The 70,326-nt window shown below is 43.6% G+C and overlaps 5 protein-coding genes and 1 long non-coding RNA gene across 7 annotated transcripts; 3 read left to right on the top strand and 3 right to left on the bottom strand.

Moving 5' to 3' along the window:
* Window positions 1-9,426: 9,426 nt before the first annotated feature.
* LOC149389935 (uncharacterized) lies at window positions 9,427-20,066 on the bottom strand. Its single transcript, XM_089622767.1, has 3 exons — window positions 19,144-20,066; window positions 9,735-10,008; window positions 9,427-9,447 (listed from the first exon to the last, which is right to left on the bottom strand). The coding sequence occupies exons 1-3, from the start codon at window positions 20,064-20,066 to the stop codon at window positions 9,427-9,429; spliced, it is 1,218 nt and encodes a 405-aa protein (XP_089478893.1).
* A 14,399-nt stretch (window positions 20,067-34,465) lies between these two features.
* On the top strand, window positions 34,466-39,181 carry ASY3 (asynaptic protein). Of its 2 annotated transcripts, XM_089621968.1 has the most exons (11): window positions 34,466-34,623; window positions 35,064-35,116; window positions 35,431-36,837; window positions 36,919-37,042; window positions 37,442-37,525; window positions 37,627-37,690; window positions 37,778-37,927; window positions 37,999-38,057; window positions 38,530-38,664; window positions 38,791-38,882; window positions 38,961-39,181. In XM_089621968.1, exons 2-11 carry the CDS (start codon window positions 35,087-35,089, stop codon window positions 39,030-39,032), a joined length of 2,217 nt encoding a protein of 738 aa, XP_089478094.1. In that variant the 5' UTR covers window positions 34,466-34,623; window positions 35,064-35,086; the 3' UTR covers window positions 39,033-39,181. The 2 variants fall into 2 exon arrangements, with proteins under 2 accessions (XP_089478094.1, XP_089478095.1); XM_089621969.1 differs by lacking the exon at window positions 37,442-37,525.
* A 207-nt stretch (window positions 39,182-39,388) lies between these two features.
* On the top strand, window positions 39,389-41,702 carry LOC149389937 (uncharacterized). Its single transcript, XM_089621971.1, has 6 exons — window positions 39,389-39,968; window positions 40,055-40,466; window positions 40,541-40,627; window positions 40,712-40,846; window positions 40,940-41,159; window positions 41,326-41,702. The coding sequence occupies exons 1-5, from the start codon at window positions 39,907-39,909 to the stop codon at window positions 41,090-41,092; spliced, it is 849 nt and encodes a 282-aa protein (XP_089478097.1). The 5' UTR covers window positions 39,389-39,906; the 3' UTR covers window positions 41,093-41,159; window positions 41,326-41,702.
* On the bottom strand, window positions 40,615-43,184 carry LOC149389938 (SNF7 family protein). Its single transcript, XM_089621970.1, has 7 exons — window positions 42,830-43,184; window positions 42,696-42,755; window positions 42,269-42,610; window positions 42,074-42,204; window positions 41,846-42,014; window positions 41,602-41,731; window positions 40,615-41,526 (listed from the first exon to the last, which is right to left on the bottom strand). The coding sequence occupies exons 1-7, from the start codon at window positions 43,013-43,015 to the stop codon at window positions 41,285-41,287; spliced, it is 1,260 nt and encodes a 419-aa protein (XP_089478096.1). The 5' UTR covers window positions 43,016-43,184; the 3' UTR covers window positions 40,615-41,284.
* Window positions 43,185-45,909: 2,725 nt separating this feature from the next.
* Window positions 45,910-46,734, top strand: LOC149389939 (uncharacterized). The gene is made up of 2 exons (XR_016300898.1): window positions 45,910-46,230; window positions 46,505-46,734. It is a non-coding gene; the product is annotated as an uncharacterized LOC149389939 (long non-coding RNA).
* Window positions 46,735-50,154: 3,420 nt separating this feature from the next.
* On the bottom strand, window positions 50,155-51,390 carry LOC149389940 (uncharacterized). Its single transcript, XM_089622768.1, has one exon. It carries the CDS (start codon window positions 51,388-51,390, stop codon window positions 50,155-50,157), a length of 1,236 nt encoding a protein of 411 aa, XP_089478894.1.
* Window positions 51,391-70,326: the final 18,936 nt, after the last annotated feature.

Here is a 70,326-nt window from a genome sequence, read left to right on the forward strand (position 1 = left end):
TAGCTCATATTAGTTTTTAATTACATGTACTTGCTCCTTGTCTAGGTTAGTAAAAACTGTTTTACTTGTAAAAGAAAATTTTTAAAATTCCGCCGCTTATCGAAGCGTTAATTATTTTCTCAAACCCTAGATCGATTCCAACAAATGGTATCAGAGCTATGGTCAAAGATTAGCATGTACATGTTTTTAAAATTATGAGCTTGAAAATCGTTTTCGAAAGTTTACTAATTTTGTGACAGGTTAGAATTGTAATCTTAGATTTTTTTTTTTAATTTAATGCTCTTGTCTTTAAATTAAAAAGCATGTTGATTTTCTATGAGTTTGGGATGTTTTTAAAAACACATTAGAATCAGTTCTAAAAGTTTTTAATTTTTTATATTGAAAAACGTGTTTTAAAGGTTTGAGAAATTTCGAGTAAAATTTTGTGACTAGTTATATTGTCTTGCTAGTTTCTTATTTTTACTTGAATCGTTTTATGCTTGTTGTTATTTCTTTTATTCTATGTTATTACCCTGCTAATAAAACACAAATAAAAGCTTTAAACAACATCTTAAAACGTTCCGTTACACTTGATTCTTTTTCGCACCTAAATAGGACCAAGCTTTAATTTATTTCTTTTTCTTCGAGCTGGAGTAAACCCGCATTAAAAGTGTCATAACTCTCTGCTCCGAAATCGAAATTTAATGATTCTTGAATCAAATTAAAGCTCTGTCTGTCCTCTGTCCAATGCCACCGGTTTTGGCTGAAAGGGACATCGGAGCCGCCAGATATGGCAATTTTACTCCGAGGTGCGCGGCTGTCTGAAACTCCAGTTTTTTAGAAATCCGGATTTTCAAACCCCACTAACCATGAGTTATAGAACTGTAATGAGAAAATTTTCTTGAGAAAAAATGTTTTTCATATGATTATAAACATGATGTGTAAGATTAAAATGTTTTGATTTTTGAAAGTTTAATTGAAATTGAATTTTTACAAAACTAGTTTGAATTTTGAAAAACCGTTTTCACTTTCAAACTTGAAAATATTTTGTCATCCAAATCAAATAAATTTTCAAAATGTTTTCAAAACTATATCTATATCACATATGTTCAAAATCTATATGCTCTTGAAAATTTTAGTGGGAGGTCTCCTTGTAGACAAGCCGAAAAATAAAAAGATGTGTAATCTCAAACTTTCAAGTGTTCGAGTGAGTTGAAGTTCACACTTCCCTCACGCACTTTCCCGAAATAGAAAATAGGAAAAGATCGAGTATGTACCTTGTGCCTTTATGCACTAATACTGCTCTGAACATGTCGATCTAGGATTCTCTTCTAGTTGTCCGCTCTGTCGCTCTCTAACTAGGAAATTTGTTTCCGAACTTATAAGAGTCGATGAACCAACTCCAAAAACTAAGTGGGAGGGTTATACTTGTTGTTTGTAACCCACGATCCCCAACACTAATGAAAAGTGCAAGTGTCGCCGGACTAAGAGTCACCCTCGTGGCCCTCTCTTAAATGAGAGTACTCAAGGGCGCTTTGCTCTGATCATTGCTCAATGAGCTACGTCCGAGAGTGAGACGATGATGACAAGACCTCCCCTCGGCGGATTGTTTTTCAAAGTCAATCTTTTGGACTAAGTTGTTGGTTACACACTTAGACTCAATCCCTAGTAATCCTCCCTCGAGGCCCTGCGAAAGGATGTGAGTGATCAAACCAATTTACAAGGTGGCTAGTCAAAATTGATGTATTGACATCTTGGCTATGCATTAATGATTAGTCATTTACTTATGAAAGGAGACTCGTTGCGGCCTTCCCTCGAAGGAGTAAAGTGTCATTTCGTTCATAACACCTTTGGATTTTATAAAGTCTTAAACAAATTTAAATCCTAAACCAAAGACTAATCATAAACTTGTTTCAACTTTTCTAGGCAATATGTATCCCAACTCTCTCTCTTTCATTCTTTCCTCGAACAAACTCGAAAACGAAAACTACATAGACTCGAAACGTAACCTCGACATAATACCTACCGTTAACAAGCACAAATGGGTACTCACCACCCCATGTCCTCCTCTGACGAATGATGATTCAACTCAAGAGGATAATGACGCCTTAGCGGCCTGGCTTCGATCCGATGAGATTGTGAGGTGCTATATCTTGGCATCTATGAACAATATGCTGAAAGAGCAACATCGTGACTTCGAGACTGCCGCTGACATGCTCTACAATCTCCTTGAGATGTTTGGAGGGCAAAGGCATCAAACAAGGCTACAAGCAGTCCGACAGTTTATGAACTGTCATATGCAGGCTAGGACTCCTGTTGGAGACTTTATGATATTGATCATTAGTCATCTGAGTAAAATGGAAATCCTAGGATCTGAGATTGATGGGAAGAATGTCATAGATGTGATCTTAGAAACTCTCCCCGCATCTCTTGATACCTTCAAGATGAACTACTCGATTAACAAGCTAGAGTACACTGTTACCAAGCTTATGGAGGAACTTTACACTGCTGTAGGTTTCACTAAGAGAAAGAGGAATCAAGGAGAGGCACATGCTAATGAGCAAAAAGCCTCCGCCTCTGGAACTGTGAAGAGACCTTACAAGGCCGATAAAAAGAACTGTCCCGCCTATCTCAAAGCAAAGGAACATAGTATTGTACTAGTTACCGAAGCATGCTTAGTAGCTGATAATGTATCATCGTGGATTATTGACTCCGCTGCTACTAACCATATTTGTTGTTCCTTGAATGGTTTCAAGAAAACCAAAAGCTTAGAGGAAGGCGAGTTCTGTTTCAAATGGGGGTGATGGGAGCCTGGTGTCTGCAAAGGCTGTGGGATCCGTGACGCTGTCTTTTGAAGACCGCACTTTAAACTTGAATAATGTTTATTTTGTTCCTACCTTTGGGAAGAACTTAATATCCGTTGCTCGTCTTCGTGAGCAAGATTATTGTTTAAAGTTCATTAAGAATGGAATTCGTATTTCGTTTCCTGATAATTCTTTTGTCACTGATGCATGTATGAAGAATGCTCTTTTCTAGATCTATCCTACTCAACCTTCTCTTTTAGACACCGAAATAGATAATGATCTAATTAGGGAGCCAAAGAGGATCAAACTTTCTGAATCCTCCGATCTAACAAAATCAACACACCTATGGCACTTAAGACTTGGTCATATCAGTCTAGAAAGGATTAAGAGACTTGTGAGGGATGGTCCACTCCAAGCCTCTGCAATAGGTTCACTACCTACTTGTGAATCATGCATAGAAGGACAAAAGGCTAAGCGACCTTTCTCTGATAAAGGTCGACGAGCCACTGAGTTGCTGGAACTAATACATTCTGATGTATGTGGTCCGCTCAGCCAACAGGCACGTGGAGGATACGAATAATTCGTTACCTTCACTGATGATTACTCACGATATGGGTTTGTCTATTTGCTCAAACACAAATCCGAGACCTTTAACGTATTTAAGGTCTTTAGTGCTTTAGTGGAAAAGCAAACTGGCAAAGTGATCAAAACCCTTCGATCTGATCGAGGTGGTGAGTATATGTCTGGAGAGTTCGATGACTTTCTTAAAGAAGAAGGTATCGCTTCTCAGCTTACCGCACCTGGCACACCTCAACAAAACAGAGTGTCAGAGAGAAGAAACCGAACTCTTATGGAAATGGTTAGATCAATGATGAGTTACTCATCACTCCCGCTTTCCTTTTGGGGATATGCCCTCGAAACAGCCGCCTACATTCTGAACCAAGTTCCGTCCAAAACGGTTCCTGGTACTCCTTATGAACGATGGACTGGCCGTAAAGTGAATCTTGGCCGCATCCGAATTTGGGGTTGCCCTGCACACGTGCTGAGGCAAAAGACTAGCAAGTTGGCTAGTAGGTCAGAATTGTGCCTGTTTGTAGGATATCCGAAGGAAACCAAAGGGTTTTACTTTCTATAGTCCCGAGGATGATAAGACTTTCGTTAGCACGAATGCTCGTTTCCTTGAGGAGGACTTCATGAAGGATGCGAAACCTAGAAGCAAAATTGTGCTTGAAGAAAAGTTGGGTGAGGAAGCTTCTACCTCATCTGTAAGAACTGTTCTTACCCCAACTGAAACACAACCTAACTCATCAGAATCTCGTCAAGTAGTACTTCGACGTAGTGGGAGGGCTACTCAAAAGCCTGACAGGTACATGTCTTATGGAGACTCTCTTGTAGCCGTCTCCGACATGGATGACCCTGTTTCCTATAGCCAAGCGATGGCTTGTTCTGAATCAAACCTTTGGCTTGACGCCATGAAAGTTGAAATGCACTCGATGTATGTCAACAATGTCTGGAAACTTGTAGACCTTCCTGAAGGGATTAAACCCGTAGGGTGTAAGTGGATATACAAGAAGAAAAGGGGTCCTGATGGGAACGTTGAGACGTTCAAAGCACGACTTGTGGCGAAGGGTTATACCCAACAAGAAGGGATTGACTATGAAGAAACCTTCTCGCCAGTCGCAATGCTTAAATCCATCCGCATACTCCTATCCATAGCTGCAGCTCTCGACTATGAGATCTGGCAAATGGATGTCAAGACAGCCTTTCTGAATGGCAATCTTGACGAGCGCATTTACATGGCTCAACCAGACGGTTTCGTGGATAAAGGTCAAGAGACCAAGGTTTGTGAGTTGCTTAAATACATTTATGGACTAAAGCAAGCATCTAGGTCATGGAATATTAGATTCGATGAAACTGTAAAAAGCTTTGGCTTTGAACAGTCGATAGATGAGCCTTGTGTTTACAAGTTAATACACGAAGGTAAAGTTGTGTTTCTGGTACTATATGTCGATGATATACTACTCATTGGTAATGACGTGGGTAAGTTATCTAAGGTTAAGGTCTGGCTGGCAAAGCAATTCGATATGAAGGATCTAGGAGAAGCCGCATACATTCTGGGAATCCAAATCTTTCGAGATAGGAAAAACCGGACCCTGTCGCTCTCTCAAGCATCTTATATTGATAAGGTGATGGATCGCTTCTCGATGGAAGACTGCTAGAGGGGTCTAGGCATGGAGTTTCACTCTCTAAGGACCAGTCTCCCAAGACTGCACAAGAGATTGAAGACATGAGGAAGATTCCTTACGCCTCTGCCGTAGGAAGCCTCATGTATGCCATGCTTTGCACTAAACCTGACATCTGTTTCGCCGTAGGCGTAGTTAGTCGTTTCCAATCCAACCCTGGACCCGAGCACTGGATTGCTGTTAAGCATGTTCTTAAGTATCTTCGAAGAACTAGGAACTTGATGCTTACATACTCAGGTACTGACCTGACTATGACGGGATATACCGACTCCGATTTTCAAGCGGATAAGGATTCCAGGAAATCCACTTCTGGATCTGTGTTCATCCTTAATGGTGGAGCTGTTGTGTGGAGAAGTATAAAGCAATCTTGCATTGCTGACTCCACAATAATAGCAGAATATGTGGCTGCTTGTGAAGCATCCAAAGAGGCTATATGGCTTAGAAAATTCCTTAAGTATTTGGAAGTTGTTTCAAACGTCGACGAGCCCATGACCCTTTATTGTGATAATAGTGGGGCTGTCGCTAACTCAAAGGAACCTAGAAGCCATAAGCGCTCTAAAAATATTGAGAGGAAATACCATTTGATTCGAGAGATCGCGCAGCGCGGAGACGTGGAGGTGAAGTAGATCTCTAGCAGATCCATTCACCAAGGCCCTAGCGAACATGGTCTTCGACCAACTTCGAGAGGGATTAGGCATGTAGGACTACTCACATCTTCTTTGAGTCAAGTGGGAGTTTGTTGTCAATGGTGCCCACAAGAAGAGTAGTAGTGTCTATTTATGTACATTTGATGTCATATAGTCTTACGAAGACTCTTGCTTGTAATTGCTTATTCATTTAATAATAAAGTTGAAACGTTCATTCATTCTTTCTTTGTTTGAAGCTTTATGATAAAACCTTAGTCTTTTAGTCCATAAACAAACTTAACAACTTACGAAGAGACAAATGTAGATTTGCATGAACAAACTCTTCGTAGTTTGCTTAAAACGATATATTCGCAATCTTAGGGTCAAAGGACTATTGACCTCAGTACGATTGTTAGAAGAATCTATGATGTCTGGTTATGAGGCATTGAGAGTTGGGGACTCTATAGTTCTTCTAGGTATCTTCCGAAGGTACTGAATTGACCAGTGCACTTCTAGAGACAATATAAGAACAAACCATTTAACCTCTTATGTCTCGAAGTCACTATGTATGAATTGCATCATGCTTACCTTAATCCTGAAATGAGACATGCCATTTCACACCTTAGTATTCTCATTTGAGAAAGTCAAAGTTCGGACTCACTATGTGATTCCGAACAAGGCCTATTGGTGAAGTACTAAGTTGTGAGTCTGTCATGAGTAACTTTGTGAAGTTCTCATAGATATGGAATTCATGTACAAGATTGCTGAAATGCAATGTATGTCACCTCATGCTTTGTTCCTTGGAGTGTGAATAAATGAACTGGCCAGTGTCCAAATTGAGTCCTGACTCTTTTGGATGAAACAATGTGACTTGTTAGCTCCTCGTCAATACATTGTTTCCAACTTATTCACAAGCGACAAAGGAGTTGAGGAAATAACAGCTAGAAGGGTAAAATGGTAATTTAGTAAATCCCAACTAGCTGATGACATTCATGAAAAGGGTAAACATAGATAATATTCAGTGGATCCGCTCATCATAATTTGGTTGAATTCTTGAGTAGAAAATAAATTCATTTGAACCGAGAGATTTTCAGTGTCAACTCTTTAGTGGAGTCAGTTGGCATTAAGCTAAACTTGGAAAAGGTTTGTGAACTTTTGAGTCCAAGTGTTTAGCTCAAGCTTTGTTCATTTGGATCCATGAGGTCACTGTCACGAATCACATCGATTAGGAATAGTTAAACTAGAAGCTAAGTCAAAACAAAAACGAGACAAGTTTTACGAAAATTGTCAAAAGGGTATTTTAGTCTTTTTGGACATAGGACAAAATGAATGTCAATAAATTATTTTTGACATTGTCATATGATGACAAATGAAATAAATATTACTCAGCCATATTAGTGTAATTGGGCCTTGAGGATTAATTTCATTTCATAGAATTTTACTTGAAAATTCTTAATGGGCTTTTCTTATGTTGTCATGAACAATTGAAGAAACATCTAGAAGCTCCTTCTAGAAGCTCAAATTTCGTCCAACCCAAGGAAAATAAGGCTGAATTTCGTTCATGCCATAGTGGGAAAGAGAGTTTATTTTGTGCATTGATGTATGAAGATACTTGCCAAAAGAAAAAGAGGAAACAAATTTCCTTTAGAAGGAAAGTGCATTTTCGGCCAACTAAGAGAGAACAAATGAGGAAACAAATCCAAGGACTTGCATGACATGTCATGAACGTCCAACATGGGTAGAAAAGAGGAAATAAGATTTGCTCATGCCTCCCCTATAAATAGAGGCCTCATTCCTCTCATTCTAGTCATCCCACATAAGTTAGAGATTGAGAGCTTCTCTCTCTAGACCTTGTGGCCGATCCTCTCTCTCTCCCTCTAGTTATTTTCGGTTTTTGTTTTGGCACCTAGGTCCTCATTTGACCTAGTGGTTTTAGCTCTTCGACTCTGAGACTTGTTCTCGAGTCGTCGTGTTTAAAAGTGCCCACTCACTAATTCCTTTATTTCGAGTGATTTAGTGATAGAAACTTTCGTGGTTGCTTGAGGTGCCGATGAAAGGAAGAGAGACGTGCTGAGAGGGAGACGAGCGTTGCAACTTTCCAAAAGCTTCTCAAAATTCAAGCTTCAAGAAAGGTTAGTAAACTTCTTAGCTCATATTAGTTTTTAATTACATGTACTTGCTCCTTGTCTAGGTTAGTAAAAACTGTTTTACTTGTAAAAGAAAATTTTTAAAATTCCGCCGCTTATCGAAGCGTTAATTATTTTCTCAAACCCTAGATCGATTCCAACAAAACTGGAAGCTAAGTCAAAACAAGAACGAAAATAGTTAAAAGGGTATTTTTGTCTTTTGAGACAAAGGATGAAATGAATGTCAATAAATTTTTTGACAAGTTCATTTGATGACTTAATGTCACTCGGACAAATTCTTAATGGGCTTTTCTCATGTTGTCATGAACAAATGAAGAAGCTTCTAGAAGCTCCTTCTAGATGAGAGATGGGCGCCCAAAATACCCAAGAGAAAGAGAATATTTTGTGCATAAATGTATCAAGATACTTGCCAAAAGAAAAAGAGGAAACAAATTTCCTCTATGAGGAAACAAGGAGAATCGGCCAAGGCAACCAAGAAGGGAAACAAAAGAGGAAACTAATCCCTTGTGGAATGTATGAGATGGGCGCCTATTTTGATAGGTATGGGTAATAAAAGATTGCTCATAAAGGCTTGGAAAATAAGAGGAAACTACTTCTTTCCAAGGCCAACCCCTCTCCTATAAATAGGACCCTCATTCCCTTCATTTCATTCATTTAACATAAGTTAGAGATTGAGAGACTCTCTCTCTAGACATTGTTGGCCGAAAATCCTCTCTCTCTCTCTCTCGTTTATTTTCGATTTTTTCTTGTCTTGGCACCTAGGTCCTCACACGACCTAGTGTTTAGCTCTGCGACTTCGAGACTCGTTCTTAAGTCGTAGCGTTTAAAAGTGCCCACTCACTGATTCCTTCTTTTCGAGTGATTTAGTGATAGAAACTTTCGTGGTTGCTCGAGGTGCCGAGGAAAGAAAGAGAGACGTGCTGCGAGGGGAGACGAGCGTTGCAAACTTTCCGAAAGCTTCTTCAAAGTTCAAGCTTCAAGAAAGGTTAGTAAATTCTTAGCTCATATTGGTTTTTAATTACATGTACTTGCACTTGTCTAGGTTAGTAAAAACTGTTTTTACTTGTAAAAGAAAATTTTTAAAATTCCGCCGCTTACCGAAGCGTTAATTATTTTCTTAAACCCTAGATCGATTCCAACAGCGCCATGTAGGCGTCTTAGGTGCGTCTCAAGGGACGACTTAGTTACGCCATGTAGGCGTCTTAGGTGCGCCATGTAGGCGTCTTAGGTGCGTCTCGAGGGACGACTTGGTTGCACTATGTAGGCATCTTAGTTGCGCCATGTAGGCGTCTTAGTGCGTCTCAAGGGACGACTTGGTTGCGCCATGTAGGCGTCTTACGTGCGCCATATAGGCGTCTTAGTTGCGCCATGTGGGCGTCTTAGGTGCGCCATGTAGGCATCTTAGGTGCGCTATGTAGGCGTCTTAGTATCCTCGTTCCCGTTTGTGTTCGGGCTGAGACTTAAAATTTTTGGTGGAGCATGTTTTCTTGAGGGTTTCCTTACTGTTACTAGCCCCCCGAGTTTTTGGGTTATAAACTTTGCTTTTGATAACCGGAAAACTTGTGTATAAATGGATCTTGGAAAGGAAATTTTGAACTTTATTATGCTTGCGAAAAAAGTTGAAATCTTAAAACATTGGCTCGTAGGCCTTATTGAAATAAAATAAAAATAAAAGTAAAACGGGGAGGTTGCTAGCTACTGGTAGTACTGCCTCAAGTGTTCCGCATTCCACGGGTGGCGGATCGGAGTTCCGTCCGTGTGTTCGATATAGTATGTCCCGTCGTGAATGACTTTGCTGACTCTATAGGGGCCTTGCCAGTTCGGGCCCAGGACGTCGGCGCCTTGCACTTGTGTATTCTGAAACACTCGTCTGAGTACGAGGCTTCCGACGGCAAAGGTTCGCCTTTTGATCTTGGAGTTGTAGTATTTTTCAACCTTGCGTTTCTGTGCAGCGAGGCGGTTGAACACTTCTGACCTCTTTTCATCTATCAAATCCAACACAAGGCGCATTGCTTCATCGTTGTTTGCCTCGTCGAATGTATCGACTCGGAATGTGGGGATCTCGGTCTCCATCAGAACCACGGCTTCGATTCCATATGCGGGGGAGAACGGCGTTTCGCCGGTGGCGTTTTGCGCGGTCGTCCGGTAAGCCCATAGGACGAACGGCAGCTCTTCGGCCCAAGCACTTTTTCTATCTTCGAGCTTCTTTCTAAGATTGCTCTTGATAGTCTTGTTGACTGCTTCGACCTGGCCGTTGGCCTGAGGATGACGCGGCGAGGAAAATGTATTGCTGATTTTGAGTTGATCGCAGATATCTCTTACTCGCGCGTTATCGAATTGTGCGCCATTGTCGGTCACAATTGAGGCGGGGATACCGTGCCTGCATATGATGCTTTTCCAGATGAAGTTTGTCGTATTTGCTTCAGTTATTCTGGCGAGCGGCTCGGCCTCTACCCACTTAGTGAAGTAGTCTATGGCAATTATGGCATACTCGTATTGCCTTGTTGCTCTAGGGAGCTTGCCAATGATGTCCACCACCCCCCCCCCCCCCCCCCCCCCACTTAGCAAAGGGACGCGGAACGACGATGCTGCTTAATGGGGTTGGCGACTGTCGCGGGATTTCTGAGAAGCGTTGGCACTTGTCGCAGTGCCTTGCCCAATCACAGGCATCTCTCTTCATGGTAGGCCAGAAATAGCCTTGCTTAAGTGGTTTGAGCGCGAGGGAAATTCCATCGGCATGGTTCCCACAAATGCCCTCGTGTATTTCGCGGAGGACCTTGGTCGACTCAATGCTATTGAGGCATCAGAGCAGCGGCATTGAGTAACCATGCTTATAGAGTATGCCATCTCGAAGCGTGTACTTGGATGCTAAGACTCTCAGCTTATCGGCTTCTTTGCGGTCCTTGGGAAATTCCCCTCTTCGCAGAAACTCGATAATTGGGTCCATCCAAGTAGGTTGAGACGCAACTTCTACGGTCCCACTTTCGTCACGGGAAACAGATGGCCGAGGGAGAAATTTGATGGGTACGGTTCCCAACCCATCTTCGTCGATGCCAGATCCAAGGCGAGCAAGTGTGTCAGCCTCTGAATTTTATTCTCTCGGGATTTGGTGAATCTCGTGTTGTCAATGGTGCCCACAAGAAGAGTTGTAGTCTTTATATTGTACATTTGATGTAATAAAGTCTCATGAACAGTCTTGCTTGTAATTGCTTATTCATTAATAAAAAGTTGAAACGTTCAATCATTCCTCCTTGTCTGTTTGAAGCTTTATGATAAAACATTAGTCTTTAGTCCATAAACAAACGCTTTGTAGTTTGCTTAAAATGATTTATTCGCAATCTAAGGGTCAAAGGACTATTGACCTCAGTACGATTGTTAGGAGAATCTATGATGTCTGGTTATGGGGCATTGAGAGTTGGAGACTCTATAGTTCTTCTAGGTATCTTCCGAAGGTATTGAATTGACCAGTGCACTTCTAGAGACAAGATAAGAACAAACCATTTAACCTCTTATGTCTCGAAGTCACTACGTATGAATTGCATCGTGCTTACCTTAATCCTGAAATGAGACATGCCATTTCACATATCGGGAGCATAGGAGTACCACAAAGTTGGTTAAGGCTTGACCCATTATAGCCGCTCTTGGGTGAAACTCAATCCCGACCTCGCTCAATTCTTGGGACCAGATTGCCATGTGAGTCGATGTTCCCTTTTGAAGAGCCTTACCGATCGGGTACTCAGTTCGCACCACGATTGGATGAGCTTGGAAATACAGACGTAGCTTTTTAGCTGCCGTTACGAGAGCCAGAGAAAGTTTCTCTATCTCGGTGTAGCGTGTTTCCGCATCGAGTAAGGCTTTGCTCACGTAGTAGACCGGCCATTGGACCTTGTCTTCTTCGCGGATAAGAACAGCGCTTTCGGCTCTTTTAGAGACAGCGAGATATACGTACAGCATCTCGCCGTCCTTTGGTTTGGAGAGTCTTTTTCCTGGTAGGCTTTTTCGCATTCGTCCGTCCACTCAAAGCCGTCCGTCTTCTTTAGAGCTTTGAAGAACGGTTGACACTTGTCGGTGGCTTTAGACACGAAGTGCGTCAGAGCAGCAATTCGATCGGCCAGGCTTTGCACCTCTTTGACTCGTCTTGGAGACTTCATCTCAAGGAGTGCTTTGATTTTTTCGGGATTCGCCTCTATCCCTCATCGGCTGACGATGTATCCGAGGAATTTCCCGGACTCAACCCCGAACACGCACTTGTTGGGATTGAGTTTCATTTTATATCGTCGAAGGATTGTGAACTTCTCCCTTAGGTCGTGTACGTGATTAGTTGCCAGTAGGCTTTTAACGAGCATGTCGTCAACGTACACTTCCATGGTCTTGCCGATTTGATTGGCGAAGATCCGATTAACCAAGCGTTGGTACGTTGCTCCCGCGTTCTTAAGGACGAAAGGCATGACCTTATAGCAGTAGAGCCCACGATTGGTGACAAAGGTTGTGTTAATTTGATCGGGCTCGTGCATTCGAATTTGGTTATAGCCCAAATAGGCGTCCATGAAGCTGAGAAGTTCATGGCCAGCCGTGGCGTCGACCAGTTGTTCGATACGCGGGAGTGGAAAGCAGTCCTTAGGGCAGGCTTTGTTAAGATCTTTGTAATCTATACAAATTCACCACTTCCCATTAGGCTTTTTTACCATTACCACGTTGGCGACCCACTTGGGGTACTTAGCCTCTCGAATGAAGTTTACGGTGAGAAGTTTCTCGACCTCTTCATTTATGGCCAGGTATCGTTTTGGATTGAACGTTCGTCTAGCCTGCACTTTTTTGGCGACCCTTGGGTCGTCGTTTAATCGGTGTACTATTATCTCGGGATCAATTCCGGGCATGTCTGCATGAGTCCATGCAAAAACATCCTTGAATTCCTGGAGGAAAGCAACGAGCTGAGTTTTTATGGCGAGTGGAAGCCGGGTGCCGATCTTTATGACCTGATCGGGCTTAGATTTGTCTAGCACGACTGGCACAAGATCATCAGAGGTTTCTACCTTGAGTCTTTCGGCTTCATCCCGAGGGTCAAGTTCTCCGAACTTCCTTGCGTCCCTTAGGTCGCATGGGTAATCGTCTTCCAGTTGGAAGATTGTGTTGACCATTTTCCCCGCGGATTTGCCATCAACTCCTTGCACGTAGCATATTCTGGCCTGGGATTGGTCTCCGGCCATGATGCCAATTCCCTCTTCGGTTCGGAATTTCACCAGTAGGTGGTACGTGGAAGTGATAGCCCTTAGCCGGTTCAGCGTGGGTCGCCCGATGATTAAGTTATAGGGCGACTCCTGATCAACCACTAGGAATGGGACCATGTGAACGACTTCAATGCCTCCGGGGGTCCCGAATGGGACCGGTAGATCAATGATGCCTTATGTCATGACTTTTTCCCGGTGAACCCAAACAAGGGTGTTTGGGTCGGAGTCGGGCGTAGCCCCCCGAGCTTCATACGCTCTAGGGTGGACTTGAAAATTATGTCGGCAGCACTGTCGTTGTCGATGAGAACCCTTTTCACCAGGTTATTGGCCACTTGGGCTTTGAGCACAATCGCGTCATTGTGTGGATGCACAACTCGCATGGCTTCTTCATTGGTGAAATACATCGTCTCATGAGGCATGGGCAGAGGTTCTTCATATGTAAAGTTGACGTGCATGGCAGCGTCTTCCTGAGCCACGGCCCTAAGGAATTTCTTCCGTTGTCGGGCTGAATCTCCATCTTGCGGACCTCCCAATATGGTGGTCACAACGTGGAGTTGCGGATTGGCGTTGGCAGTAGCTGCGGTTCGGTCGGCAGAAGCGGCTGTTCCTCCTCCCTTGCCAGACTGTGGTCTGCTCGTGGTGGGTCCGCAACGCTGATCATGCGTAACACGAACTCTTTCTGCTCACCCCGTTGGATCAAAGCCTCGATTTTCCTCTTAACGTTGTAGCATTCGGAGGTCAAGTGACCGTATTCCCGATGGAACTCACAATATCTAGATCGATCGCGAGTCGCGGGATCTTTTTTCATTGGAGTCGGGGGTGTGAACTTGTCACGTGCCAAGGACAGGATCTGTTCTGGCGTCGTGTTCAATGTTGTGAACGACGAATACCCTTTGAAGTTTTCCGTAAGTCGCGGCTTCTAGGGTGCAGGGGGCTGGTTATTGGAAACCTGATTCCCCTTATTTCGTCTTTTACGAGATTCGCTTTGTTCGTGGCTAGGTTCTTCTCGACACCGAGAGCTTTGATTGTTGCTCTTGCGGCCGTCGAGATAATCTTCGACTCCCATGAAGGTCTTAGCCCGAGTCATCAGCTCGGCCATGGTAGAAGGGACACGGCCAACGACTGACTTGAGGAAGTCACTTGTGCGCAAGCCCTCGATGATAGCGGCAATTGCGTCACCATCGTCAAAGCGGTCGACCTTGTTCGACTCTGCAGTGAATCGGGCGAGGTATCGCCTAAGAGACTCGCCATTCTCTTGCCTGATTGACCACATGTACATCTTGGTCTTCTTTTGGACCATAGATGTGGCGAACCGTGCTAGGAACTTGTCCTTCAGGTCTTTGAACGAGTGGATGCTTCCCGGCCTTAAGTTCTTGAACCACTAGAAACCGGGTCCGGCGAGGGTAAGACTAAAAGCTTGGCACATGGCGCCAGGAGAGACACCCTGCATCGTCATCCAGGTTTCATAGTGCTGGATGTGGTAAGCAGTATCTGCTTTTCCATCATAGGGAGCGAGGTTCGGGAGTTTGAAATTCCCCGTACAAACCTCAGCCAATATCTGAGCCGTGAAAGGCGAGGAATTCTCCTCAACGACCCCATAGGCACTTCCGCCTATTCCGTATTCGCGGAGATCTCGTACCTCATTTCGAAGATTATGGATCATAGTGACCACATCGAGACCGGTTGTCGGAGTAACTCCCTGTTCGGGAGGAGTCACCTGCCGCATTTCATTGGACCCTTGACCCGTGCGGCGGTTCCCGTTAGTTGGGGCTGCCGGCGGGATGTTAGGTCTGGAGCTTAGTCGCTCCCTCAGATCATTGCCACGTCTGATGCGTTGGGCAGTGAGATGGTCCCTGAGGTCAGGGCTTGTCGTACGGAGGCGCAGGCTTCGTCTACGACGGCGCGCTCTCCACGTGCCCTGACTTCCGCAACATTCTCCCTTTGACCAAGTCAGTCAAGGGCTGAACGTCGGGAGTTCCCCTCTTGGGAAGCCGCAGGTGCGTCACCTGTCCTGGGTAAGGGGTTCGAAGGACCGGCTTCAAACACGGCGGGGAGTGATACGAACCTCGGCCGACTAAGCTCCGAGACCCGATACCCCAATAGCACAGCGACGGATCGTCTACGTTTTAGGAACGAAGGTGGATCGAATGACGCCACGGACGGATGCGAATGGCCGTCTGATGAGTCGGGTTCGAACTCCTACACGCACCGCTTTGTAAGAGCCTCGAATAGTTCTAAACGAACCAAAGAGAGAATGAAAATCCTCACAGAAAAGTGTTTAACTCGAAATCAGAATTGTGTGTTCCATTCAGCCTAAAGGCTTAATTTATAGAGTTTACAAAGGTCAAATTCGCAGCTCCATGGGCCCCATAACCTAATAAGCCCATTTAGCCTTATTTAAGTACTAATAAGCATAAAACAAAGGACCAGCCCAATACAAACCATTATGGGCGTTTTAAATAACATGTCTTGGCCCAAATAACATAAACTGAAATAGAAAAATAGGAATAGTCTGACTAATTCAATTCAGCCCAAATAACGTTCTTCATTGTTGTTTCTTGGCTTCCTTGAATCCTCTCCTTTGCGAGCTTGTCCCCTTCTTCATCTTGGAGCTTGATGATCAGATTGTTAAGCTCCTCCTTGAATCTCTTCGCTCGAGCTCTCGTCACGGGTCCTTCGGGCACTTGGTATTTTGCTTGCGGCTCCTTTTGGGGCATGTCATCATCATTCCCCTCGTCTTGAAAAGGATTTGCCCTCAAACCATGATCTGCATCAAAAGGAGATAAGTCAGTCACATTGAATGTAGCACTAACATTATACTCACCTGGAAGATCCAATTTGTAGGCATTATCGTTGATCCTGCGAATAACTTGGAATGGTCCGTCGCCACGCGGCTGTAGTTTGGACTTGCGTTGCTCAGGAAAACGCTCCTTGCGCATATGTAACCAGACCCAATCACCTGGTTCGAAAATCACTCTCTTGCGGCCCTTGTTGGCTTGCTGCGCATACTGCTCTGTTCTTCGCTCAATGTTGAGTCGTGCCCTCTCGTGAAGCTGCTTAACAAGCTTTGCTTTCTGTTCACCATCTAAATTCACATGCTCAGACATAGGAATAGGAGATAAATCCAATGGTGTTAGTGGGTTAAAACCATAGACAATCTCAAAGGGTGAGAACTTAGTAGATGAATGAATAGCGCGGTTATAAGCAAACTCAACATGTGGTAAACAATCTTCCCAAGTTTTGATATTCTTCTTAATTATTGCCCTCAACAAAGTCGACAAGGTCCTATTAACTACTTCGGTCTGACCATCAGTTTGGGGGTGACAAGTAGTCGAAAACAGCAACCTAGTACCCAACTTAGCCCATAAGGTCTTCCAAAAGTAACTTAAGAACTTGGTATCCCTATCCGAGACAATCGTCCTAGGCATGCCATGCAACCTAACAACCTCTCGAAAGAACAGATCAGCAACATTAGAAGCATCATCGGTTTTGTGGCATGGGATAAAATGTGCCATTTTTGAAAACCTATCAACCACTACAAAAACAGAATCACGACCCCGCTTAGTCCTAGGCAAGCCTAACACAAAATCCATAGATATATCTACCCAAGGTGAGCTAGGAATAGGCAAAGGTGTATACATACCGTGTGATTGAACTTTCGACTTAGCTTTCCTACATGTGATACAATTACCACAGATCCTCTCAACATCACGCTTCATGCGAGGCCAATAAAAGTGCTCTTGGATCACTCCTAGAGTTTTTGCTATCCCAAAATGTCCCATAAGGCCCCCACCATGAGCTTCCCTGACTAACAACTCCCGAAGAGAACAACTAGGCACACAAAGTCTACCAAGCCTGAACAAAAATCCATCATGCCTAAAGTAATCTCCCGACGCCATCTTCTCACACTTCGTAAATATCTCACTAAACTCTCGGTCTTCTGGATACAACTCTTTGATATGTTCAAAACCAAGCAGTTTAGCATCTAAAGTGGAAAGTAAAACATACCTTCGAGAAAGGGCATCGGCTACCACATTCTCCTTACCTTGTTTGTACTTGATGACATATGGAAACGGCTCGATGAACTCCATCCATTGCGCATGCCGTTTGTTGAGCTTTTGTTGTCCCTTCAAGTACTTGAGTGACTCATGGTCGGTGTGGACCACGAACTCTCTTGGCAAAAGGTAGTGCTGCCAAGTCTCTAAAGCTCGAATCAATGCGTACATCTCCTTGTCGTAAGTGGGGTAATTAAGGGTGGCCCCACTCAATTTTTCGCTAAAATACGCAATCGGCCGTCGATCTTGCATGAGAACTGCTCCGATTCCCACGCCGGACGCATCACACTCAACCTCAAATGGTTTATCGAAGTTAGGTAATGCGAGACAAGGAGGGTTGACTAATTTCCCTTTGATTTCGGTGAACGCCTCCTCTTGTGCTTGCCCCCATGCGAACGCCACATTTTTCTTCATCACCTCCGTGAGCGGGGCAGCGATCGTGCTAAAATCTCTGACAAAGTGCCTATAAAAGCTCGCTAAGCCATGAAAACTTCGTACTTGTGCTGCATTTGTCGGCGTCGGCCACTCCTGAATAGCTTTCACCTTTTCCTCATCTACCTGCACTCCTTTTGAACTTACAACAAAACCCAAGAAAACAACGTGATCGGTGCAAAAGGTGCACTTGTCGAGGTTAGCAAATAACTGTTCACGTTTGAGTACAATAAAAACCTCACGCAAGTGTAAGACATAATCATCCAGGGTCTTGCTATAAATCAAAATATCATCAAATTATACCACCACAAATTTACCAATGAACGAACGCAAAACATGATTCATAAGTCGCATAAATGTGCTAGGTGCATTAGTCAAACCAAAAGGCATCACTAACCATTCATACAACCCAAGTTTAGTTTTAAAAGCGGTTTTCCATTCATCCCCCTCTTTCATTCTAATTTGGTGGTACCCACTCTTTAAATCAATTTTAGAGAAACCACACGCACCATGTAATTCGTCTAGCATATCATCCAATCTAGGAATGGGAAATCGATACCTGACCGTGATGTTGTTGATGGCTCGGCAATCCACGCACATCCTCTGGGACCCATCCTTCTTTGGAACCAATAGAACTGGTACGGCGCAAGGGCTCATGCTCTCTCTAATGTACCCCTTTGACAAAAGTTCCTCGACTTGCCGTTGCAACTCCTTCGTTTCCTCAGGGTTGGTTCGGTAGGCCGGTCTGTTTGGAAGCGAGGCTCCGGGTACAAGGTCAATCTGGTGCTCAATCCCTCGAATCGGTGGTAGTCCTGTTGGCATATCTCGAACAACAACGTCCTTGAACTCCTGCAAAAGAGAAACAATGGCAGTAGGTAGAACCTCGCCATGTTGGTTAGTGAATAAGGCAGCCTCCTTGTACACAAGTAAAATCATCGGCTGTTTGGCAAAGAAGGCTTTCCTCACATCACTCTTTCCCGCAAAGAAGTTGTTTTGTTTTCTCTCACCGATTTTGTTTTTCATGACCCCATCTTTTTTTTCACTCCCCACTTCCCTCTCGGGTTTTCTCTCTGGGACTCTCTCTTTTTTTTTCTCTCTGTTTTTACCTCATCCCTTGGTTCTTTTCCCTTCTCTAGGGTCCTAAACCTTTCCCTCTCTTGTTGCATCCTCAGTTGATCTTCATGAACTTGCTTTCGAGTAAGGGGTGCGAGGGTGATGGTACGATTCTTGTGCCTGAGGGAGTACTTGTTGGTGTAGCCGTCATGAGTCACCCTCCGGTCGAATTGCCACGGCCGCCCCAAAAGTATATGCCCCGCGTCCATTGGTGCCACGTCACAGAGCACCGAGTCCTCATAGCTGCCAATCCGGAAACTGATAAGGACTTGTTTGTAGACACGTACCTCTTCACCATCATTAAACCACTGAAGCTTGTAAGGACGAGGGTGGTTTGTCGTGGAAAGTCCAAGCTTCTTCACTACAGCAACGCTGGCTATGTTCGTACAACTCCCTCCATCGACGATAACACTGAACACCTTCTCACCAATATGGCACCTGGTGTGAAAGATGTTTTCACGCTGCTCCTCATCATCTCGTACAACCTGCGCGTTCATAGTTCGTCGAGAGACCAACACGAGCTCTGCTGGTGCCTCAATTTCCTCGTATGACTCTTCTCCGGTACCCTCTTGGTCTTCCTCTTCATCGTCGGTAATCATCTCTCCGGTCGGAAGAATCGTCATGCTCCTCTTATTCGGGCATTGATTCGCGAAGTGACCTACTCCCTGGCACTTGAAGCACTTGATATCACGATTTCGCTGAAATGACGTCTCCGGTTTCTTTTGAGCACTGGGACCAGGATTAGATGTGGTTGGGGCCGTGGAAGTGCTTGGCTTGGCTACCTCCCCTCGTGGTTTGAAACTGCTCTTCTCGTCTCGGTTGAAGGTCTTCTTCCATGCAGGTTGTTCTGAGAATCGGTTTCCCCGCATGCTACCCCTCGTCTTGAGCTGCTTCTCAATCTTGACGGCCAAGTGAACCAAATCCTCCATCTCGACATAATGCTGCAACTCCACCTTGTCCGCTATGTCAGGGTTCAGCCCGTTGATAAATCTGGCCATGGTAGACTCGCGATCTTCCTCGATGTTTGCTCGGATCATGGCAACCTCCATTTCCCGGTAGTACTCCTCAACACTGCGAGTGCCTTGCCGTAGGCGCTGAAGCTTCTGGTAGAGCTCTCGGTAATAGTGGCGAGGCACGAATCTCTTCCTCATGATGGCCTTCATCTCATCCCAAGTCTCTATGGGCTCCTCTCCATCCCGTTGCCTACTCGTCACCAGCTGATCCCACCAAACAATAGCATAATCAGTGAATTCAGCGGCAGCAAGTATTACCTTCTTGCGTTCGGTGTAGTTGTAGCAATTGAACACAAACTGGGCTTTGGTCTCCCATTCAAAGTAGGCGTCCGGATCACTTTTCCCTTGGAATGTTGGAATCTTCTGCTTGATGCCACCAATTCCTCCGTCTTCTCTGTCCCTTCCTCCATGTCTTCTTTCGAACATTCTCTCGTTTCGTCCTCCTCTCCTATAATCCTCCTCTTCAAAATCATTCTCCATCTCATCTTCTGTCTCCTCCCTAGGCTGTCTTCGTCTTCCTCTGTTGGGAGCTTGTTGGCCTTCCTCCACTCTCTCGACACGTTCTCGTAGTGGCTCCAACTCTTCCCTCATCATCCTCCGCATTTCTCCTATCATTGCTTGCATCATCAGCCTCCGGTCTGGAATTCCCTCATCTGCGTCGCCGTTGTTAGACATGGTTGCTGCAAGATATTGTTAGTAACAAAGAAAAACCTCACCAAACTCTCCCTCACGTGTTTACACTCAAATAATATCACTCAGCGCTCGTGTTTGATAATGGCGATAGTTATACTCTCTCTGCCTTTTACCACTCACTCAAACTCTCTATAGGCTCGTACCGAACTACTCAGAGACCAGGAAGGTGATGAAAGGAATTCGAAAACGATACACCAAAACGACACAAACGACACCCAAACGACACGAACAATAAAACGACACCACGGAAAGTTATGACCAGGTCTTATATAAGTCCCAAAAAAAACAATTCTCCCAAGGTGCGACAATCAGCCCAAAATGACAAATGGCGACAAAATTTTTTTTGATAGGATGTAGGATACCTAAAAACGCTCGAAAACACACAAGGAATCTATCAGGAAAATAAAATTTCTTGAGCTCAAAATTTCTTTTTTTTTTTTCGATCCTCTTTCTTTCTTTTTTTTTCTTTTTTTTTTTTGATATCCGGGAGATAAATAAAATGCTAATTCAGAAATTAAATGTGAAATGTCGAAATGAATTGTGAACGTTGAACTTGATTGTGATCGCACAAAATCAGGAAACAAATGAATGGGTAATTAAATGGAAAAATGATTCTGGAAATAAGGAAACTAAATGAAATCCCGAGTTAAATGAAATTGAATGTCGAAATTGATTGTAAACACACAAAACAGGAAATGCAAGAGAAAGGATTCGGGGAATAAAAGCAAATAAATGGAAACCGATTTTCAGGAAACTAGGAATCAATGAGATTTTCCGAAATTAAGTGATAAAATCCGGAAATGGACTTCCTAAATAATTAGAATTGATCTCCACCGAATAAGAATTGAACTCCACGGATTCTCTTTCTTTTTTTTTTTTTGTTCGGATCTTTTCTTTGTTTTTTTTTTTTGACGCTCAAGAACATAGACCTAACACGAAAAGAACACAGACCTAACACAAGATAACAAACGCAGACTCAACACAACAAATACGTACATACGAAATGAACACAACACAAACGAAGAAACAAAAACAAAGAAAACGAAACAAAGGATAAGCAGACCTAAAAGTAGAGACTAGCTCTGATACCACTTGATACGAACCTCGGCCGACTAAGCTCCGAGACCCGATACCCCAATAGCACAGCGACGGATCGTCTACGTTTTAGGAACGAAGGTGGATCGAATGACGCCACGGACGGATGCGAATGGCCGTCTGATGAGTCGGGCTCGAACTCCTACACGCACCGCTTTGTAAGAGCCTCGAATAGTTCTAAACGAACCAAAGAGAGAATGAAAATCCTCACAGAAAAGTGTTTAACTCGAAATCAGAATTGTGTGTTCCATTCAGCCTAAAGGCTTAATTTATAGAGTTTACAAAGGTCAAATTCGCAGCTCCATGGGCCCCATAACCTAATAAGCCCATTTAGCCTTATTTAAGTACTAATAAGCATAAAACAAAGGACCAGCCCAATACAAACCATTATGGGCGTTTTAAATAACATGTCTTGGCCCAAATAACATAAACTGAAATAGAAAAATAGGAATAGTCTGACTAATTCAATTCAGCCCAAATAACGTTCTTCATTGTTGTTTCTTGGCTTCCTTGAATCCTCTCCTTTGCGAGCTTGTCCCCTTCTTCATCTTGGAGCTTGATGATCAGATTGTTAAGCTCCTCCTTGAATCTCCTCGCTCGAGCTCTCGTCACGGGTCCTTCCGGCACTTGGTATTTTGCTTGCGGCTCCTTTTGGGGCATGTCATCATCAGGGAGTCCCCCGTCCTTCGTGAGAGAAGTCTCAATATCCTCCGAATCGCCGGTCCCCTCGTAATCAGGGTCACGGTCGCGACTTTCCTCGTTGAGGTTCTCCGGATCCCCATTGGGGGTCACTGTATCATGCGTAGGTCGCTTTGCAGCCAGTCGGCTGTGGTACGTCGCGTTCTTTGCCTTCAGTTGGCGGATATTCTCCTCCAACTCCATGATGCAGTCGTCCCTGCTATCTGGAGATGGAGATGGTGAGCGGGTCGAACTCTCTTCGTGGAGTGACTCTTCGTCACCATGCGCGTGAGAGCGCAAGAAATATTTATTGGTCCCAATGACGTTATCGGGGTTGTTAACGCCCTCAGAACGTACGGGTGGCTGCCTATGTACCCTTGTATGGGATCAGCTCAGAATGTAGTTCAAGGCGTGTGAGACGCAGTGTGAGACGCAGTGTGAGGCGCGGAGCCTGTGAGAGAGGCGTGCTCGACGAAGGAGAAGGAGCGCGGAGGAGTCCTCGGCGACGTCTCAGAACTTCGGAGGCCGCGGACGCGTCTAGCGTGTTAGACGCGTGAAGGATTCTCAACGGAGAACCCTAAGAGCGTGCCTGGGCACTAGGGGGCGTTCGATCAGAGGGAGCGACATCTGCGAGTTCCCGAGAGTGCTTTAGGACCTCTGAGAACGAGAGAGACTTGTAGGAATGCTTCAGGCCAAAGATGGTATCAAGAGAAGCAGATGAGAGCGAGAATTCGAGCGTATCGATAGAAATGAATGGGATTCTTTCCCCCTCAGTGAGAGGAGGTATTTATAGGTGTTTGAGGACCTTAGGAGGGTCCTTTGTCGACCATGTGGGACTAGGGGCGCGCGCATTGTCAAGAGGAGGCGCGCAGCCTTCGCGCGGCGCGCGGGATGCACCGCTCTGCGCGCGGCACGATCCTAGCCCGGAGCGGTGCGCGTCTGGCTGCTTCTTCGCGGGCTTTCGTGGGCTTTCGTGGCCTTTGTTCTATGGGGCCCGTTGGGTCGTTTGGGCTTCGAATATTGCGCGTGCAACACGAAAATATCTATTCGACGAGTGTGGTTTGATTCGAGGAGCGATGCTCAACCTGAGGAGACCGACCTAGGGCTCGACTCGAGAAGAATATCCCGTGGTTCCTTCCGAGGAATGAAACTCGACTCGAGTAGAACGACTCGACTCAAGGAGCAAAGCTCAACTTGAGGAACACGACTCGACTCGAGGAGCGAAGCTCGACTCAAAGGATCGAGAGTCTCGGCGTGATGGTTTGCCGGTGACTCGTGCTGGAAGGCTTGCCGCTCTTCAGGACCTCCGGCCTGACCATCGGCCCTTTGATAGGCGTGTCTTCTTGGCGTTCCGGGTTTACCGAAAACGACCGACAACACCATGTAGGCGTCTTAGGTGCGTCACGAGGGACGACTTAGTTGCGCCATGTAGGCATCTTACGTGCGCCATGTAGGCATCTTTGGTGCGCCATGTAGGCATCTTACGTGCGCCATGTAGGCGTCTTAAGTGCGTCACGAGGGACGACTTGGTTGCGCCATGTAGGCGTCTGTCGTGCGCCATGTAGGCGTCTTAAGTGCGCCATGTAGACGTCTTAGGTGCGTCACGAGGGACGACTTGGTTACGCCATGTCGGCGCCTTACGTGCGTCATGTAGGCGTCTTAAGGTCCTTGTTCCCATTTGTGTTCGGGTTGAGACTTAATAATTTGTTTTGGTGGAGCGTGTTTTCTTGAGGATTTCCTTACTGTTGCTAGCCCTCTAAGTTTTACTTTTGATAACCGGAAAACTTTTATAAAGCGGATTTTGAAAGGGAAATCTAGAACTTTATTATGATTGTCAAAAATTTAAAATCCTAAAACATTGGCTCGCATGCCTTATTGAAAATGGGAAATTAAAGCAATAAAACGGGGGAAATGCCAGCAACTAGTAATACTGCCTCAAGTGTTCTATGTTCCACGGGTGGCGGATCGGAGTTTCGTCCGTGTGTTCGATGTAGTAGATACCGTCATGTATGACTTTGCGGACTCTGTAAGTTCCTTCCCAGTTTGGGCCGAGGACGTCGGCGCCTTGGACTTGGGTATTCTGAAACACCCGCCTGAGTACGAGGCTCCCGACAGCAAAGGTTCGTCTTTTTATTTTTGGAGTTATAGTACTTTTCGACCTTGCGCTTCTGTGCAGCGAGGCGGTTAAGCGCTTGTGACCTCTTTTCGTCGATTAAGTCCAACTCTAGGCGCATGGCCTCGTCATTGTTTTCTTCGTTGAATGTCTCAACTCGGAACGTGGGGATCTCGGTTTCGATCGGCACCACGGCTTCGATCCCGTATGCGAGGGAGAACGACATCTCACTGGTGGCGTTTTGGGCGGTCGTTCGGTAAGCCCACAGGACGAATGGTAGATCTTCGGCCCAGGCACCTTTTCTGTCTACAAGCTTCTTTTTAAGATTGCTCTAAATAGTCTTGTTGACTGCCTCGACCTGGCCGTTGGCCTGCGGATGACGCGGCGAGGAGAATGTCTTGCTGATATTTAGTTGATAGCAGATATCTCTTACTCGCGCGTTATCGAATTGTGTACCATTTTAGGTCACAATCGAGACAAGGATGCCGTGCCTGCATATGATGCTTTTCCAGATGAAGTTCGTCGTATTTGCTTCGGTTATTCTGGCGAGTGGCTCAGCTCTATCCACTCGGTGAAGTAGACTATGGCAATTATGGCGTACTCATATTGTCTTTGCGCTCTAGGGAGTTTGCCAATAATGTCCATACCCCATTTAGCAAAGGGTCGCGGGACAATGATGCTACTAAGTGGGGTCGGCGGCTGTCTCGGGATTTCGGAGAAGCATTGGCACTTGTCGCAGCGCCTCGCCCATTCACAAGCATCACTTTTCATGGTAGGCCAGAAATAGCCTTGTTTAAGCGCCTTGAGTGCGAGGGAGATTCCAGCGGCATGATTCCAATAGATGCCCTCGTGTATTTCGCGGAGGACCTTGGTCGACTCGACGGTATTGAGGCATCGGAGCAGCGGTGTTGAGTAACTGTGCTTATAGAGTATGTCATCTCGAAGCGAGTACTTGGATGCTAATACTCTCAACTTATCTGCTTCTTTGCGGTCTTTGGGAAGTTCCCCTCTTCGCAAAAAATCGATAATTGGGTCCATCCAGGTAGGCTGAGACACAACCTCTATAGCCCTGACTTCATCTCGGGAGACAGATGGCCGTGGAAGAAATTCGATGGGTAAGGTTCCCAATCCGTCTTCGTCGATGCCAGATCCAAGGCGAGCACGTGCATCAGCCTCTGAATTTTGTTCTCTCGAGATTTGGAGAATCTCGATCCAAGAGAAGGCATCGAGTTAGGAGTTTGTCTTTGCGAGGTAGGCAACCATATTAGGTTCCTTGGCAGTGTAATCTCCTTTAACCTGGTTCACGATCAACTGCGGGTTGCAGTGTATCCGCAGGTTCTTTGAGCCGAGCTTTTTTGCTAGCTCTATCCCTACAATGAGGGCTTCATACTCGGCCTCATTATTGGAAGTTTGGAAGCCGTAGTGGAGGGCATATCTATCTTTTCCCTGTCGGGGTTAGTCAAAATGATTCCGGCGCCAGCCCCCCAAGCATTAGATGCTCCATCTACATGTAACTCCCAGATGGGACCCATTGGGTCAATCTTTCTTTTTCGCGTCGTCGCGTTATCGGTTAACTCTTTTTCGCTTTTCCCACATCGGGAGTGTAGGAGAATTCTGCCACAAAGTCGGCTAAGGCGTGACCCTTTATAGCCGCTCTTGGGTAGAACTCAATCCCTTACTCGCTCAATTCTTGGGACCAGATCGCCATGCAAGTCGATGTTCCCTTTTGAAGAGCTTTACCGATCGGATGCTTAGTTCGCACCACGATGGGCTGAGCTTGGAAATACGGACGCAGCTTCTTGGCTGCCGTCACGAGAGCCAGAGAAAGTTTATCTATCTCGGTGTAGCACGTTTCCACGTCGAGTAAGGCTTTGCTCACATAGTAGATTGGCCACTAGACCTTATCTTCTTCTCGGACAAGAACGACACTTACGGCTCTTTCAGAGACGGCGAGATATACGTATAGCACCTCGCCCTCTTTTGGTTTGGAGAGGAATGGTGGGGACCCGAAGTAAGCCTTCATTTCTTGAAAGGCTTTTTCGTATTCATCAGTCCACTCAAAGCCGTCCGTCTTCTTCAGAGCTTTGAAGAACGGTTAACACTTGTCGGTGGCTTTCGACACGAAGCGCGTCAGAGCAACAATTCGACCAGTCAGGCTTTGCACCTCTTTGACTCGTCTTGGAGACTTCATCTCAAGGAGTGCCTTGATCTTTTTGGGATTTGCCTCTATCCCTCGTCGGCTGACGATGTATCCAAGGAATTTCCCGGATTCAACCCCGAACACGCACTTGTTGGGGTTGAGTTTCATTTTAAATCGGCGGAGGATTGTGAACATCTCCCTTACGTTGTGTACATGATTAGTTTCCAGTAGGCTTTTAACGAGCATGTCATCAACGTACACTTCCATGGTCTTGCCGATTTGATTGGCGAAGATTCGATTAACCAAACGTTGGTATGTTGCTCCCGCGTTTTTAAGGCTGGAAGGCATGACCTTATAACAGTAAAGACCTCGATCGGTGACAAAAGTTGTCTTAATTTGATCGGGCTCATGCATTCGAATTTGGTTACAGCCCAAATAGGCGTCCATGAAGCTGAGGAGTTCATGGCCAGCCGATGTCGTCGACCAGCTGTTCGATGCGCGGGAGTGGGAAGCAGTCCTTAGGGCAGGCTTTGTTAAGATCTTTGTAATCTATGCAAATACGCCACTTCCCATTAAGTTTTTTTCACTATTACCACGTTGGCGACCCACCTGGGGTATTAGCCTCTCGGATGAAGTTTGCGGTGAAAGTTTCTCGCCCTCTTCATTTATGGCCAGGTATCGTTCTAGATTAAACGTTCGTCTAGCCTGCACTTTTTCGGCGATCTTTGGGTCGTCATTTAATCGGTGCACTATTATTTCGAGATCAATCCCGGGCATATCCGCATGAGTCCATGCAAACACATCCTTGAATTCCCGGAGGAAGGCAGCGAGTTAATTCTTGATGGCGAGTGGAAGTCGGGTGCCGATCTTTACAACATCCGGGACGGGCCAACAACATTTGATCTTGCAATGAGTTGGCCTCAAAATAACACTCACTCTTTTGATGTGATCGAACTAGGCCAATCAAGCCCGTTATGGCGTATTTGGGCCGTGAGTTTAAGGATTTGAGAATTAAAAGTATTGCTGATAAAAATAGAAGTATTATGGTGAATTTTCAGTGAATATCTAAATTTAAAGTATAGTAAATAGGATACTTATTATTTTCAAACTTTTGTACATAGTTCATTTTTTAATTTATAGACTATTTTTATTTATTCTAAATAAATTGTAAATATAAAAAAGATTAAAAAAAAGGTGTAAACAATAGAATAAAAAAGTCAAACATGATTGTAAAGAATAATAAAATACTGCAAAAATAATATATAAAAAGCCTATTTGGTTTCAGGTAATACTAATTACATTTATGAGAATCTCATTGATTATCTTATTTGGTGTGAGTTAATGCTAAAATGAATTTACAAGAATATGATTAATTAGGTAATGAGATTACCTTAAAATGAGATAGTTTTAGTACCACAAAAAATATGTTATTAAGATTACCAATTCATGAGAATCTTTATTTATTTTATCTATGTTATTATTTGCCTAAATTATATAGGTACATGTTTTTTATATTTATATGTTGTCTTTATGTATACATGCATCAAAGTAATGTAGATAGATGTATATTACTAACTAACGAACTAACTATATATATATATATATATATATATATATATATATATATATATATATATATATATTATAAACCGAAATTATATATGCGTAGAACGTTATATATATTATAAGTTGAAAATTATATACAATAATTGAAATTATATATAACTAACTAAAAATTATATATATATATATATTATATATATATACGTAGATACCTATATACGTATATATTACTAACTGTATAAAAATATATATAAATATTGTATAATAGATACGTATCTATACATTTACGTGTTTAAAATATATATATATATATATATATATATATATCATATTATTAATTTTATATGTCAATTTATTTTTTTCCTTTCTATGTTTTGTGATTTTTTATACCCATATTCAATATATTTGTTTCAAGTTAATTAGTGACAATTTTTTTCCAAGACAATTTTTTCTTTCATTTTATATATTGTTTTTCAAATTTAATGATTTTTATATTTGTATTTTTTTTTGTCTATTTTATAAGACGTTTTTATAAATAATTATAAGAATATATTTACTTATTTTTTGTGGGCCATGTGGCTATCTAATCATTTTAAAGTTTGAGTTTGGTAATATAGTTCAACTTTCTAAATTTGAGACAAAATAGCCAAAATTTGATAAAAACCCTCAAAATACTCTAATTCACACAAATACGCGCATACACATCAATCGACAAAAAGAAACCCTAAAAAAAATTCAATCGTCGTCTCGATCGATCGCCGTCGTCGTCTCGATCGATCGTCGTCGTCGTCTTCTTCCTCTCTATTGGAACCTCCGACGAGCTCTGAAGTCAAGGAATAATTGTCGCTGAGTCGTCGTCCTCCCTGAAATCCAAATCGATGGGTTCTTCGATGTCAAAGGTCCATCACTTCCCCCTCCTTCAAACTCGCATCTATGGTGGCTCCAGCGAAATTTTGGCGCCGCGGAGTGGGAATCGTCTTTCTCTAGCGTGACAAGGGTTTGACTGAGGTCTATGGTGGCTTCCTCGTCCTCATCTCTCGCGTCTATGGTGGCTTCCTCGTCCTTGCCGTCCTCGTCTCTCTGGGGATGGTTGAGATCGATCGGACGGTGGAGAGTTTGAGGCTTCTCTGGCGACAGATTTGTCGGAGAGCTCTGGCGCGGCAGCGTAGCAGAGGTGCCAAACAGAAAAATGACGTCTTCTTCTTTTTTTTTTTTTCTTCTTCTGGTTTATCGAATAGTGGATTAAATTTTTTAAAAGAAGGATTAAATATTTTGACATCTTCTTCTTTTTTTTTTTTCTTCTTCTGGTTTATCGAATAGTGGATTAAATTTTTTAAAAGAAGGATTAAATATTTTGACATCTTCTTCTTCTTTTTCTTCTTCTGGTTTATCGAATAATTGATTAATACAGAAAGTGCAGTGGATTAAAATTTTGAAAACTTAAGTTTATTATTTTGAAAATAATAAAGAATATATTAGTACTTTTACATTAAAAGTGACTAAAATTCACTAACTGTTGTCGCACGAAAATGAACAACTATTTAAAGCTTCGGGCGGTTCGACCCAAGGTCGGACCAAGTGGCCGCACCCGAGCCAAAGGTGGGAACTCGAAAGTCAAAAGCTGGGTTTTCTCCAACCTATGCACTTCTCAGAGGAGAGAAGAGTTGAGGAGGAGGAGTGACCGTGCCTTTTGTGTAGGCTGCCTACGTACCCGTGTGAATATGGATCAAGTCAGAACGTAGTTCAAGGCGTATGTAACGCTAAATGAGGCGCGGAGCCTGGAGGGTATGCTCGACAGAGGAGGCGGGGCGCGGAGGAGTCCTTGGCCCGCCTCAAAACTCTGGGATCGAGTGACCCGAGAGAGAATGTGCGTTTTCTCTCTTTTGGAGATGTGGGAGACTCTAAGTCAAGAGTTCCTTGTCGTGGCGGAGCTTCCGGACGCGTAGGCGTTTTCCAGTCGGAAATGCAGGACGTGTAGGCAATTTCTTGTCAGAAATGATAGACGCGTCTAGTGTGCTAGACGCGTAGGCGATTTTCAGTCGAAAACCGCAAGAGCACTCGTGGGCTCGGGATTAGTTGTTCGATTGAGAGAGGCGGCGCTCGGGAGTCTCCGGGAGCGCTTCGGAATCTCTGAGAATGAGAAATCGAGGAGAATCCGCTTCACGCCAAGGATGGCATCCAGAGAAGTAGAGAGAAGTCTCAAGTTTCTTGAGAATGAATGGGATTGAATAGGATGGCTTCCCTCTCAATGGGAGGGGGTATTTATAGTGGTTGAAGGGCCTTACGAGGCTCCTTTCTCGTCCATGTAGGACTAGGGCCGCGCGTTCCACCGAGAAGAGGTGCGCAGCGCGCATGCGGCGCACAACGCGCAGCGTGCAAAGTGCCCGCGCCGCGTGCAAACCCTGCCGCGCGCGCGGGGGAGGTTTTTGGATGCGCGCGCGCTCTTGCCAAGGGGCTGCGCGGCGCGCGCCTCCTTGGCCTGGTGCACGGCTCGCTCCACGCGCATCGTGCGCACTTTCTTCGTGTAGCTCACCTCGTGGACCTTTTTTGGGCCTTTGGAGATCTTTGAGGACCCATCCCGTTGGGCCTTTGGGATTTGGGATGTCACGCAAATCGCATGAAGCATGAAAGTCTTTACACGAGGAATCAAGGTCGACACAAGGATTTGCTAATCGACTCGTGGACGCATGAATCAACTCGAGGAGTGAGGCTCGACTCGAGGAAAGTGACTCAACTTGAGGAGTTATCTCGACTCAAGGAGTTATGACTCGACTCGAGGAGCAAGGCTCGACTCGAGGAGTGAGGCTCGACTCGAGGAGAGTGACTCAACTCGAGGAGTTATGACTCGACTCGATAAGCAAGGCTCGACTCGAGGAGAGTGACTCAACTCGAGGAGTTATCTCGACTCAAGGAGTTATTTCTCGACTCGAGGAGCAAGGCTCGACTCAAGGAGAGTGACTCAACTTGAGGAGTTATCTCGACTCGAGGAGCAATGCTCGACTCGAGGAGAATGACTCGACCCGAGGAGAATGACTCGACTCGAGGAGCAAGACTCGACTCGAGGAGAATGACTTGACTCGAGGAGCAAGGCTCGACTCGAGGAGAATGACTCGAATCGAGGAGCAAGGCTCGGCTCGAGGAGAATGACTCGACTCGAGGAAAAAGGCTCGACTCGAGGAGCTGAAAGTTCTAGCGCGAGGACTTGTTAGTGAATCGTGACGTAAGGCTTGCCGCTCTTCAGGACTTCCGGCCTGACCATCGGTCCTTTGAGCGGTGTGTCTTCTCGGCGTTCCGGGTTTTCCGAAAACGACCGACAACATTAGCCCCCCAAGTTCGTCGCTCAGGAGGCTCCTGGCGATGAACTTTTAGTCATTACAGCCGGGTGTTTGACAAAACTTTATTTCCCAAAGCATCGCCGTCGCGAAACCTTTGTGATTACAAAGTATGTTCTCACAATTGCAAGTGCTCTCTGTCTTTTTTTCGTCTCTCTCAATACGAGTGTGTGATCAACACGTGGAGGAGGATCCAAGCGGATTGGAGGCGTAGCTCAACGTGGGCGAGGCGGAGGCGATTGCATCCGTCGCTCTAGCCCCGGAGCAAAGGGGACATGCGCGTGCAAGTAGGGCGTGCGCGCGTGCAGAGGTGGACCGGCGTATCGCGGCTTGTTGATCTTTTGGCAAAGTCCTACCCAAGTCTTTCTTCGATGGCGTTTTTGTTTGATGATATCTTCAGACTGGAGTCCATGGGACTCGACGGTGACTAGCAAGGCGATGATTGTGTAATCGTGACCTATTAGAGAAAGATCATGGCGTCCGTCTTGGCCAGCTTGGAAGGCGATTGCACTTTTGTATTTCGCAAAGGCGTGCTCATTCCGAGGTCTCGGAGACGGAGGTTGATGCTGTGGGCCAATGCTTCGGGAAGACGGAGTGGTATCTGGTGGAAGGCTCTGCCGCTCCGGCGGGCTTTGAGTGCTCCGGGACTGACGCTAGAAATTCGATCACGCATCGAGCTTAAGTCGGTCTCACGGGGGCATCCACCGTTCCGAATTTGGTGGCGCTTCTCCATCTGCGTTCGGAAGATTGACCCTTATTCCCCAGACGTGAGTGCGGGTCTCAGTTGAGGCCTTTGGAGCAGTGTCACTCTGATTCTGGCTTACTTTTCTGCCGATGTGGAGACAGATAGTCTCGGTTGAAGACGTGAAAGGGCATCGTAACGAATAGCGATGTGGACTTCTTCTGTCATGGCGTTTTTGACGCCCACAGGGTAAGTTTCCCTCTGTTTGTCTATTTACTTTGTTTTGCAAACATCTTGGTTTGGCTAACCTGCTCTTCAAATCGCTTCAGGTGCTTGCTCGTGCATCCCGAGGCAAGAAGATTCTACACACGACCTCATTCGTCGCATGAGACTCTTCCAGGATGAGCTTGCTCGAGTGAAGTCCCAGCTAGCTCAGGCCAAGCAAGGTTCTCGCTAATAGGCGGAGTTCGCGAGTTTTCGAGAGCAGCTTCAATTAGCTCGCGTGGAATGGGGAGTCTCCCAAGGTGAGTGTGATCGTGCACAATTGGCGGTGGCAAAGATGGCTGGAGAGTTGACTATGGGGCATCAAGCTCTATAGGTGGCGACTCGATCGACGAAAGTTTTCCGGAGCGAGGTGCGTGACCTTTGATGTTAGTTGAACACGCGGACGGATGAGATGGTTATCATACAGGGCCAGCTTTCCATCAAGCGGGCTGTCTGCGTTCGTATTCCGATTAGCTATGGCATGTCTCGGTAGATACGCGTTTTGTCGATAGTTTTCGACAAGTCTTCTGCCTTCGCAGGGTTTGGCTTTCCTTCCCCTAATAGCTTGGCTTGTTGCCTTTGGGGGTTCGGCCTTAGACGTGCGAATTATTGTATGGTTCTCGTCCTTGTTCTCGAGCGATCGCATCGCTTCCTCCGGGTTAGGACGAGTCTGTCGCGGCTGCGATGATGTGGGTGCCTCGTGTGAGATGGCATGAATTGCGCCTAGTATGGCAGTTCAGGTGTGCCTTGTGGGAGCTTCGAGTGCGTTGTGATTAGTCATCATACGCAGCGCCAGGTAATTCTTAATTCGTTGTTAAATTTTAGTGTTAATCCTTGTTAATTCGGAGGCGGTGAAAGCGAGGGAGGCTATGTGACTCCAGTAAAAAAATCGGAGGTTCGGGACGGATGGCAAATAGACGACGGTGAAGATCGACAATGAAGATCGGCGGAGATGACAATTAATATTATTTACTTTAATAGTTAATAATAACAACCCTTAAAGGTATTATTGGAATATTGGAATGTTATTATAACAAATTGGTTATTTTCCTAAATATGTTAATAGTTAGGCTATAATTTTAAAATAAGGGATGTTTGGACCAAGCCCGCCCTATTTTTTAAGCTTACGAAAAGGGGAATTGTCACTAATAATACCATCAAAATGTGACTTACCAACTTTAGCCCAAAACAAAAAAAAATTGACAAACTAATCACTCACAAATGTAATGGAACCTATTTCAAAATGAATCAAAACAATTAAACATGTTCTTATATGTTAAAAATAGGACGAACTTACCAAAATATGTTTGAAGAAATTTTGGATCTTGGATTTGCAGGAAGAAGAAGCTTGGATCTTGAAGTTTTGAAGAACAACCTTGGATTTGCAGGAAACAAACCGTCATTTAGATTTGCAGGAAACAAACCGTCATTTAGATTTGCAGGAAAAAATGAGTTTAAGATGAGTTTATGATTATTGCAAAATGGGTTTAGGAAACAAACCGTCGGCGAGCAAGATTCCGGCGACCCAAGTGATGGAGAACTCAGGCAATCGTCGTGAACTTCTCCACCGGTGACCCAAATGAAAGAGAGGAAGTGAAGAAAAAATCGGCAACCAACCTTTGTTTCATAAGAAAAAAAACGAAAATGAAGGAGATTGTAGGGTTGAGAATAGTTGTAGAAAAATTAATTTTTCTCACCTAGTGCAAGTACTACTTGTCAATTTTTTTTTGTTTTGGGCTATTAGTGTCAATTAACCGCGAAAACTTAAAGATAAATTGCCTAATTTGTCTCTAATTTCATAACATTTTCCTATTTTCCACCAAAATGTTAATTTTTCCAAAAATGTCACCATCTATATCAACAATGTTGACATCTATGTTTGCCCTTCACTATAAGATGTCAACATTGTTGACATAGAGGTGGCATTTTAGGAAAAATTAGTCTTTTTGTGGAAAGTGAGAAAATGTTATGAAATTGGTGACTAATTAAACAATTTCTCAAACTTAAAATAGTAGCAAATTTAAGGGGAAATAATAGAGGCGCAATTTTTATAAAAAAAAAATAATAAATAAATAAAATAGAGGCGCAATTTGGTACTATCGTGTGAAGAAATGGACAGTGCGCAGTGCGCACGCGGAGTACGGAAGAAAAAGCAGTCGGTTTCAGAGAACCAATCCAAGCGTCTCACAACTCTTTCGCGTTTGTAGCAAAAAATAAAACAAATATTTCGCGCCTTTTCTTTTCATATTATAATTTCATTTTCATCCCCTTTTCATTTTTGATTTAGCGAAAATTGAATTTAAATCTCTCTCTCTCGCTCTCTCTCTCGGAGTCTGATTCTGTGCTTTGAGATCATCGAAATTTGTCAGCGTCGCTATGATCTTCTACAAAAGCTTTGAGTTCTCTTCAAATTGAAATAGCTTGTAAGGCATTTCTTCAAAATTTATGTCTTCGAACTGTTTATTCATTTATTTATCGTTGTTCTTTTTAGATCGGTTTATGAAGTCGTGTTTCTGGTATATCTGCATAAACAATGTATCCATATGAGTTTGTCTGCTCTCTTTTCAGTCGTTAATTTGCTTAGAATTTGTGATCCTGAGCCAGAAACAATGTAAGCTCGTGAGTAAGAGAACCTGTTTTTAATAAATTTAGTTTCAATTGTTATCAAAGATTAAAATTCTTCCGTTGTACTGTGGATCTGTTGATTTCTGTGCTTGAGTTATCCATTTATTATTCTTTTCTCGTTATATAAAAAAAAAATTAAAAAAAAAAAACTGAAAAACGAAAGCAGGCAAAATGGTGTATGAAATGAAGCTAGTTGTATTAGTTGGTAAAACTGAATTAATCATTAATGTTTCCGCAGGTATTTAATCTCAGCTTTCCAGAATGAAGCCTGGCTCCCAAAAACAACACGATGTAAGTGAGAATTAGCTTAGTCCAAAGAGTAGCAGATTGTATATCTGATTAGTTGCTTATGGATTTGTACATGCTATAATTAGTATATATCTGATACATTTCTGCTTTTTTGCTCTAAACTCTATGAGACTTAGGATGCCATTCTTCTGAAATTCAAAGTTCCAATTTATTTTTGTCATCCTTTGAAAATTATCAAATCTGAACTTAAAAAAGTGTCATCAGGCCCAAAAAGACAGTTCATATGCATTTCTAAACATATGCCAATTCATGATATGGCCATTATAATTAGAAGAAAAAAAAATCCGGCATTTCAGGACCGAACGAGCCATTGCTGGAGCTTTGGAAGTACCAATCATCCATCTAGCCAGTCTAGAAAGATATCAGTTGGAGTTTTGGTAGATTCGTTACGCAAGAAAGCATTCGAAGCTTCAAAGGAGCGTGATATTGAAGGGAACGATGGTGAAAGGCTAAAGTCTGCTATTGTGAGAAATTCCTCTAATGGAAAGGGCGCGATAAATAAGGTGAACTCTCCATGGGTAAGTCCTAAAAGAATATACGAGCACGGAACCACTTCGGAGGCTGTTCTCTGTGCGGATGTAGCAGGCAGTGGGAGAAGCAAGCTTGATGGAGTGATTAATGCCTGCTCGGTGTTACCATCTGATGACGATAGGCTGAAAAGGTTTAACGGGGTCACCTACGAAAGGAAGCAAAAGAAGGAGAGACTGACAGAGAGAGTGCAAGACTTCACATTTGTGACGCCAAATCCAGATATAGAAACGACGAAGAATTTAACAGAGCCTGGTACAACTGTGGGTCTGAGATTGAGACTTCAGCAGATACTTGGAGCTGTTTCATCGCCTAATGATCGTCATTCCGAGTCCCCGACTCCCGAGTTAGGTGGTAATCCCGAGCATAAATCTAATCAAATGGGTGGTACAGTTGGAAAGCCTAGTCCGGGTTCTGATAAACAAGAGCAGAAATCTGATGGTCACTTGGAGCCAACACTGGGTTCCAACAAGCAGAAACAAAAAGTCGGTACTCGGGTATTCAAGCCCAGGCAATACTCTGATACAATAGAAAGCGATTCCGACTGTCCCGACTCTGGCAGAGTCAACAGACACATGACTCGTTCATTGACCCGCCGGATGGCTCCGACCAAGATTATAAAGACAACCGCGAAGAACAACAAAGTGAAACACCAAGAGAAGAAGATATCTTCACACGCTACCACTGGTGGTAATTCTTCCATGTTCACAGGAAAGAAATACGAGAGGAAGAGTTTCAAAGTCAAGCCTCTTAACCTGTTTAAGGAGAAGATTCAGCAAGCGAGTGCTACCCCACCACCTGCCAAGAAAACATCTACTTTTGGTACAGACCATTCTAACAGTCACTTGACGGACAGAGAAAGAGACTGTGGGCAGAAGAGTATCCCAAATGATAATCCCCAGAATGCTCGAGTGACAGATGAGGAAGATAATCCAGAGAAGCCTTTTGAAAGCCCTGAAAATAGAGACCAAGAAGAGAATATTGGCGCACCTTCTGAGAGCATGGGAATCCCATCTGTAAGGAGATTCGTACATGTTCTCCCTAGTCCAACATTTGGAGTCAACACACCTGCATCGAGTTTTTCCCCCAGTACGATGCAAAAACCACCAATTGAAGAAATTCGTGAACAAGACAAGACACCCGAGTTTTATAGCGATGACCAGATAGAATCTTCTGTATCCTTGGTTTATTGTTTGTACAACGGTGCAGACTTTATGTGTTTGTGCCTTTTCGGTTTTCCTTAATAAAACTTTCAGGATGATGGTTCTCAGACCAGAAAAGCATCGCCTACCATGATAGAGTCTGAGATGGAAGCATCTTCGGACGAAAATTCCTCTGAGAATTCCAAAGAATACTCTCCTAGTACTTACGACTTTGGTGGTATGTTCTTTTGTTGCACCTTCATAAACGCCAGGGTTACTAGTGTCATACTAAGTTACATTTACGAATGTAGGCTGTTGATTTCCGAATTAATTTTTTGGAGAAGATTATCTAAGTTTTATTATTGCCAGAGCTAATGCTAGATGTGTGATACTTCATTTTGCTATGCGTTTATGTTTATCGACCACTTGACTGTGATATGTACCCCAGACATGTATGGCGTAAGTTAGGTAGTTAACCTGGCATCATAGTAATGTGAACCACGTCAGAGTATATAGTATGTGAACCACGCCAGAGGTGGGCATGGTTGCGTGATGTTCAAATCACATTTGTCTATGAGCAAGCATATCCGACCCTTATAATCCGAAATAAAAACCAGTACTTACATGCTGTGTACAGCTGAAAAACTGGATTTCATGCATCGTCCCCCCAACAAGCTATGCAACAAAAAGCAGACCAAGACCCTATCACCCACTATTAAAGGCAAAAACTCTGTTGGCCTTGATCCACAACGCTTTTTTTTTTACTCTTATTATCAAAGATATGCACGTAAAGTACTTAAAGAACCTTCAACAAACTTGCAGGGACTCGAGAAAGTAAGTGGATTCTCAACACTTCCGAGCACAACAAAGGGGATGGATTGTCTAGGTATTTGTATATATATATTTTCTAGTAGAAATACGAGATGATCACGATTCTATTCTTTTTGTTTGTTGGTTCTTGTCTATTCATCAGGGCTCTTGAATTATTCGCATCAGAGTTGGAAAAACTTAGAAACAAAATAAAGTCAGCGAGCAGCAAGAGATCATCGGAAATTCTGAAGTCTGCTGTTGCAGATGTGCATCTCCAACTGCAGAATGCGGAGACTCAAGTTCAAACGGATATGTAACTTCTCTATCCTCATGCCCGCATCTCACCATACCAATTTCTCAACTATTTCCTTCATTAATTTTCAGGGGAAAGCTCAAAAACCTCAGTAAATTAAAACGAAAACGAGTTGAAACGAAATTTGAAGGTAATATAATTCGTTTGCTTAGTTTCTCTTTATTTTTAACAAACAATTTATTTTTGCCTACTTGACCTGCAGTACTCTAAATGGGCTTCGGAACAAGGTTTATATTAGACATATGGCAGTAGTACTGAACAGCGATACATTTTTCATGATTCATAAATCGGATATGGTGGTTGCTTCTATAACAATCATGAACAGATTAATGGGGCTTAAACAAAAGCATACGTAAACAGAGTGTTCATTCACTAGTATCTTAGATGCTTCATGGAAATATATAGCTTCTTGTAATAGGATCGCATATAATGGTGATTCCTCTCTCTACACTTGGTATGCGGGATAACATAGCTTCACAACATCTCCTATTGATGCATTAATTGCCTAAAAGGGTTGGTTACTGATTTAGATAACTAATGAATCGAATATGTCTCCATCGGTGGTATTCTATGTTAAATTGAGTTTTGTTTGAGCGTGACAGAGCAAGAAGAGCGATTGCAAATGATATATTCAAAGTTCAAGGAGCAGATCAATCAACATCTACAAGATTGCAAAAGCAGTTTTGAAGGACTGGAAGAGGAACAGAAAGAGTTCAAAGTAACCCTGGAAAAGCGAAGTAAGTCATTCATTTCATGCACTGCCTGCAGAGATAACGAATCTTTCTTGTGTTTTCTAAATCTTTCGAGTGAAATGCTATATTTCATTCTCATCCAAAATGATGATGTGTATATATGTCCAACAGAATCGTCACATCGGAAGCTTGTTTTGCAAGTGGAAGAATGTGTTGAGGTCCAACTAAACGAGGCTCAAAAGAAAATTACGGCAACTCATGAGGCATGTTATAGCCAGCGCTTTTGCAGTTGGACTTTTATGCAAAAGTTCTTACTTTTCATGCATGTCGTAAAACTGCAGGTTGCGAGGAAAAAGATGGCTCAGTTGAAGCAAGTTCTGGGTTCGTGTCTGAAGGACGATCTCCTGAGTTGATAAATAATATATCATCATATGATATTTACTCAACTTAGGGGGTTGGGACTTGGAGATGTATTTTGTTAGCATAAAAATTACAAAGTAGTTATATTTGGTTTTGTGTGATATTGATAAACGTATATAATATATGGCTGATGTAGTGGCAACGTGGTGGAATAGAATAGTGACATAACCAGGCTTAGGTTGGCTGAGCATGAGTTAAGTTTGGACGGACCACAATTGGGCTTGGTTTGGATGGACAAGAGCATGCAGTGTCACCTGAACTTCACGTGAAGACCCATCCTCTGATTGGGATGTTGTTGCGGATAAGAATCACCTTTTGGGCCCACAGCCCACGTGAGCATCTCATTTTCAGTGACCTCCCCCTCTTTATTTTTTTTCTCAATCACCTCATCTAATTTCTAGAAATTTCCGATGGGAAATTGAACAGATTCTTGTCCGTAAAAGTAACACTGGTATGCTTCTCATTTTTGGTGCGAAATTTTTATTTTCACCTGCATTATTTTCTTTTCCCACGACCGACCCCAACAAAAGATACTCTACTAACAAAAAGGAAATAAAGGTAAAGTAAAGAAAAGAGATTCAAAACTTGGTACCACTCCATCCGCATCAAGTGGCTTGGAATTGCTACATGTGTGAACCACATGATTGTTAGATAGAAATTGATGATTAATGCATGGACCGAATTGTTGAAGGCGGTCTTAGCTGCTCCCACAAGGAATCGAACATTATATGGGTCCATCATAATAAATGCACTAATACCCAAGTTTGACAACGAGACGGTGTTTGGGTAATCACACACCCCAAATTCTCGTAGCTTGCTATATATATAACACACGTTAGGAGTACTACTAATGGTGAGGATTGCACAATGATGGCTCAGAGAAATAGCTCCTTCAAATTCAATCAACCCTCCTCTCCCACTTCCACCATGTAAACCTGTCATCCAACACAACTTGTCTAGGTACGCATTACATGATACATGTGTATGCTTATGCAATATGTGTGACTGACTGCAGGCAGGCAAATCCAGGGACGTGGGAAAACGAAGCGAGAGCGAAGGCACTGCTTGTATTCCCGGAAAATGAGAGTCACGCTGATTCGCTTCTAGTTCCCGACGATGATGACATCCACGAGCCGCCTCATCCTCATGACTACTACGACTCGCAAGTGGCACCCACCAAGCCCTACCTATTTGATCTTGAAAAACTTCCCCGACAAGATCACGATCATGCCTTGGCTTACACCATGATCAACTCTAACACTAGTGCTGCCGTCGATTACAAGGATTTGGTGGTCCCTCGTCATCATGACGAATGTCACGAAGCTCCACACGTTGCTCCTTACAAAGACAACAACGAAGCCATCGTCCCGTGCCTTTCCGTGTGCTCAAACGACCCACAACCAGATCAAGATCATGATCAAGATCAAGTAAGTAGTACCACAATATCACCCTACATAGCTTGCAACTTGAAATAACCATTGAAATGTCCCACTCAACCCAGGTGCAGAGCGTCGGAGCACAATCCCTAGACGCTTCACAAACGCGTACACCTTCAAAGAGAAAGTATGGCAGAGCTAAAACTATGAAGGTCACTAATTTAACTTGCAATTAATTATTCGGATACACCAACAAGACCCTTTTGCGCATCTAAATAGTTGGTGCTTGTGAGCAGACGCAGAGCGTGAAGATTAAGAAAAAGATGCGCACGTTACAAGGGCTCATACCGAATTGCAATGACAAGGCGGACAAGGCTTCAATACTCGATGACGCCATTGTGTATGTCAAGGCACTTCAACTTCAACTGCAGGTAGAACTACAGCTGCTTCAATCACCACGTATATATTTTCACTTGCGTAGAAAAATAAGGTTGAGATCAAGTTGTGCGTGTTTGACAAAACAGATGATGATGATGTCTCCTATGCATCTGACTTATTTGCCAACAACTCCGCCGGTGCTCGGATTCCCTCCTCCATTTGTTCCGCTGCTTCTACCACATCCCTCCATCTCCACTCATCTTCTTCAGCAGCAACAACAACACCATCATCAACACTGAGTCACGAGACATTCTACCTAGCTCTTGTTGATCGCCGCCCACGACCAGATTCTCCCTTTTATTGCTGGTAGCTTCCTCACTCAGGACTCAGAGGGGGAATGCCAAAATTATTAAATATATAAAAGTTGGATTTTCATTTGTGCTACTCTATCAAAGATTTACATTCACTTAGAGATACGGACAGGAATTTAGCTAAGCGGCTTCAAGCTCAACATTTTTTGTTTCTTTGGCAGGACTCGCTTGTGTAGTGGACACAACCTCGAGTTTTGAGAAAGAATCACCGAGTGAATCCAAAGCCTCCTCTACTTCAGTGGCCGCACTCTCAGCCTCAGCTTTGGGAGCCGGTCGATGACCTTCGATTTCCACTTCTAGTCTCTTTAACTCCTCTTCAATGTCTTCTTCGCTTTCAATAGATGTATATGAAGCAATTGACCCTGTGACACCCAAACGGCAGTTTAGCAAACAATGTCTAATAGTAGCCAGAAATAAAGACGTGGAAAAGGAAATACCTAAGGCACTTTCTACTTGCTTTTGTACATCAATGCTCTCCTCAAGTTCTTGCAATCTATGCTCAACTTCTTCCACGCTAATCTTATTTTCCTTTATTGCTTGTGCTCCGATTTGGATGGCTTCCGAAACCTACAACAACTCGAATGAGCAGTTAATATGACACTCAATTGCTAAACCAGTTATACAAAATAATAATAATAATAATAATAATAATACCAAGCATCGAGGCCTGTGCTGTATTACCTTCTTAGTAGACTCAGCATTTGCAATGACATTAAGAACTTCTTCCACTCTATTCAAAAGGCTTTCACATTTTTCTCTATTTTCATTTGCTAGTTTGAATGCCCTCATATGCCTCAAAGCGGCATGTCTATTCCCAGAGTTCAACGAAGCCAGCGCTGATTTTCTAGACCTACAACACAATCACACGTCAGAAAAAGCTTGCAATAAACACAACACAACTTTTCTTACTTTTGAGAACGTTGTTCAATGAGAGAGAGGCGTTGGTGAAGCATCTCAGTAGTCCAAATCAATTGCAGGAGATAGCGGTCTAGAGCCGAAACAGCAGGAAGAGGAGATTCCGAAAGGGAGACCTTAACACCCTGAAGGAAGAAAAAGCACGTTCACATTTGTGGTCTAAGCAAAGCAAGGCCAAAAAAGAGTGACCTGGATTTGGTTGCCATCGTTGTTTATGGAAAGAGTGAGAGCTTTGCGTTGGACAGACAAGTAAGTGATTATGGCTGATGCTCGGTCAGCGTCTCCGTTGCAGACATCGCGGAAAGCGGGCATTGTGAGCACCGCGCATTGCGTCCAATGTGTTTCGGTCAAACGCTTGACTGCCCGGCTGGCTGTGTTCTTCAGCACTGCCATCACCACCATCACATCTTCTCCGGCCACCGCAGTCGCCGTCAGACTTCTTCTCAGCTTTCTGAAAAGGCGAGAGAGAGCGGAGGTCGGATCATCGAGGTCTTCGAGTCGCACGATATGGCCTTCCTCGCGCATCACATCCTGGCCTCGTCACAACCGAAGATTGAATTTTTCTTCCAACGACGAAAAAGAAGAAGAAGAAGAAGAAGAAGACGGACTCGCTCACCAGCACACGGTCCAGACACAAAGGGCTCAATCCTCCTCTGTTGAACCACTCGTTTCTCAGCTGATCACAGTGAAAGACCGTCAGTTTCGATTCCACAACACAAGCGAGTATTAGAGTGAGAGAGGGCGAAAAACCTGCGCGGGCGTGAAGAAGAGTATGTCGAAATGGAGAGAGACGCCGAGGATCAAATTCCTCCAGAATCCCAAAATGGGTTCGTAATCGGATCTCTGCCCGCTAAAGTCCTTGAATCGGACTCTCGTAGCAACTTCATCGCCCCAATCGCTCACTTCCTCTGCTATGTATTCTCTGATCCTTTCCATTTCTTATCCCATTCCCTGCCCACCTTTGGATTTGGTTTCTAATGGAATGGGATGTTTTTTTCAATGGACAAAAATGCCCTTGCTCCAATTCGTGCGAGCGAGGTCCTCTCACACATTTCGGTGACATTTCAAAGGCATCGTTCTAGTCCTGGCGATAATTGTCAGTGTTCAAAACTGGTATTTAAGACTCGGCATTTCGGAGATGTACATGAAAAGGTTTAACAAAAGGAGTTCGTAACTTTTTGCCGGGAGCAAAAAAAAAAAAAAAAATATATATAGGGCATGTTTGGTTATGCTCTTGAAAATAAAATAGTTTTTGACTTTGAAGTGAAAATAGGAAACAAAATTAGAAAATGTGTTTGGTAAGGTGTTTTTGGAAAAAAAATTTAAAAAATTTTGAAGTTGTTTTTTAAAAGAGTAAATAAAACTGAAAACAAATAAAATGTGTTTTTGGAAAAAAAAAATTTCTTCTCTTCTCTCCTCCTTCTCCTCATCTTCTCTTTTCATTTTTTCAAAAACAAAAATGAAAACTGTACCAAACACTTTTTTCAGTTTTTTCAATTTCTCAAAAACAAAAATGAAAACTGTACCAAACAGCTTTTTGAAAACAATTACAAAATAATTTTTCAGTACAACTACAAAAATTAGAAAATAGAAAACAAAAACTTTTTGAGTTAACTAACAAACAACCCCATAGCTTCTGGCGCGGTAAGTATTTTTTAAGGGAAGAAGGGGGTACTTAAATAACCTCATTGTCCCCTGAAAGGTGCAACGGAGAAGAAAAAGCACCCCATTACATCTCATGAAACTATGACAACCCGCTACACTTTTCTCGTACAAGGGGCGGGAGATTCCTTAACTTAAAGAAACCGGAAGCTCGGGATTGAACCCTGTTATCGCAGTTTTTCGGACAACTATTTAAGAGTCTCAAACGATTAGACCCAAGGTCGGATCAAGTGATCGCGTTCGGGCTCAAGCGTCCTGAACTCGGTATCCCGAGTTCTCCCTAGATGTAGAAGGTGTCTATGGTCGTCGTACCTGAAAGGGAAGAGTAAACAATGAACTAGATAGGAAAAATAGAGGGGTTGCTTTTGTTTACCTCTCTGATGCTCAACATTAGTATGAGTGAGGTGGAAGTTAGGTGTTTTGGGGTGAGATGCTAAAGATGAGTGAAATGAGTGACTTAGAAGTTCGACAATGTTTCAGGACTCAAAATTGGATTATCTTTGGAATAAAGAGGGGGTCTTTATTTTATAGGGAGCGAGGAGGCGAGCCGGCCGAGTCATTGCATGACCATCCGGCGCCGGCCGACTGGGTCATTGCATGACCATTCGACTGGCCGGCTAGGTCACTGCATGACCATTCGGCCATCACCATCCGGCCGGCCGGCTGGGTCACTAAGTGACCATCCGGCTATCACCATCCAGTCGACCGGCCGCCTGGATAATTGCGTGACCATCCGGCCACCTGGATCATTGCATGTCCATCCGACCCTCACCATCCGACTGTCCGATCACCTGGGTCATTGCGTGACCAACCGGCCGGCCGACCGCCTGGGTCACTAAATGACCATCCAGCGTCAGCCAAACCGGTTATTCGCCCTGCGAACGCATGCCTTGAACCCGGTGTTGTCGATGGCTTTTTGGCTTACAACTCACTTTATCGGGAGGCGAACTCGACCGGCCACCTTATGAGCATGGCACCCCTTGGGGCGCGTGTCACGTGATAGGTGGGTCAAATGTAGCCTTGTGTGGGACTGCTTTCCCGTGGATGGCCGGCCAGACTGGTTATTCGCCATGCGGACGCAGGCCTTGAACTCGGCGTTGTCGATGGCCTTTTGGCTTACGACTCGCTTTATCGTAAGGAGAGCACGAAAGTCATCACTATGGACACGACACCTTGGCGTGCGCGTCGTGCATAGGGTTGAGCCTTTTGCGGACTTTATCCCCCGGCGAGTGTGGCACCTTAGTGCGCTGGTCGCGTTTTTGGGTTAAGTCTTTTGGGTAGAGTCTTCTACCCTTGTGAGCACGGCGCCTTGGCACGCATGTCACGTTTGGGGACTTGATTGAACCGTCTTGCTTTACACAAGTTCGTCGCCGGACAAGTTTTGGAGCGCCGTTAGGGGCGACTAAAGCACGTCATTAGGGATGGTTTTTGGTTGCTCGTAGGAGAATTTGATAATCAGCTTCTTGACTCGGATTCGGCTTGCGAGGATTCGAGGGTTTACTAGTGAACCCAAGCCTTATCTTAAGGAGAAAAGACTCGCCTTGAGGAGTCACGTTGGGCTGCCTTGAGGACTCGACATGTGGACTCAAGACTTGACTCGAGGACTTGTGTAATATACAAACTTTTGTAACGCTCGAATTATGAATTTGAATAAAATAAACGAGTTTTATTTTGAATCAAATTCTTGTTGCACATGAGACGTCCTTAAATTTTAAATATCTTGATAATAATAATAATAATAATAAATATATTTAAGGTTGATTAAATTTCGGAATATGGATATTCGAGTAAACTCGATATTATTTTCCGAATAAATTTATTCGAAACGTACTCAGAGACTTAAAATCTCAAGAGTGAAAATAAATTCCGAAATCCCTTAAATATATTCAAGATAACGGGAAATTAATGAGAATTTTCTCGGTTATTTTTAAAGATTATTTTTAATTAATTAAGGACAAGATTGCGATGTTTTATTTTGGAAGGACTTATGTGCAACAAATGAAGGACGAGATTGGAAGAAAAAAATAAAAAGGGGTCGTTTGTGAGAGAAATGTCAAAAATGTGGTGGCCATTGTGCATATGTGGCTCAATGGAAGGTAGCCACGTGTAGATCTTATCCATTCTCTCATCCCCTCTTTTTTCTCTTTCTCTCTACACTCTCTCTCCCTCTTCTCTTTTCTTTTTTCTTCTTCTTTCTCTCTTCCTTCCCCTGTCCCACGCGCGAGCTCCCCTGTAAAGAAAAAAAAAAATTCAAACAGCAAAAAAAGCTCGGCCATCTTCAAGCTTCACGGAGCTTTACCTTCACTGCCATTTTCTCTCTCTCTTCTCCTTCCTTTCTCCTCTTCGCGCGCTGTCGGCCGAGCTCTCCATCACCGCGCGCTCCAGCTGAGGAAGGACGAGGTCGCCGTGAGTTGTGTGGACACCGGAGCGAGCGTGACCACCGGAGAAGGGTTGAGTGAGGACTGGAGAAGCCTATTTCGTGATTGGAAGTAAGGAATTTCTTCTCCTTGGTATGATTGATTCTAGGGTTCATGGATTCAAAAGATTTGGGGGTTTTTGGATTCCGAGTTGTTTATGTGAAATTGATGAGTTTTTTTTTTTTTTTTTTTTTTTTTTTTTTTTTAATGTGAACTTGATTAGAGATGAATATGAGATGTGTTTGGTGATTGAAAACGAATTTTTCTTGGGTTGGGTTGTTTTGGCCGAATTTTGCTAGTGAGCGAGGATTTATGGTTGATCCGTGAGGTTTTGTTTTTTCTTCAGGTGTTTGGATGATCATGAGACGTTTACGAGGTTGATAAATGTTTGGGTAATGTTTGAGAGGCATGGTTTGATTTTTGTTTGATTTTTTTGGACGAATTTTTGTTTGGAAATGTGTTGGCCTTGAGTCTTGATGATTGGGATCTTGGTTTAGAAATTTTGGAACGTTGAAGTTCTTGCTAAGCTCGTATTGTATGATTTTGGTTTGTGAAGGAAATTTTGGTTGATTGTTTTGATTTCGGGTTTTGATGAGTTGCTTGGAAGTTTTGGCCGTGTGTTGTTTTGGCCGAGTATTTTGTTTGGCTGAGAGGTTGTTTTGGGCCGTCATGCTTTGTGATGGTAAATCTGAGCCTCGGTTGAAGTTAATTTTGGATTTAAGAATGGATTTGAATTGTGAAACGTAATGGTTGTTAATTGAATCGGAAATTTTTATGACATCTTGGATTTTTGGTAAGTTTGAGACGTGAGAATTGATTTGAGAATTGGTTTTGGAATTGGTGAGTGTCATTTGAGATTTGATGATTCGTTCGGGTTCGGGTTTTTGCTAGTTAATCTTGAATTTAAAATTTCAATTTTATGACGAGTTGGAAAAATTTGATGACAAGTCTAGAAATTTTTGTAAGACTAGTCTAGAAAAATTTTATGACAAGTCTAACGTTTTTTATGACAAGTCTAGAATTTTTTTATGACAAGTCTAGAAATTTTGATGACAAGTCTAAAGATTTTGTGACAAGTTAGTTGGATTCGTGTTTGGTTTTTTTTTACAAGTCTAGAAATTTTTATGACAAGTATAAAGATTTATGATTATTTATTTAATAACGTTCAAGAACTTAATTTAATTATTTATTTTGAAATTCTCGTTTATTTAATTTCAGATTAATTAATTTATTTAAGACTCATAATTATTATTGAATTTTATTTTGTATCATTCTCGATACGAAAGTATGCGAGTCTTGAATAAGTTTAACTTCCGAAAACTCGGAGAATAATAAATTAAATTCTTGAATACCGAACCGACTCGAATCTAATCCCGACACCGAACCCTATCTTTTTTCAAGTAATCTCGAATCCAATGACTAACGGGCTTCCAACCTCGGATGCTAGTTCTTTTGACGTTTCAACAAGTGTCAAGTATCACAAAGAGCGTGAAAATCAAGACATCGCCGGAAGTCGTCGAACTTTCTGTCGAGCTATTCCAAGTAAGTGTGGAGACATAAGTCAACTACTTACCAAGGGAATAATCCTGTTTACGTGCATTCACGTGTTAATAATAAAAAAGAGTAGGAAAAGCCTTAAAAGACACAAACACCAAAGATTTAGGCTTCGGCCACTCTCTTTGGAAAATTTAGTTGGGTTTATATCCATAGGTTCAAATGCTAACTTGAACCAGCCACGTTGCTACTTTGTTGTAGTTCGATCCCTCTGCTAACCATAGAGTTTAGCTAGATCTGAGGTGACAGGAGAGCATGTTGGACTCTCGGATTCGAGCCGAGGGTAGAAGTACCGGGAGTACGAGCATTAAAGGGAAATGATAATTCTTTCGGGATTTAACCCGAGTCACTCTCCTGTAAGTAGCATAGGTGTGTACTCTGTGTGCTGCAGAGTACCCGAACCCTAAAGAATTGATGTGTCGACGGTACCAAAAGGAAATGAACCCTGACGGTCTATGAGGGCCTGGAGGATGGCGCTCTGAGTACTCATATCTCAGGGAGACGACCAAGAGTCGTACCCGACTTTGTTCCAGGCTATGAAGGCCTGAAGAATTCACCTTGACGGGCTATGTGGGCCTGGGGGTTGCGCCGATGTCGAATGAAGTGGTACCACTAGTGGATCAAACTCTTAGGCCGCCGGACGACTGCTGCTCGAAGTCTAAGGCTGGTCTCTTGTCGTTCTAAAGGTTATAGCGGGGGATGTGTGTAACCTTAAAGACGACAAATACTAATTAGAGTGTGCACACATTAGTCATGTTGTAGAAGTTGTTAGATTTGGATCAATGCATTCTTATGTGCTTGTTTGCACGTCACATGTTATCACATGACATTAGTCGCTTTATTTTCTAAGTTAGACTCCCACTTACTGAGTCAATCGACTCATAGTTTTATGACCCTTGGTAATGTAGAGAAGGGCAAGGCGCCGATGTGAACAAGGGAGTTGAAGATGAAGACCGGACGTGTATCTCTTGACCTTTGGGTTAATGGGAACTCACCTAGGTTTAAACCCTTCTATAATAATATCTATATTTTGTTGAACCCCTTCCGTAAACTATGATCCCCAAACTATCCATTGTATATATGCTTAAATTCAGGAGCTTGTGTATAAATAAAAGTCGCTATAAGGATCTAATTCCTAAGCTTTAAAACGCGAAAAATTTACCTAGCTTTTTGTATAACCACTTATAACACTTATTGAAATTCTGATTAGTTGCAAAGGCAAGATGTCGCACACAATGTATTGACAATGTGTCCGACAACTTGCTTGAACACAGATATGGATAAACAACAAAAAGTGCAGTAAACAAAGTACACAGGATATAATTACCCAGTTCGGTGAATCACACCTACATCTGGGGGCACGCTGCCAGTGGAAAGGATTTTCACTATCTTGTAGTCAATAGTACACACAAGGTTATATCTGATTACAATCAACAAATCAATAAAACCTAGAGACTATTACTACCAGTGATCACCTAGACAGGGACTCCCCCTGAATTTGAGCTCCGTCTCAATTCCACTCTTCGAGCAACCTCCTGGCTCGGATGACCTTTAGTCTTCAGTGGTACGTGAACCTTCAATCACAAAAAGCACAAGGACCCAACTCTCACATACACTCAATCTGTGGAATAGTGTTTGAGAGAATACACCACTTAAAACCAAAACACACAGCCTCCCAGTCCGCCGGTCTTGCACGTCTAAGAGCTCTGAGTGTTTGATCAAAAGTGTCGAAGCTGCTAAGGGAGAGCGCATGGCTTTTATAGCAGCAGGACAATCCTGGAAGATATCTCGGGTTTCCTTACCCGGCCTCAAGCGAATATCACAAAGTAAAGACTCCATCAAAGTGAATATTCGTGCAATAAAGATAGCAGCGAAGGATATCTTGCAATGAAGGCTCCAGCGAGGCAGATATCTTGTAATGAAGACAGCAGCGAGGCAATAACTCAACAATAAGTCACCAGCGAAGCAATCTGTCGAAACTGGAAACTTGCCTGAAATACTGTCTGCACACACGAGGAAAGATGTCAATCCAGAAGTGGAAACATAACACTCGACATCTTTCCATACTACTTGCACTAAAAAATAAAGCCAATAAAACAACGTAACAACAATCTCCCCCTTTGACTATTTTTTAGGCAAGCACTTCCAGGACCAGTTCTCATACAAGCGTCAGAACCAGAAAGAGAGTCAAAATAAATGACCTCATGACGCCTCTCCCCCTGATTGCCTCAAAAGATACCAAAGGCAAGGATCGACCAACACAGAGGGAGGAACAACAGCCTGAGAAGGGAATGAGAACTAGGAAAACAGCATATCATTCATCAGACAAAAGTACAAAAAAGCTGTCTTACAAACCATCCAAACGAAACACATTAGTCTGAAGCACAAAGGAACAGAAGCAAAAGATGTCTTGAAAAGAGAATATTACAGACCGGAAAAGAATCAACCAACAGTATCCTGATCATTCTCAGAGACATAAACATCGTCTTCAGAATCGGAGTCTTCAGCGGCTTCAGAGACATGAGACCCAGCGGCTTGACCTGGCTGAGAAGAGGTAGCAGAGCTTGGGGCAGTAAGGTCTTTGAGAAGAGCTTCACACTTGACTTTCCTAGAGGAGAGAGTTTCAATGGTCTTTTTCAGAATCTCGACCTCTTCAAGAAGTTCCTTCACCACTTTTCTCTGAACATCTTCAGACATGGAACTCAAGTGAAGATTGCTCGCAGGTGCGTTAGATGTCTCGTCAGAAGGTCTGACAAGATCCTGAACATGTTTCCCTTCAAATAATTTGGGACTGAAGGAAAAGGCACCAGGACGCTTACCCACCACATCTGAACTCCTCAAGATATTCTTGTTTTGATCAAGCAGAATCCCAGTGATAAGAGAGGGAAAGCCGATGGGGAGCTTTACTGCAAAAGACTTGGCATGTTTTGCCAAGTGATCAAAAACAAAATCACCAAAGTCAAAAGAGGAGCGAGTACCTATCTGAAAAATGAGCCGAGCGAGATCTGCCGTGATGCTAGACCCATGAGAGGAGGGAGCCCAGTTGGCGATGCCAATGCGATACAGGACGGAGTACTTGACAGTGAGCTCTGCTGAGGGCAAAGTTCCATTTGAAGGCCAGACCTTGGTCTCGTTTCCAGTGATTTCTTGCACGATGATGTCCAGAGAAGGTACCCGATCAGCTATGATGATCTTTCCACGGCCCAAAAACTTGTTGATCACATCAGGAGAGATCTCAAAACAGTGACCTCTGACAAAGACCTTCCTGAACTCTGGATCTTCTGGAGAATTAAAGGAAGAGGAGAGATTAACAATGAACTCTTTAACCAGTGCCGGATAGAACACCCCAATGCCAGTGACAGTCCTCAGCATCTCGGCGTCGTGAAGAAGCTCCATAATGGCATCAATTTTCAGCGCCTCTAAGGATAATTCCTTTTCAGGAAAAATGGCGCGATGATAGACATATCTCCACTTGAGAACACCATCTTCTTTATGGAAGGAGACATTATCCATGGGAGCAGCAGGGATATTCTTCGGCAGCTTTTGCCCTCCTACAGAACTCTTGTTTCCCAACCCAAGAGGGATAATAGAGTCTTCTTCTTCAACCACCTGGTCCTCAACGACAGGAGACAAGGGAGTCTGAGCCGTCTTCTTCACCCGTTTCTTAATCATGCCCATTTTTTTTTTTTTCTAGACCGGAATGGGGACAGCCGAAGAGCTTTCTTCTGGAGACTTCTTCTTCTTCCTCTTCTCTGACAGAAGAGTGGCTAAGCAAACATCATCATCTCTCTGAATCTTCTTCTTCAGAGAAGCGAGAGTGTCCTCTGCATCCTCTTGAGCATGATCTCCCTTCCTCTTTTGCCCCAGGGAAGATGTAGGCACATCTTTCGTGACATCTTTATTCAAGCCCATCATGCCTCCAATGGCATCCTCAGGAGTAGGCTCATGAACATCAGGACGCGAAATCCTATCCCTAGAGCTATCATCAGGAATATTAGAGCCTTTAGGGTTACCTCGAACAATCTTGTGAGGACTCTCGATAGGGGACTCTCCAGCCCTAACTTCTTCTTCGCGATCAGCATTGTCTTGTCTCTTTTCTGAGGAGGAACTGCTGAAACTTGCTTCTCCTGTGATGTCGGCGATGGAAAGGGCAGCTTTCGTCAAGATAGCGCTTCTGGCGGCAGAGAGAGATGGGTTCTTAGGAGGAACCGATGACCCAGCGTTCGCACCTCCGGCCTGACCATCGGCGCGTATGCTGGGTTTCAGACCTCGAACCCGGACACCATGCATGTTACTCTCAGCCCTAGGTTTCTTTGTGGCGACATGTTTCTTCTTCATCGTGGCTTTCTCTGAGGGAGTGGTAGTACTGATCCCACTTCTTGTGCCAACCATTTTGTATAAGATTTTAGGGAAACTGCCACACCGATAACTGTCAAAATGGGTAAGTAAGCAAATTTGGGAAACAAATCTTAAGGGCGCCGAAGAAGAATAGGAAATTTCGAAATTCAAACAGGAAATAACTTCCCCTTCTTTCTCGGAAGAGTAACCCTCTGCATGAGTGAGAAAATGGCAAGGAGAAAAACGACGTCGCGACTTCAAGTGGGCCTTGATCGTTCCTAGGCCCAGAGAGACAGCAATTGGCGTTATAGCCCGACAAACCAGTCGAATGGGCCAACCAGATACATGGGCCCATGAGAGAGAAAACACAACAGTAACACGAACAAGAATCAGCGAAGGATTAGCACATAAGTTAAGATAAAAAAAATCCTCCGATAAACAGTAATTGCTATTGATCAATAACGCATAACCCAAGGGAAGATCTGAGATTTTCAAACCGGTTAGCATCCAAAGAACATACGGAGATTATTCAAGAATGAGTCCGGTTCTTGAAATCATAGATTCTTTGATAAACGGCTCGTCTCGCCGTGACCTTCTCTTGAATTCTCAAAACTTCTGAGCTCAACGGAACCCCCCAAAGAAAGAGGGGTTCCGTTGAGTTCTTATGCTTTCCTATAGAAGAAGTGTTTCCTAATGATGGCCTATGGCTCCTTCAGGATCTTTTTATGCATTATGTTGGCTGTATAGTTAGTTCTTTAATGTTAGCCATGTGTTGCAATGTGCATCTTTACAAAATTTAGATTTCTTTAATTCAGTTGTTAAAAATTCTTGGTGAAAATATCTGCAAGCTGTTTCTCGGTGTGAATGTATTCGAGTTTGATTTTCTTTTCTTCTACAAGATCTCGAATAAAGTGATGTCTGATCTCAATATGCTTGGTCTTACTGTGTTGAACATGATTCTTTGAGATGTTGATGGCACTAATGTTGTCGCAGAATAATGTCATGACATCTTGTCCAACATCATACTCGGCGAGCATCTGCTTCATCCAGAGGAGCTGAGTGCAACTACTCCCAGCAGCGATGTATTCAGCCTCAGCTGTGGACAAGGAAACACAGTTTTGCTTCTTGCTGAACCAGGAGATGAGATTGTTTCCAAGATAGAAACATCCACCAGAAGTACTCTTTCTATCAACCGTGCTACCTGCCCAGTCAGCATCACAGTATCCCACAAGCGTAGAAGAAGTATCATACGTATACAGTAAACCAAAATTAGCAGTTCCTGAGATGTACCTTATGATTCGCTTAGCTTGAGCCAGATGGCTAGCTTTGGGGTTGGCTTGATAGCGCGCACATACACCTACTGAGTAGGCTATGTCTGGTCGGCTGGCAGTGAGATAAAGAAGACTGCCAATAATACTCCTGTAGAGGCTTTGATCAATAGATTCTCCATGCTCATCCTTAGTGAGTTTGATGTGAGTAGCGGCAGGGGTCCGCTTGTGAGAAGATTTCTCCAGGCCAAACTTCTTCACCAAGTTTTTGGCATACTTACTTTGGGAAATGAAGATACCATCACTCATTTGTTTGATCTGAAAGCCCAGAAAGTAGTTTAACTCGCCGACCATACTCATCTCAAACTCTGACTGCATTTGTCGAACAAAAAGATCCACCATCTTGTTTGACATTCCTCCAAAGACGATGTCGTCAACATAAATCTGAGCTATCATTAGATTGCCATTCTCCTTTTTCACGAACAAAGTCTTGTCAACGTCACCTCGGGTATAACCATTCTGCACAAGAAATTGGGTTCGTCTTTCATACCACGCACGAGGAGCCTGCTTAAGGCCATAGAGAGCTTTTCTGAGTTTGTAGACATGTTGTGGAGAGCTGAGATCTGTAAACCCTTTTGGTTGTGCTACATAAACTTCCTCATTCAGGTACCCATTGAGGAAAGCACTCTTAACATCCATCTGATAGAGTTTGAATTGCAGGTGACATGAGATGCCAAGCAAAAGTCTGATAGCTTCAAGTCTTGCAACAGGGGCAAATGTTTCATCAAAATCTACGCCTTCCACCTGAGAATAGCCTTGCGCCACAAGTCTAGCTTTGTTCCGAGTTATATTACCATGTTCATCAGATTTATTCTTAAAAATTCACTTAGTTCCAATGACATTCACATTGTCAGGTTTGGGAACCAGCTCCCAGACTTCGTTTCTTTCAAACTGGACCAGTTCTTCTTGCATAGCATTAACCCAGTATTCATCATCAATAGCCTCATTAACATTTTTTGGTTCAATCTTAGAGACAAAGCAGAGATTACCAATCATTTCCCGGTAGTTAACAGGAGGTTTTGGACGAGTCTTTATTTCTTCACTGATTTCGCCAATCACCTCATGAGCAGGATGATTTTTCTGAATTCTTCGAGAAGGAATTCTCTGTTCAGTCTCAGGAGGGGATCCTTCATCTGGAACAATGTCGCTAACTTTGTCATCAGCATCAGTCCTGACATTTGGATTTCCAGTGGAGATGTCGTCCAAGGGATTATCAGCATCTGTCCTGACATCTGGGTTACTAGGAAAAACTTCATCCTCATCATTAGGACTGTTAGTAACATCATGATCATCATTTATCACCACATTCATCGATTCCATTATAGTCTTAGTGCGTTTGTTATAAACACTGTATGCACGACTATTTCTAGAGTATCCAAGAAATATACCTTCATCACTTTTTGGGTCAAATTTACGCCGTGGATCTCTGTCAGCAAGAATATAACAAACAGAACCAAAGATATGGAAGTATTTCACATTTGGTTTTCTCCCCCTCCATATTTCATAATGAGTGCTGGAAGTACCTGGACGAATAGTAACTCTATTGTGAATATGGCAGGCAGTATTGAGAGCTTCAGCCCAGAAGTGTGATGGAATATTCCTGGCCAACATCATTACTCGAGCCATCTCTTGGAGGGTTCGATTTTTCCTTTCAACAATTCCATTTTGTTGAGGTGTGATAGGAGCAGAGAACTCATGTGCTATCCCTTCTTCAGTACAGAACTTAGCAAAGCTCATGTTCTCAAATTCCCTCCCATGATCACTCCGGATTCTGATCACTTTGCCTATGCTCTCTCCTTTTTCTCTCTGAACTTTCTTACATAGAGCTTCAAAAACAACAAAAGTGTCAGATTTCTCACGAATAAAATCAACCCAAGTGTACCTGGAGTAGCATCCACACAGACGAACACATATCTCTTCCCTCCAAGGCTCTCGACCTGCATCGGTCCCATCAGGTCCATGTGGAGGAGTTCCAGAACACGAGATGTGATAAGATGTTGCACCATCTTGTTGGACTTCTTGACCTGTTTCCCAATCTGGCACTCACCACAAATTTTCCCTTCGACAATCTTCAGGTTTGGGACACCGATGATGGCATTCTCAAAGACAATTTTCTGCATACTTCTGAGATTTAGATGACCAAGCTTTTGATGCCACAGCTTGGTTTCGTCAACTTTGGTCAAGAGACAATTGCTGGTTGGTACGGAGGACCACATATAGCAGTTGTCACGAGATCTGTTTCCTCGCATAAGTTCATCCTGATCTTCATTAATCACCACACACTTATCACGAGTAAAGTTGACATGTAAATTCAGATCACAAAGCTGACTAATACTAATAAGATTAGCATTAAGTCCTTCTACCAACAAAGCCTCAGTCAGACAAGACATACCAGGATAGTTTAATTGACCTTTACCCACAATTTTGGCTTTTACTCCATCTCCAAAGGTAACATGGCAGTTGGAGTAAGGTTTCACGTTGGTCAGGAAAGTGTGATCCCCAGTCATGTGACGAGAGCAGCCACTGTCGAAATACCAATCATTCCCGGTGGAAGCACTCAGAGATGTGTAGGCAATATTGGCACGATAGGAGGCATTTTTCACTCTCCATTCCAGCCGAGTAGCAGGTTGTTGATGAGATGAGACATTCATGTGGATGGACCTGTGCTGACAGACATTCCTCCCATACAAACGATAGCAAAAAGGACGGATATGTCCCTTCCTACCACAATAATGGCATACCCAACGAGGTCTGTTGACAGGAGACTTGTTTGGTCCAAATTGATGATATCGAGAAATGTCATGAGACTTGTTGTTACCAGATGGTTGAGGCAAGTTTCGCGACATCTGGCTAGTCTGCTTTTGAGGAACGAACGTAGTCTGGGATGATGAGGCTCCATGGGTATATCCAAGTCCCTTCATGTTCTTCGCGGGTTTGCCGATGGTGAGGATTTTGTCAAGGCTGTCAGTTCCAGAATTCAGCATTCTAACAGTTTTAGTCATGTGCTCGAGTTCGCCATTCAGACGACTGACTTCCTTCTTCAGATCCACAATAGTCTCCAGAAGCCTTGCCTTATCTTCAGTCAGGGTAAGGATGAGAGCACTCTGTTTGTCTAGAATCTGGGATTCCTCAACCCATTTGGTGTGAAGGGTATTGTAGGCTTCATTCATAGCATCGTCAGATAGTTCATCATCAAGAACATATTTCTGAGAGCATTCACCAAATTCATTAGTAGACTCATGAGTATGGACAGAAGCAGTAAAGGCTACAAAATTACTTATCTGATCTGAGTCGCTCTCTTCATCTTCTTCATCCGAAAGAGTAGCGTTGTATCCCTTTTATTGCTTCTTGAGGAAGTTGGGACACTCCTTCTGAATATGTCCAAAACCTTCACACTCGTGGCACTGAATGCCTTTGCCTTTCCCAGATCGTTCACCACTTTTACTATTCCTGTTAGGATAGGTGTTTTTCTGGAAACGTTGTTGGAAATTGTCCTTGACATCTTGTGAGACATTTTTCCCATTCATCTGGTTGAGTCTTTTCATGACCCTGCCATAGTTTTTTGCAAGCATAGCAATAGTATCGTCAATATCATTGTCAGAGTCTGAATATACCTGATCCCTTGAACATGAACAGAACTTTTGAGGGCCATCCCTCTTTGTTTCTTTTCCACCTTAGGAAGGGAGAGCTCAAACATCATGAGAGATCCCATAAGCTCGTCGAACTTCAATTTCTTTAGGTCATGAACTTCCTCAATGGCCGTGATTTTCATCTTGAACCTAGAGCTCAAAGCTCTCAGGGTTTTTCGAACAAGATCTTCATCTGTCATTGGTTTTCCGAGAGAATATGATTCATTGGCGAGATCACGAATGCGAACGTTGAACTCAGCGGCCGTTTCATCCTCGAGCATCGTGAGGGCTTCAAAATTGGTTGTGAGATACTGAAGTTTTTGTTCACGGACCTTTGTAGTTCCCTCATAGGCAACAGCGAGGATTTCCCAGGCCTCTTTGGCAGTAGTGCAAGTATTTATCAACCTGAAAACATCTTTATCGACACCGTTAAATATAGCATTGAGAGCACGGGAGTTACCAAGGGCCGCCTCATCCTCAGTGGGGGTTCAGTCCTTTTCGGGCTTTGTGCCAGTACGGGCTCCTTTGTCATCAGTAGTCACAGGAGCTTCCCACCCATGTATCACAGCTTTCCATGTTCGACTATCCAGGGACTTCCAGAAGGCGGTCATGCGTGCCTTCCAATATCCATAGTTGGTTCCGTCGAGTACTGGAGGGCGATTGACAGAACCTCCTTCTCGGGAACTATCCATAATAGGCAATCAGAAAGAAAATACAGGAAACCACCTAAGAGATCAAGGTGCCTGCTCTGATACCAAATGAAATTCTGATTAGTTGCAAAGGCAAGATGTCGCACACAATGTGTTGACAATACGTCCGACAACTTGCTTGAACACAGATATGGATAAACAACAAAAAGTGCAGTAAACAAAGTACACAGGATATGGTTACCCAGTTCGGTGAATCACACCTACATCTGGGGGCACGCTGCCAGTGGAAATGATTTTCACTATCTTGTAGTCAATAGTACACACAAGGTTATATCTGATTACAATCAACAAATCAATAAAACCTAGAGACTATTACTACCAGTGATCACCTAGACAGGGACTCCCCCTGAATTTGAGCTCCGTCTCAATTCCACTCTTCGAGCAACCTCCTGACTCGGATGACCTTTAGTCTTCAGTGGTACGTGAACCTTCAATCACGAAAAGCACAAGGACCCAACTCTCACATACACTCAATCTGTGGAATAGTGTTTGAGAGAATACACCACTTAAAACCAAAACACACAGCCTCCCAGTCCGCCGGTCTTGCACGTCTAAGAGCTCTGAGTGTTTGATCAAAAGTGTCGAAGCTGCTAAGGGAGAGCGCATGGCTTTTATAGCAGCAGGACAATCCTGGAAGATATCTCGGGTTTCCTTACCCGGCCTCAAGCGAATATCACAAAGTAAAGACTCCATCAAAGTGAATATTCGTGCAATGAAGATAGCAGCGAAGGATATCTTGCAATGAAGGCTCCAGCGAGGCAGATATCTTGTAATGAAGACAGCAGCGAGGCAATAACTCAGCAATAAGTCACCAGCGAAGCAATCTGTCGAAACTGGAAACTTGCCTGAAATACTGTCTGCACACACGAGGAAAGATGTCAATCCAGAAGTGGAAACATAACACTCGACATCTTTCCATATTACTTGCACTAAAAAATAAAGCCAATAAAACAACGTAACAACACTTATATATCATCGTAATATGTTTAATATAAGTGTTATAAGTATTATCGTTATTTAATTATCACTACAAGAAAACAGGGTATCAAAGAGACTAGAGTATTCGAGACTAATTTATTAGTCTGTGATAGTGGGCATCAAAGACTGATCATGCTGTCTCTGATGCTGTTAGAGACTGATTTTCATGCATATACTATTCGAGACTAATATTTAGTCACAAATATATATTTCTCCAGTCATAATTTTAGGAGAGACTAATTGTCGGTCACAGATGTATTCCCTCCAAAATGAAAAATGGCGCAAATTGTAGGAGACCAATTTTTAGTCTCTGATAATTGGCATTCGGGATTGATTTGGTTGTCTCTGATAGTATTCGGGACTAATTTGGTTGCGTATACTATTCGAGACTAATAATTAGTCACAGATATATTCCCTCCAAAACTGTAAAAATGACGCAAATTTGTAGAGACTAATTTTTGGTCTCTGATTGCGGGCATTCAAGACAGATTTGGTTGTCTCGAATAGTATTCGGGACCGATAGTATTTGAGACTAATTTTCGGTCATGGATGTATTCCCTTCAAAGTGAAAAATGGAGCAAATCGTAGGAGACAATTTTTTAGTCTTGGCATCCGGGACTGAGTTGGTTGTATCTGATAGTAATCGGGATTGATTTGGTTGCATATACTATTCGAGACTAATAATTAGTCACATATATATTTCCCTCCAAAAATGTAAAAATGACGCAAATTTGTAGAGATTACTTATTTGACCAGTTGTACTTCAATTAACTTATTAATAAATTAGTGTATACAATATTATAAAGCATCTCAATTAGACTCGGCTCACCTTTAAGGAGAGTAAAGCTTTTGCTTTAGGCCCAGAAAAATGAAGAAGGCCCACAAAAACTTCATCACAAGTCTAGTCACCTTCGAATTGGTTGGGCTAGGAATTTGAGTATGTTTTCAGCTTCGATTTTGGGGGTTTCTACAAAAAACTTATTAATACACAATGTTATTATAAAACAGATATTAACCATGTTATTTTTCAATTTATTCGGTATAAACAATGGACTTGTGTGTTCAATTGAGATGCTATATTATAATATCTCAATATTATAGTCTACAATAATATTATAGCAAAACCGATATTAATTAGTTACTAAGTTAACGATATAAAGTATCTCAATATTATAATATCTTTCAAAACTATATACTAGGCGTAATCCCACGTTTTCGGTGATCCCACGTTTTCCTTCCTTCTCGATCGCGTTGTTCAACTTCTACCCTATTCGCACTCTGCAATTCCCATTCTTCTCTCGCTTTCTCTCCCAACTCGCCGTCTCTTCCTCGCTTTCTCTCTCAACTTTCCGTCTCTCCCTCGCTTTATCTCTCAACTCGCCTTCTCTCCCTCTTCTTGGTGTGCTCTGGTTTTGCTCATCCGTGGAAAAGGTTAGAATTTCTTTGCAATCCCTGTGTTTTGGTTAGTCGAATTTATGTGTTTTGGTTAGAGATTCAGAGTTTTTTTTGCTCATTTGGTTAGTCGAATTTCTCTTTGTCCGCTGCCGAGCTCGTTGTCCGCTGCCGAGCCCGTTGCCGCCTCTTTTCTACTCTTCCTAAAGCTGCTCGTTGCCGGTAAGTTTTGTTTTTATTCACACCGTTTAATTGACATTATTCACACTGTTTAATTGGCATTTGTGCTGTGAATAATTGATAATCGTTTTTTAGAGTTTTTAACATTATTATTACTCCTCGTCTCCTTGAAAAGCATAACAACGAAAGAATCAGAATCTAAATCTAAAACCCATACGTGTTGAGAAGGGATATTGTGGCTGATTCTAGACTTGAGGTTAATGAGGCAAAAAGGGTTCAAACCTGAGGTTACCTTGATTATTTTAATAACATTATTGAAAAAAGTAAAGTCTTGTTTGGTTAAGTTCAAATAGTATATTAAGGTCTCCCCTGGTAAAGTCTTATTTTCATAACTTTAGACTTGATATGTTGAGTTGACATTGTCATTTATGTTGTGATTATCTTGCAGTATCGTAGAGTCTTCCGTTAATGAAATTAAACACCCGTAAATGATCAATCTTGTAGAAATTATTGTGAAATAAAGCTGGAAATATACACATTACATATGTAAATTTGCTTCTTAGATAACGCTCTAATTTTTTTCACAATGCTTGTTCATAAAGCTGTCCATTGCCGAGCTCATTGTCCGCTGCCGAGCCCGTTGCCGCCTCTGTTCTAATCTTCCTAAAGCTACTCGTTGCCGGTATGTTTTTTTTTTTTTTTTTAAATATCTGTTTAAATATTTGTTTTAGTGTAGGATTGAAAATCTTATTGTGAAATAGAGCTGGAACTATACACATCTATGTATGTAATTTATAGAGTTGGAAATATTATCCTGTAATTTACAAGTATTCTATAATTTCATTTATATACAATGTTTGTAATAAATATGAAGTAAAATTTATTTTTTAGTTTTTATACGATATTGTAAAGATTATTGAGTCGAGAAAATTAGACAAATATTAGATGACAGTTACTGTAACGATTATTCAGTGGAACGGGTAGTCTTGTTTCTATGCGTTGCTTTAGCACTTCGGATATAATATTTTTTTATTATGTATATATGACTTTTAGCGTGGGAACACGTAAAACAACACATATGACAGTACTGTTTGAAACAAGGTTTGGTTTGTATTTTTTTCTTTTTCATGCTTAGTAAAAATGACTAGTGTTTCACTCGTTGCATCCCATTTTATACCACTCACGTGTCATTTTGAAATAGAAGAGAAATAATGGGGTCCTGGTTCTCTGCATGCTTTTATTAAAATTGCTTGTTTGAAAATACTTTTGCTATAATAAGCTGTAGACTAGTTAACTAATTATACAACCAACATCATATTATACCATTACGTCTTACTAAATATTTAAGTATATTTTCACATGGACTTAAGTTGTCTGCTTTCATTAAAATCTTTAGTTTTATTTATTTTTTTTTATTTTTTTTATCAGAAGTTTAGTAAGAACAATATGGATAGGAGTTGGATTTCAATAACGAATAAGTACGATCCAAGGTTGAGTAGAGGGGCTTATGATTTTGCGAAACGGGCTGAAGCATATGTTGACGGAGAAGGTCGAATATTCTGTCCATGCAAAAAGTGTGTGAATGCAAGAAAAAATACTCCGAATATGGTTGCTAGTCATATCGTACATAATCTATTTGACAGGACCTATAAAGTATGGATACACCATGGTGAACAACTACCTAGAGATGAAACAGTCAGCGAGAATGGAGATGCTGAACCAAATGACGGTGTTGATGATCTACTTCATGATGCATTTCATGTTGTCGATGAAGCAGAAGGTCGAAACGTAATGGATGGTGCCGAGTCTGCCGATCGACATAACAATCCAAATGTGGAGAAGTTATTTGTTGATATGGAGAAGCCTTTATTCCCGGGCTGCGATACATTTTCCATACTAGGCTTTTTATTAGAGTTGATGCATGTGAAGGTAACATGTAAAATGACAAATGTGGCAATGGATATGATACTGAATTAAGGATGCAGGCTTTCCTAAGAACCACTACGAGGCTAAAAAGTATTTGCATACTCTTGGACTGGGATGCGAATCTATCCACGCTTGTAAGTATGATTGCGCTTTATTTTGGAAAGAAAATGCAGATCTACAGTCTTGTCCCGTGTGTGGTACTAGTCGTTGGGTTGAAGATAGTACTACTACGAAGAAGAAGTTGCCGGCAAAAGTATTGCGTTATTTTCATGTCACAAGCAGACTTCAACGGTTATTTGCTTCAAGGCACACTGCAAAGGATATGCAGTGGCATCAACACAGGTCCAAAGAAGAGGGAGTTCTGAGGCATCCAGTAGATGGAAAAGCATGGAAGCATTTTGATTCAATTTTTTTTCCGGATTTTGCAAAAGATCCTAGAAATGTTCGCCTAGGGCTTGCTAGTGATGGCTTCAACCCTTTTGGGGCAATGAGTCTCTCGTACAGTATTTGGCCCGTTGTGCTCATACCCTACAATATGCCGCCGTGGAATTCTATGGTTGATGCATCTTTTATGATGTCATTGTTAATTCTTGGAAGAGACTCACCAGGAAAAAAACATCGACGTGTATCTACGTCCATTGATTGATGAGTTGAAGCTTCTATGGGAGAAAGCTGTCGAAACATACGATTGCGAAGCTAAATAGAGATTCAACATGCGTGCTGCACTACTATGGACTATCAACGACTTTCCAGCGTATGGCTACTTGTCAGGATGGAGCACGAGAGGCTACAAGGCTTGTCCGACATGCAACGACGATGCAAGTAGTATACGACTACGAAGTAAAACAGCATTTGTAGGACATAGGCGATTTCTCCCCCCGAATCACGCTTGGAGGAATGCAAAAGATTTTAATGGAAGAATAGAGAAGAGGCTCGCTCCGAAACCTATCAGCGGAGATGATTGCTTGCGTCAGTTAGAACACATTACTCGATGTCAACATGGAAAACATCCGGATTGGTCTAAGAGAAGCATCTTTTTTGAACTCCCTTATTGGTCTAAGTTGCTAATACGTCATAACATCGATGTGATGCATGTCGAAAAAAATGTGTGCGAGAATTTGTTGGGAACTCTTTTAAACATAGAATGAAAGACGAAAGACACAGACAAAGCTCGATTAGATTTGAAAGACATGAAGATACGAAAGGAGTTGCACTTGGTGAAACAAAATGACCGCTGGGTCAAACCACATGTTTCGTACGTTTTAACTAAAGATGAGAGAAAACAATTTTGTAATCTACTCAAGTCGGTTCGTTTTCCAGATGGATATGCAGCAAATCTAGCCAAAAATGTTATTGCCGGGCAAGGTAAGATATACGGGCTAAAGTCGCACGATTGTCATGTCTTAATACAGCAACTAATCCCTATTGCAGTTTGTCCTTTTATGACTAACAAATTCGTGAAACGGTGGTGGAGTTATCTCAATTTTTTAGGAAACTGACTTCTACCACACTACACGTGAGAGAGTTGGAAGTATTGCAAGAAGGGATAATTTTTTTTCTTTGCAAGCTTGAACGCATTTCCCCCCCCCCCTCCTCTTTTTTTACAGTCATGGTTCACTTGTGCGTTCATTTACCTAGTGAGGCTATTTTAGGATGACCTGTACAGTCAGCTTATTTATTATTAGAAATTTATTGACTTATGTAAGGATTCTTTGTATTAATAATAATCAGCTTTCATAATTAACTGTAGTCTCAAATCTTAGTATCATTGTACTTTGTGTATTCCTTACTGGTGTTTTTTTTTATTTACTCTATTAACGAATGATACATGTTATTCTTTGCAGTTCAAAATGTGGTTATTTACAGTGGTGATGGTGGTTACTGCCGCAATAGGAGTTGTTTCTAGAAGAGAACGCGCACGATCGTTGCTTCAAAAAACTGCTAATGGAAGTTCCTCCGAACCAATTCAGCAGCCGGAGCATCAAACTTGGCGTACTTTGCCTGATTCAACTGCTGATGGAAGTTCCTTCGAACCAATTCAGCATCCAGAGCGTCAAACTAGGCGTACTTTGCCTGATTCAACTGCTGATGGAAGTTCCTCTGAACCAATTGAGCAGCCGGAGCGTCAACGTAGGCGTACTTTGCGTGATTCCAATGTTACTGGTAATATTGATCATACTCTGCCTGATTCTAATGCTTCTGGTGATACAAGTCGTACTACGCTTGATTCGGATTCCGATACTACTGGTAAATATTATTATCCTTAATGTTTTATTTATAACGTATCGAGTTGTTCTAATATTCTGTCTATAAAGTACTTTTAAAAAAAATACTTGCTTGATGGATTATATAGGTAAAACAGGGAGACGTGGTCCCAATCTCAATCTTAGTGTTATACGGGATATTGAAGCACACTCTGGTGATCCAATTCAATTAAGGAAAGATACAGAGACAATTCACTTTCTTGGTAGATCATCTACTCAGTTGCCAACAGAGATTGGGATTGGGATGCGGCAAGATTGTCCGATGAACTTTCACAGGTGGGATGATGTACCAAAAGAAGTAAAAGATCAGATGATTGAAAGAATAGGGGTAAGTTAATGTTTATGTACTTCAACCAGAAACATGTAGAAATATTTTTTTAATGTATATTATTAATATATATATATACAGCTTAAATTCGAAATACAACGCCAAGATCTAGATTTTATGTTACGTCTAGATTATAAAATGCAAAAACAATGGGTACGCACGCGGGGTGTTCTGAAGAAACATTGGGAGGATAATGGTGGAATGACCAATCTAGAGCTTGCAAGAACTAAAATGAAAGATGATTGTCGGAGCCAGGAAGATTGGAATGCCTTGTGCATGCTTTGGAAGTCTGACAATCATAAGGTAAATGTTAATTGTGATTTGATCATAATATGATATGGGTGGTGCATACTAAAATCAATGAGCATGCCTTTTTATTACCTTAATTACTTTAAACGTTTTTATTTGTCCTTTTATGTTATGTCTACCTTTTTATTACCTTGTTATTTTTGTTGGACTTTCATTGGATATGCAGCGCTATCATTTATTTACATTTTTTTTCTTCAGAAAAGATGTGCTCAAATGAAAGTTAATCGAAGTAAGCAAGTGACACGCAGTTGTGGAGGCTCTAAAACCATTGCTAATCACAAAAACTGAAATGGTAAGATGTCAGTTTAGTTGATACTGTTAAGTTTTTATACAACTTCTTTTCACATACTTATTTTGAATTCATTATATTATTTTCTAATGACAGATTAATCCCGAGACCCAGATGTTGCCTAGTCCATTCCAAGTATATAATGTTTTGCATAATAAACCTCAGAAAGGTGGATGGAGGAATGATGAAGAATTCAACCAATTTGTAAGAATGACATTTGATTTATATTTATTTTTGGACGTTGTAGTTTCTATTAAACTTAAAATTATTCTAATACATATATTTTATGATAGGAAAAATTTCTTCAACACAAGGAAGATGCCATGGACAAATTACTAGCTGAAAACACGACAATTACTCTCGCATTAGAGCATGAGTTGGAAGAGGAAGCAATCTAAAGCGTTCGTGGCAGAGAAAAAACAAGAAACTGGATATAAGGTAATGAATGGACCGATTTTTCGAAAAAAAGATATGTTAATCATTTCTGTTGTCGGCCCATCTCGGACCGACAAGGACAAAGGCGTCACTTCGACCCACGCGACCGGCGCGAGGCCTCGGGCGGCGAAACATTGCCCCAGCCATTGGCCGGCCCAACCCAATGGCCGACCCAAGGTTCAGCCGGCCAATGGCCAGCCATATACTCAGCCGGCCAATGGCCGGCCAAGGGTCAGCCGGCCGATGGCCGGCCATGTGCTCAGCCGGCCCATGGCCGGTCCAAGGGACAGTCGGCCCACGGCCGGCCATATGCTCAGCAGGCCATGCAGTTCACTCGGCCAATGGCCAAGTGAACCTCTCAAGCAGTTCACTCGGCCATTGGCCGAGTGAACCCTCAGCCGGCCATGCAGTTCACTCGGCCAATGGCCGACTGAACCTCCCAAGCAGTTCACTCGGCCATTGGCCGAGTGAACCCTCAGCCAGCCATGCAGTTCACTTGGCCAATGGCCGAGTGAACCTCTCAAGCAGTTCACTCGGCCATTGGCCGAGTGAACCCTCGGCCGGCCATGTTGTTCACTCGACCAATGGCCGAGTGAACCTCTCAAGCAGTTTACTCGGCCATTGGCCGAGTGAACTTTCAGCCGGCCATGCACTTCACTCGGCCAATGGCCGACCCAAGAAGCTCACTCGGCGAAGGGGTTCTCCAAACACCCCTTGGTCGCCTATAAATAGAGAGGTCCGTCCTCTCCCAAAGGTAATCCAATTTTGAGTCCCGAAACGATGTCGAACTCGTACTTCACTCGTTTCGCTCATCTTTGGCCCCTCACCACCTCTAAAACCTCTATACTCCACCTCAATCCTACTAATGTTGAGCGTCGGAGAGGTAAACAGAGGCACCCCCTCTTTTTCCCTTCCTAGTTCACCTGTTCTTCACCCCTTTTCAGGTACTCTGACGAACTCAAGGGACATTCACAGCTAAGGGACGACTTGGGGTACCAAGTCCGACACGCTCGAGCCGAAGTGAGACCACTTGGTCTGGCCTTGGGTCTAACCACTTTGGGCTCCTAAATCGTTGTCCAAAAAACAGCGACAACATTTTGGCGCTAGAAGGAGGGGATCTCTCGACCTTGGCGACGCATTCCCTCTCCCACTCTTCTTCATCCTTCAACGGCAAAACTCTCGATAGATGAGTCAATTGCCCGTCACCTCCGTGGCCGACCGAGCGACGAGCTCAAGATACGGCCTCTGAAGCCTCGCGCACCTTCTAGGAGGGCAACCTCGTGACAACGAGAGCCAGCCCCAAGACTCGGCGAACGACCCCGAGGTTGCGGTCCGAGAGGACTCGGCTCGAGGGCTCGCCGAGCTCCTAAACCGTCCCGACGTCGATGGCGCACTCATCACCGATCTCCTCGGCCATGGCATCGAGGATGACGCCAACCACGACGAGAAGGACCACGACTATGTGGCAAAATCAGGAATCCACCACGCTATTCACGAAAGGGGACGCACACGCACGCTTCCAAGGGGACACCCTCGGGCGACCTCGTCGAGACGTCAACTTTCTGATGAGCACGCGCACGCGCCCTCGAGGGGACACCCTCGGGCGACCACGTCAAGGCGTCAAGTGTCGAGTAATGCTTGGGGACGCTCGACCTCTAGGTACCGAAAGGGACGCTCCAAGCTCACCATCCGCGTCCAAAACCCCCGGGGAGATGACGACGTCAATAGCCATGGCGTTTGTCGAGGACGTCACTCGAATGACGTATCCTCGCCTAAAGTGATAGGGACGGCCACCGGAGACTTGAGAGATCGCCTCAATTCCCGAAGGGAATCTCATGGGAGCGACTTGAGAGAAAAACTCAATGCCCAACGCGGGATCGAGAGAGAAGTCGTCTTGGGACATCAACCACCCAACGTTGCTGACCGCGCATCCAACAAGAAGCGCGCCGCCACACTCATGGCACCGGCCACCGGTCTCGGCTCGCGAAGGAAGAGGCGTAGAAACGGTCGAGTCCCTAATGACCACCCTTCTCCAGCCCCGACGCAATCCTTCGTCCTACTCAACACGACGCCCGACCGGATCTTGAGCTTACACAGGGAGAAGCTAGGATCTCCGCCCCTGTTAAGAACGGACCCCACGACGAGGGACAGAAGCAAGCAATGCGAATATCACCGAGATCACGGACACGTGACGACCGAATGCTACCAGCTTAGGAAGCGAATAGATTCCCTGATCCGAGGTGGGCATCTCAAAGAGTTCGTCACATTCACTAGCGAGGTGACCCCGACCGAGCAACCGACTTGTCAAAAGGGAGAATCCTCTAGCACAAAGACAATGAGATGATGAGCACTGCCTAGAATTCACGGCCACGACCGACACAACTTTCGTCATTGAATTCACGCTTGAACTTATTGTCATTTTGTTTCAAACGTGTAATTTTAATTTCCCTAAAAAGGCCAATTACCAAGGCAAGCTGTAAAACCCTCCTTGTTGCAATGAAAGTTGTCCTACCCATTGTCACATACTATTGTAGGCCTCCGACGTGAGAGTTTCTTGGCCTTCGTCTCACAAACACAAGAAACTCGGGGGGCTAATAGGAAACAATACTCATCAAAACAAACTCAAAAACAAAAAAATAAAAGCATAACAAAGTCTCAAGGGGCCGATGGTTAGGCCGGAGATCCCAGAGAGAGACGGACTCTACATTTCTCCTCGAGTTGAGTTCATTCCTCAAGTCGAGTACCGAGTCCACGAGTCGACAAGCCACTCCTCGTGCCGACCTACATTTCTCCTCGACTTGAGTTCATTTCTCGAGTCGAGTACCGAGTCCACGAGTCAGCTAACTACTCCTCGTGCCGACTCCATATGACTCCTCGAGTTGAGGTCGCTCCTCGAGTTGAAGTCCGAGTCCACGAGTCGACTGATGGCTCCTCGTGTTGACTCTATGCACATGACTCCTCGAGTTGAGTTCACTCCTCGAGTCGAATGCCGAGTCCACGAGTCGACTAACTACTCCTCGTGCCGACTCTATATGACTCCCCGAGTTGAGTTCACTCCTCGAGTTGAGTAGTTCACTCCTCGAGTTCAGTTCACTCCTCGAGTTGAGTAGTTCACTCCTCGGGTTCAGTTCACTCCTCGAGTTGAGTCCCGAGTCCGCGAGTCGACCGATAAGTCCTCGCGGTGACCCCACACGTAACTCCTCGAGTTGATTTCATTCCTCAAGTGGAGTACCGAGTCCACGAGTCGACTAACTACTCCTCGTGCCGACTCTACATAACTCCTCGAGTTGAGTTCACTCCTCGGGTTGAGTTCACTCCTCGAGTTGAGTCCCGAGTCCGCGAGTCGACCGATAAGTCCTCGCGCTGCCTCCACACATAACTCCTCGAGTTGATTTCATTCCTCGAGTCGAGTACCGAGTCCACGAGTCGACTAACTACTCCTCGTGCTGACTCCACATGACTCCTCGAGTTGAGTTCACTCCTCGAGTTGAGCGTCGAGTCCACGAGTCGACTGCTATGTCCTCGTGCTGACTCTTCACATGATTCCTCGAGTTGATCGAGTTGAGTTCCGAGTCAACGAGTCAACTGATAAATCCTCACACCGACTCTGCACGTGACTTCTCGGGTTGAGTCTACTCCTCGAGTTGAGTACAGAGTCCATGAGTCGACTGATAAGTCCTCGTGCCAACTCTACAAACGGTAAACCAAAATTCGGTCCACGACGCTCTCGTGAGAGAAAGAATGGGCCAATTGAGTCCCCAAGCGTGACGCACGCGCCATGGCATCGCATTCACAAGGGCACAAGACTCGACCCAAGAGACTCAACCCGAAAACGCGACCAGCGCACTAAGGTGCCACACTTGACAGGGGATCAAGTCTACACCTAACCCCGCCTATCACACGACACGCGCACCCAAGGGTGCCACGCTCGTGAGGTGGAACGGCCACACAAATGTGGCACCGCGCTCGCCGCCTAGCTCGTGCGCCGATAGGCAGCAAGTCACGAATGGGTTTCAAAGGCCTGTGTCCGCCGGACGTACCTGGTCTAGCCAGCGTCCACGGGAAACCTGGCCACACAAATGTGGCACCGCGCTCGCCGCCCAGCTCGTGCGCCAATAGGCAGCGAGTCACAAATGGGTTTCAAAGGCTTGCGTCCGCCGGACGTACCTGGTCTAGCCAGCGTCCACGGGAAACCTGGCCACACAAATGTGGCACCGCGCTCGCCGCCCAGCTCGTGCGCCTATAGGCAGCGAGTCACAAATGGGTTTTAAAGGCTTGCGTCCGCCGGACGTACCTAGTCTAGCCAGCGTCCACGGGAAACCTGGCCACACAAATGTGGCACCGCGCTCGCCGCCCAGCTCGTGCGCCAATAGGCAGCGAGTCACAAATGGGTTTCAAAGGCTTGCGTCCGCCGGACGTACCTGGTCTAGCCAGCGTCCACGGGAAACCTGGCCACACAAATGTGGCACCGCGCTCGCCGCCCAGCTCGTGCGCCAATAGGCAGCGAG

This window comes from Urtica dioica, chromosome 8, assembly GCF_054948205.1.
Source record: "Urtica dioica subsp. dioica isolate 48M chromosome 8, U.dioica_male_clone48M_v1_H2, whole genome shotgun sequence".
NCBI classification, from domain to species: domain Eukaryota; kingdom Viridiplantae; phylum Streptophyta; class Magnoliopsida; order Rosales; family Urticaceae; genus Urtica; species Urtica dioica.

What these genes read in the sequence shown, in the direction of transcription:
- LOC149389935 (XM_089622767.1), bottom strand. Translation starts at nt 20,066, where the DNA reads ATGTTCGAAAGAAGACATGGAGGAAGGGACAGAGAAGACGGAGGAATT. An exon ending in GAGGCACCAGCAGAGCTCGT is followed by an intron (nt 10,009 to 19,143) that starts GTTGGTCTCTCG and finishes GAGCAATCTTAG; the next exon opens with AAAGAAGCTCGAAGATAGAA. An exon ending in TCGCTGCACAGAAACGCAAG is followed by an intron (nt 9,448 to 9,734) that starts GTTGAAAAATAC and finishes TATTTCAATAAG; the next exon opens with GCCTACGAGCCAATGTTTTA.
- LOC149389937 (XM_089621971.1), top strand. Translation starts at nt 39,907, where the DNA reads ATGATGGCTCAGAGAAATAGCTCCTTCAAATTCAATCAACCCTCCTCT. An exon ending in AAGATCATGATCAAGATCAA is followed by an intron (nt 40,467 to 40,540) that starts GTAAGTAGTACC and finishes CACTCAACCCAG; the next exon opens with GTGCAGAGCGTCGGAGCACA. An exon ending in CACTTCAACTTCAACTGCAG is followed by an intron (nt 40,847 to 40,939) that starts GTAGAACTACAG and finishes TTGACAAAACAG; the next exon opens with ATGATGATGATGTCTCCTAT.
- LOC149389938 (XM_089621970.1), bottom strand. Translation starts at nt 43,015, where the DNA reads ATGGAAAGGATCAGAGAATACATAGCAGAGGAAGTGAGCGATTGGGGC. An exon ending in TCTTCTTCACGCCCGCGCAG is followed by an intron (nt 42,756 to 42,829) that starts GTTTTTCGCCCT and finishes CACTGTGATCAG; the next exon opens with CTGAGAAACGAGTGGTTCAA. An exon ending in ACGATGGCAACCAAATCCAG is followed by an intron (nt 42,205 to 42,268) that starts GTCACTCTTTTT and finishes TTCTTCCTTCAG; the next exon opens with GGTGTTAAGGTCTCCCTTTC.
- ASY3 (XM_089621968.1), top strand. Translation starts at nt 35,087, where the DNA reads ATGAAGCCTGGCTCCCAAAAACAACACGAT. An exon ending in TAGTACTTACGACTTTGGTG is followed by an intron (nt 37,043 to 37,441) that starts GTATGTTCTTTT and finishes TGCTGTGTACAG; the next exon opens with CTGAAAAACTGGATTTCATG. An exon ending in AAAGGGGATGGATTGTCTAG is followed by an intron (nt 37,691 to 37,777) that starts GTATTTGTATAT and finishes TCTATTCATCAG; the next exon opens with GGCTCTTGAATTATTCGCAT.
- LOC149389940 (XM_089622768.1), bottom strand. Translation starts at nt 51,390, where the DNA reads ATGGGCATGATTAAGAAACGGGTGAAGAAGACGGCTCAGACTCCCTTG.